Genomic DNA, 71,091 nt, shown 5'->3' with positions numbered 1-71,091 from the left:
CAAATTTTTGAAAATTTTAATAACTAAATAAAAACCAATAACCTCTTAATTTACGAAAAAACAAAAATAAAAACAAAAATAAAAACAAATAAACAAGCAAAAAGCAAATAAATAGGTAAAAGAAAATAAAAACAAATAAACAGGTAAAAAAATATTTACAATAACCAATAATAAGGCACACGTTTGCAATTTCCCAGCAACGGCGCCATTTTGACGAGACGGATTTCTATCGGCAGAGAATTTTTATTAAAATAATCACGTTGCAAGTATAGTTTCTAAACCAACAGAGAATCCTTTCGTACAAAAGTTTTGATTGTCACTTAAGCAAACCCAATAAAATTTATAACCGAAGTATTTAAACCTCGGGTCGTCTCTCAAGGAATTGCAGGGAGGTGTATTTATTATTGGTTATGAAAAAGGGTATGTTTTTGGGTTTTTGAAATAGGGAACAAGTAATTTAAATGGCAGGAAAAATAAATTAATAATTAAGAAAATCTCTTGGCAAGGTATGAGAACTGGAAATCCTATCCTAGTTATCCTTATCAGGTGTGATGAGAATTGTGGTTGCTCACACTTAGTTAACCCTTACTAAATAAAGGAAAGTCAAGTGGACCAATTAATTTGATCCTCAAGTTCTAGTCAACTCCTATGGAAAGACTAGCTTTAGAGCGATCCAAATTAATCAGCAATTCCCAAATCTCAATCAACTGCTGAGTTTGACAACTCAAGTGTTACCAATTACTTAACCAAAGCCAAAAGGGAAAATAAATCTAAATTAAATTGAAAGCATCATAAATAGAATAGAACAATCATTAATCTGAAATACTTCAAATTGTATTAAATAGAATATTCAAATCTTAACATGAAGAGTTCATAAGCCAATTGGGCAACATAAGTCAGATACAAGTAAAAGCATTAGAATAAATAAGAGTAGAAAATAAATTAAAGGAACATTGAACCTGTGATTGAAGTAATAACCATAAAGTAAAAGAAATCCTAATCCTAAAACTTAAGAGAGAGGAGAGAGCCTCTCTCTCTAGAAAACTACATCTAAAACCTAAAATTATGAATATGAATGTTGTATGTGTAACACCCTAACTACCAAAGCTCACGCTTCCGGCTGCGCGACTCTGATAGCTCGGATATTACGATGACACTTATAATATTTAATACTAAAATATGAGCCTGTTTAAAACTTTAAACCGCGAAACCGCTCCCAAAAATACTTTCATCCGATAACATACATCCATAGATACCATGCGACTTACAAAACTCATAAAGAGTACATCCATATATATATATATACACATATATATAAATAATATTACAAGCATTACCCAATACAATTCCTAACCCGCTTACAGAATATATCAGGATAAAGGCGAGGGTACAATAAATAATCTAGAGCAATACAGAGCATCAGAACAACAACTAAATAAACTCTTCGAGACTTCAGCGCCCATATCCTGAAAGGGAAAAAATGTAGGGGGTGAGAACATCATCCTCGAAAGGGTTCTCAGTAGAGGGTTTTTGGGAATTATTGTAATAGGATACGTGAAGATAAACCGTACCAGTGATTACTACCCGTCTTATACCTCTTTTCAAAAATAATGGTTTACAATAAAAGTAAAGTCGGAAATCTTTTCTGAAAGAGGAACCGTTCAATTCTCAAAAACTCAAAAGCCTTTCAAAAAGGTTTATCTATACTGAACCAAAATAGCCTTTCATATTTTTTTCAAACCAGAAACACACAAAACCGAAACCAACCATCGGTCCATCTCATTTCAACCACGGCCCTAGGCCCAAACAACCCAACCATCAACCAATCACCACAGTCCAACAGAGTTCCAGTTGCAAACACAAATAGGAAGTTCAAGCACAAACAAACAGTTACAGCAAGTAGAACAATTAGCAGTTAATCACATAGGCAAACCAAGTACAATATGCACACCCAAACAATGTCACATAGATGCATATGATGCATGCCTGTCCCTAGTGGCTGATGATATCATCTGTCGGTTATATAGCCAACCCGACACGTCCTAGTAGCTAACCATGGACAGAAACACCCATCGCGAAGCAAGTAGGTTTAAGCTACAACCCCATTGCTACTACCCGCTCGACTCAGAGCCAGTGGAATAACCACTACTACGGCTACTACCCAGGCGGGTGTTTAAAAGCTCAACCTAGAGCGAGTGGAATCACCACTACTACCACTACTACCCAGGCGTCACGGTCTCTAACCTGGAGCAAGTGGGACGAACCACAACCATTGCTACTACCCAGGTATCTCAAACACATATTCATTCAGTCCCAGCCATGGATCAACATCCATCTCAGCCATCCGGCTTAAATTCATAATTCATAGTCAGCCATACGGCCCATAACTCATTCGGCAATCAGCCATAAATCAATATCATACACAGCTATTCTGGCTCACGGTTCAATCCAGAACCAACCAATATTCATAATCATACACAGCCATTCCGGCCCATAACAAAACAGCACTTCCACCATCCAACATCATCAAATTCATAAAACCGGCATTTAAGCCATAAATCACTTTTTCTCAAATCGCTTCACTTTGAAATCAAGTTTCAACTCTTTTCAGCCTTGGCTTTAGAAATCTCGTTTCTCAAATCATCTCAGGCTCATAAGCCAAATTTACTCAAAGTGAGTTCCCTTTTTAAAACAAAGCCACTCTCGGCATTCTCTTTCCAAAACTTCCAAAACCATGGCAAGTTAAGGATTTATTTCAAAGTATTCAAAATCACCCGTCCAACAATGGGATTTTATAATAAAAGCTTCTCGGTAGAGTCCCAAGTCTTTAGGAAAGGTCAACCTATATCAATTCCTTAAAATTCATTGAAACTCTTAAAATCATGGATTCTCAGTTCAAGTAAATAAAACTGAATTTATTATGAAACCGACCATACAAAATCACAAGTTCCAACCCGGTCCAAAAATCAACTCATTTGAAAAGGAACCGGTTCATTTGAATCAAACCACTTTCAGGTTTCTTTTTGGAACCCATTTTTATAACTCTTCCAAAATGCCTCAAACTTAATTACTCAATCAAAAGTCTAGATTCCTTTGAAATCACTAAAAGATCCTTTTTATATTGAAATCAATATTAGAGCATCATTCTTTCTTTCAGTGATTCAAACGGTAAAAATAGTTCATTTCTAAATAAGTCAAACTCAAGGCATAAAGTTCACTAAATAAATTAAGCTTGAAAATATAAATATTCTCTTAATAAATCAAATAATACAACTTCTCAAATCCAATCCTTTTTAAATAACTTTTCAAACAAGACTAGGATTTTGTAGAAATTTCGGCAGCACCTCCCCTAAAACTTAGACTTTTGCCACCCGGTTCGGGTCCCAACTAAACCGTTTCTCATTCCTTTTCAACAGCTCAAAACCAGAAATCAATTCAAAGCAAGCTAAATCCAACAGTCGCCTCAGTGGCATATCTCAAGAAAACCATTTCAAAGTCAACTCAATATCAACCGATCTAACTCATTTCCAAAGCTTTAAAGAAACGGTTCAGTAACAAATCATTTGTCCAAGATCAAGTCAATTAAAGTAAACCAGGCTGAATTCAAAAGTGCATTCGACTTTTCACATCATCAAATAATTGACTCAAATCAAATCAATCCTCAACGGATTAAACTCAGATTTCAAATCTTTAAAGAATCACTTCAAAACATTACATTTCACAAAGCCGCACAACAATTCAGCCAAACAAACATCCATAATCATTCAAGTCAATCAAATAATACATAAGGCAGATACAATCACTAAATACACTATATCTCACATCAGTATCCATATGTAATAATTCCAATAATAAACTATAGTTTTCGGAAAGCGCCCCTACCTCAAAACGCAAATTCCAAAAATCCAAACGTCTCACAGAGTCCTTTCCGCCTCAACCCGAACTGACGGCAACCAAAACCTCAGCTCCCAGCCACTTTTGCAATAACCAAAGCAACACTAATCGCAACATATAATAATCAGGACTCGACCCCACGTTACCAAAACTCATTTATTAACCAAACACAACCAAAAACTAACGCGAGACTTTTTGAAACATAATTTCTTACCGGAATAACAACACGAAGCAGCTGCGATTTCGAACCGGCCCCGGCAACAGCTCCGGCGGCGGCCAGAAGCTCTGGTGGATCAACTATAGAAACCACGCAGCATCAAAACCTTATCAAGATCCAAAATGACCGAAACCACAAATTAAAACCCTTACTGATAGAGTTCTCCAGCGACTGAGCTACATTCTCTGGCGGCAGAGACGGCGGAGCAGCTCGAACAGCCAGCAGTAGTGACGGCACTAACCAGCACCAACATCCACCACCGTCACCGCCTACCTCTCCGGTCAAATCCAATGGCCGCAACTCAGCCGCAGCAACGATGAAACGGCAGCAAAAAGGGTTAGCCCCAACCCGTGATGATGGTTCTCCGACGCGACACCAGCCACAGCAAGAACGGCGACGGTGAGACCCCAACAACGACGAGTTTCCCGGCGACAGAACAAGCAGGACTGGCGACGGCGTGGCTCACTCACCCCTTCCTGTCGTGTTCATCTCTTCTCCCTTAGCTCAGGTCGCGAACAGAGAAGATCCATGGTGTGATGATGGCACGGCGACGCGGCAACGTGAGCTTGCAGCAACGGCGCCCAGATGAGGCGGCGACAGCGCCCTTCCTCCTCTTCTCTCGTGCCAGCTTCGATGGATCGACAGTGGCGGAGGCGACGCGAGTCCTCTCTCACCTTCGCGATTCTCCTCAGGCGACGGAATTGAGTGCCAGATGGAAGAACTGCGACTGGGCAGGGACAAACGACGTTCCTCGTGTGTGGCAGTCCGTCGGTCACGGCGGCAGTACCCAGCCGGCGGCGCCAAGCCCTTTCCTTCTCTGCTTCATTCTTTTCCTTCGTTCAAGAAGGGAAGCTATGTGTGTTTAGGTTAGAGGGGCAGCAGCTGCTGCTGGTGGTTCAGGGAAGGGAAATATTGTTACTACTGTGCACCGAATTGGAGAAAGGGGGAGAGTGTGTCGCTGATGGGGAAACTGGGTAACCGCGTTAGGGTTTTAGGGTTTCATTTTGAAAATTAGGGTTAGGGGCACTTTGGTAACTTTACTAAAATTAGGAAATAGAGTAATTGAAACCCAAATTAAATCCAACACTAGATGTATATAGAAAATACTATTTGCTCATCAATTTTTACAAATTACTTTCAATAAAATGCCCAAATCAAATAATTAGAAATAATATACTTAATTTCTTTATTTTTCCAAAATAGCAATAGTAACATTTAAAATATTACTTATCTAATCCAAATCGTATAAAATCCTTATTACTTCATAACTATCAACTTTATAATTCAAATATAGAAAATAATCTAATAATTATAAAATTGGATAATAATCATAACTTATCTCAAATTCAATAAATTGAAACTTGCCTTAATTACCTTTAATAAAATAATTTCTGAAATTAAAGTTATAAATAACCATATGATTTGAGACTTGATCATAAAAAGACTTTTCAAAGGTTCTGGGTCTTACATTCTACCCACCTTATAAAAATTTTCGTCCTCGAAAATTGATACAAAACGAAAGAAATCTCATAACAGTTCATCCTGGAACACGTTTAAGGAAGAAGCAAAAATATCTCATCATATAAACATATATACGATTTTCAAATACTTTGATTGTCATATGCATAAGGGTGCAAAAATATCTCATCATATAAACATATATACCACACAGCTGGAGAGCAGAGGCACTTAGACAGGATTGAGTATGATATAGAGATTCAAGCAAAGTTAAACTACATAGTCTGCGGCATGCCAGTGGTAAACCGAGAGATCAAACCATTTATCGAGTGCCAAGAATTTGTAAACAAGCAAAGAGCAAGAGCCCTAAGAAATATAGAAAAACGGAACAAAGGTTGAAGGAGGCTGGACTCTGGGATCAGGTAGACCAGTCTTGGCCTCAGAGATGCCCTGCTGAAGAGCAACAAGAAACAAAAAAGAAGAGGAAGCAGGAGCCAAAGAAGAAAGGAGAGTCCAGCAAAGGAAAAGAGCACAAGAATTAGAGGTGGTGGAGTTCCTTCATAATCTTAAGTAAATAAGGAAGATGCATATCTGCAAAATGATATGCCTTCCAAGTTTCCATCTTATGCAATTTTATGATTAAGCTTTTATGTTCTCACTTTTATGTTTTGAATGAGTTCTGCATTTTGTCTTCTATCTTTTTTTTTAATGTTCAAAATAAATGTTTTAGTATAAGTGCCTGCCTCATTTTCATCTACTTGAATTATGTGTTTGGTCCCTTGGCTTTTGCATAAATAAGAGAAAATATTGAAACAAAAAGTGATTGTCCAATGTGGTAGGAATAAAAATAAAGTTCAATGGTGGTAATTTGCTTGATTAGTTGGTAAGCTCAATAATAAAAGCTATAGGATATAATGTCTCTTGTAGTATGAACTTAAGTGCTGTTGTAGAACCTTTAGTAAAACAAAATATCCCTGGAAAAAGAAAGAGCAAGAAGAAAAGAAGAAAAGCCAAGAGTTGGCAACAAAAATGAAAGAAACAAATAATAAAGCTAGACACCAATAGCTTGGACCTTAAGACACATGCCTGTGATGCTATTGTATTAGGATCTGCTTGGATTATTAGGTTCTGAGGAGTATTTTAAAACTTGGTAACTTGGATTAACTAATCCGGAATTACCAACCAAAAATCCACCATCAAGAGCAACCTAATTACAAAGCATTTAGTGACCCAAAGAGGTGCTAGGCATCAATGTCTTAGGACGAATTGTGAGCCAAGTGTCTATAGTGAACAGGTGTTGAATTGAGCCAAAAAGCTGCTGCAACACTTAGCTACAATTGAAAAATAAGTTTTTGAATCAAAGGGAAGAAAGAAAATCCAACGAGGATCAATAGAGAATAAGGTCTTATAGTGGCAACTCTAGTTAATACTCAAAGAGACATTTCATATTTGAAAGTTGATAATAATTGAGCTGCATTTTTGTCTGCATAAAACCCCATGAACCAAATTCAATTACCTGCTAAATAAAGACATATATGCTTTTCTGTTTTCTTTCATTTCTTCTCATGTTCTAGTGTTTGCTTGGGGACAAGCAAGATTTAAGTTTGGTGTTGTTATGACAAGTCATCTTATGCTAGTTTCACAAGCATTTTTCATTTGTTTCATTAGATTTTATGCACTTTCTTGCACAATAAGTAAGTGATTGGAGTGGAATTTCATGATTATCTTGATTCAATCAAACATCATTAATTTTATACAAAATCATGAGATTTATGCAAAAATTAGGAGATTGTTATGAATGATGCAAAACCTTATGATTTTGGTGAGACTTTGATTGCCCTTTTGATTGAATTCAGGTGAGAAAATGAAGAGAAAGAGAGGCACTGCAGAATAACGTTGCGCTCAAATAAAGAATGCCATGCTCTCTTGCGACGCACACGCGTACAAGACGCTTATGCGTCAGGGACGATTTTCGAAGACCCACGCATACGCGTGCATGACGCATACGCGTGGAAGTGATTGGCGCTCATTTGCAAAGGGAGCACTACGTTCATTAAGTGAGCGTTTTCGGGCAAATTCAAAATTGGAATTGGAGTTTTGCAACCGACGCGCACGCTTACATGACGCGCACGGGTCGATGGAGAATTTGGAAGGAAGCACGCGAACGCGTGGGTGGCGCTGAAGCCTGGAATTGAGATTTTGCCACCCATGCGCACGCGCAGAGGACGCGCACGCGTAAGCAGCGTTCATGGCGCGAACGTAGCGCTCATTAAGAGAACGCTATCAAAGATGTGTACGCGTGAATGGGACGCGCAAAATTAATAATAACCATTGTGTTATGGCCACTAAAAATTTGTCGGTAAAACTAATTTTTCTTGTAATGCCAATTCCTCCTCTGTTGGGCTTGCGCTTCATGCCTCCTATGTGGCACCTCACGCACCAAATTGGGCCACTCCTAAGACTTGTGATTCCTTGATAAATCTCTCTCTAATCTCCAATCCTTTAAAGTACTTAAGTTTATGAGTAATGCTGGAGCACAAGACCCATGATTTGGAGCATTGATGGACAATCATGAAGAATTATTTATAGCTTGACTTGGATGAAAAACTATTAAAGGAATATTAATTAGTTTAGTTTTGATTCTGTTTTAATTTTGATTGGTTTTGAATCTTAAATTAAGGTTAGTATTTATGGAGAAGAAACACTTACATGACTCTGTCTTCTTCCCCGAGCTGTTTTGACAATTCATAGTTTTTGTTTCAGCACATCATGAGCAACTAATCTCCTTTGTTATGGTTAGGAGCTCTGTTAATCTTTTTATGGATTATTAATCTAAGTATTTTAATTTATTTGAGGTTTATGATTTGATCTATTTCATGATTGAGTTTTCGTTCTTCATCCCTAAAGATTTATAATTGTTGGAAAATATTCTAACTCCGTTTTGAATTCTAAATATTGTTTTGGAAAAAGTAATATTGGAATTATCTTGAAAACTCTTTCTCACTACTTTTTTATTTAACTAGGAATAGTTTCAAAGAGTGTACGCCACTTTGTAAGTTTCAATTGTTTAGGACTACCTTGGATAAGTCACATATAATTCAACCTAAGGACTATTCTTGAATCATATTTGAAATTAAATCAAAATTGTGCTTCACCTCTTTTCTTAAATAATTGACTAAAGAATTAACGATTAATTAGGTTAAAGAGAAATTGAATGGCTAAAGTTGGAATTTGATTATTTATGATTTCTCATGATTGATCCCTGAATGCCTCAAAGAAATGAACATAAGGATTATTTTCCTAGAGAGTGAACATCTCTTGAACCTTAAAATTCTCACCATTATTGTTTTCACTCACTGTTTGCTATTTTATTGCCTCTATTTACACATTTTTATATAATTTCTTATTCATTCCTCTGCTTTTTTATTTGTCTAATTATAATAGTCAACTCATCATTGTTGCTTAGTCCTCTAATCCTTATGGAAATAATAACTCACTCACCGTGATATTACATGATATGATTCTATGCACTTGCTGAGTTATGGTTTTGCAAATTTCCACATCAACTCTACGGCGTACAACGTCATCCTTGGGAGGAGAACCATCAATGACCTGCTAGCGGTTATTTGCACGAAGCTACTAACAATGAAGTTTGTGGCGGATGACGGGTTGGTAGGGGCAATCCGAGGAGATCTAGAGATGGCTGTTGCTTGTGATAATGCCAACTTATCCTTATGAAAGAGGTCCAAAGAAGCATCCGGTGTGTTCTTGGCAGATCTGGACGCTAGATTTCATGTCCCACCGGTTGGCCGTAAGGCCAGAGGTGCAGCCCGCTGCGTAGAGAAAGAGGAAGATGTCCTCGGAGAAGACAAACAAAGTAGCCAAGCAAACGGCTAGTTTGTTGGAAGCCAGTTTTATCAGGGAACTAGACCACTCCACGTGGCTTTCGAATGTAGTCCTCATGAAGAAGGCAAACGAGAAATAGAGAATGTGCTTGGATTACTAGAACCTTAAAAAGGTCTGTCCAAAGGGCTCATTTTTCCTTCCTAACATAGATGCCCTGGTGGACGCAGCAGTGGGATACAAGTTTTTGAGTTTTATGGACACTTACTTAGGGTACAATTAGATCCCTATGCACCAACCTGACGAGGAGAAGACAGCGTTCATAATGCTAGGGAGAACATATTATGACAAAGTCATGCCGTTTGGCCTAAAAAATACAAGGGCAACCTATCAAAAGTTGATGAATAGGGTCTTCAAGGACCACATAGATAGGTCGGTAGAAGTCTACGTCAATGACATGCTAGTTAAAATAGTTGAGCCGGACAATCTAGTAGCCGATCTGTAGGTCATCTTCGACTCTTTTTGAAAACACAATATGAGGCTAAATCCCTTGAAATGCACTTTCACCATGGAAGCAGGGAAGTTCTTGGGATTCATGATCACCCAGTGAGGGTTGAAGCTAACATGGCTAAATGTAAAGTCGGGCTTTGCATGACAAGCCAGCGTGTGAAAAGATGTGCAAAGGTTAGCAAGCAGGTTGACGGCTCTGTCCTATTTTCTTGATGTGTCGGCTGCTTGATGAGCGGATATTTTATACGCTTTTTGGGGTTAATTTCATATAGTTTTGAGTATGTTCTAGTTAGTTTTTAGTTTATTTCCATTAGTTTTTAGGAAAAATTCATATTTCTGGACTTTACTATGAGTTGTGTGTTTTTCTGTAATTTCAGGTATTTTTCTGGCTGAAATTGAAGGAGCTGAGCAAAAATCTGATTCAGGCTGAAAAAGGACTGCTGATGTTGTTGGATTCTGACCTCCCTGCACTCAAAGTGGATTTTCTGGAGCTACAGAACTCGAAATGGCATGCTTCCAATTGCGTTGGAACGTAGACATCCAGGGCTTTCCAGCAATATATAATAGTCCATACTTTGCACAAGGAAAGATGACGTAAACTGGCGTTCAACGCCAGTTCTCTGCCCAATTCTGGCGTCCAGCGCCAGAAAAGGATCAAAAGCTGGAGTTGAACGCCCAAACTGGCACAAAAACTGGCGTTCAACTCCACAAATGGCCTCTGCATGTGACTCACTTAAATCTCAGCCCCATCACACACCAAGTGGGCCCCAGAAGTGGATCTCTGCATCATCCATCATAATCCACTCATATTTTGTAACCCTAGGCTACTAGTTTAGTATTTAAACAACTTTTAGAGACTTATTTTGTATCTCATAACATTTCAGATCAAAACTTTGTATTCTCTGACGGCATGAGTCTCTAAACCCCATTGTTGGGGGTGAGGAGCTCTGCTGTGTCTCGATGAATTAATGCAAGTATTTCTGTTTTCCATTCAAACACTCTTGTTCCTATCTAAGATGTTCATTCGCGCTTAACTGTGATGAAGGTGATGATCTGTGACATTCATCACCTTCCTCAAACCACGAACGTGTGCCTGACAACCACCTCCATTCTATATCCGATTGAATGAGTATCTCTTAGATTCCTTAATCAGAATCTCCGTGGTATAAGCTAGAACTGATGGCGGCATTCATGAGAATCCGGAAAGTCTAAACCTTGTCTGTGGTATTCCGAGTAGGATTCAAGGATTGAATGACTGTGACGAGCTTCAAACTCCTGAAGGCTGGGCGTTAGTGACAGGCGCAAAAGGATAGTAAATCCTATTCCAACCGGATCGAGAACCAACCGGTGATTAGCCGTGCTGTGACAGAGCGCGTGAGCGTAGTTTTCACTGGAAGGAGGGAAGGTAGCCATTGACAACGGTGATCCACCAACACACAGCTTGCCATAGGAGGACGTGCATGCGTGAATCAGAAGACAGAGGAAAGCAGAGATTCAGAAGACAAAGCATCTCCAAAACTCCAACATATTCTCCATTACTGCACAACAAGTAATCTTTAATTTATGCTCTCTTGGCTATTCGCAATTTAGCTGATAAACATAATTGACTTCCTGACTAAGATTTACAAGATAACCATATATTGCTTCAAACCAACAATCTCCGTGGGATTCGACCCTTACTCACGTGAGGTATTACTTGGACGACCCAGTGCACTTGCTGGTTAGTGGTACGCGTTGTGAAAAGTGTGATTCACAATTCGTGCACCAAGTTTTTGGCGCCGTTGCCGGGGATTGTTCGTGTTTCGACAACTAACGGTTTATTTTGTTGCTTAGATTAGGAAAAATTTCTCTTTTTTTTTGGTTTAGAGTCTTTTATTATTTATCCCTTGTTAAAACACTTTAAATTTATAGCTCAGTTAGTTAGAACGTGGTGTTTATGTTCATGGTAATTGGCTATCATATTTTTTAAAACCTTTTTCAAAAATAATTTTTCTATTAAATCCTGTGCCAAACTTTAAGTTTGGTGTTTTCTTGTTGATTTCCCTTTGGTTTTCGAAAATTTTGGTGGTTTTCAAAAAATTTTAAGTTTGGTGTTCCTTGGTGCTTTCCCTCCAAAATTTTCAAAAACAAGGAGCATTAGATCTAAAAATTTTAAATCTTGTGCTATCTTATTGTTTTTCTCTTTCCTCACTAAATTCAAAATTATCTTTTCTCTCCTTTTTTTAAATAAATTTTCGAAAATTATATATAAAAAAAATATATTTCAGATTTTTTTTAAAAAAAAAAAATTTAAAATCTTTTCCAAATCATATCTTTTTCAAAACCTCCTAACCACTTTTTCTCTCCTCACTTTTTCGAAAATCATAATTTTTGTTATTTTTATTTTTGGTTAAGTTGTCCTCTTTCTATAAAATAAAATAAATAAAAAGGTAAATCAATCCAAGTTATATCCTTTTATCCATCATGGACATAAGCGGAAATGAACAGTCCAGGAGGACTCTTGGGTCATATTCTAACCCCTCTACTGCTTCATATGGGAGTAGCATCTGCATACCCTCCATTGGAGTTAGTAGCTTTGAGTTGAATCCTCAGCTCATTATCATGGTACAGCAAAGTTGCCAGTATTCCGGTCTTCCACAGGAAGAACCTACAGAGTTTCTGGCACAATTTTTACAAATTGCTGACACAATACATGATAAAGAAATAGATCAGGATGTCTACAGACTATTGCTGTTTCCATTTGCTGTAAAAGATCAAGCTAAGAGGTGGTTGAATAACCAACCTAAGGCCAGCATAAGGACATGGAAACAACTGACAGAAAAATTCCTGAATCAATATTTCCCTCCAAAAAGGATGACACAGCTAAGGCTGGACATCCAAGGCTTTAAACAGGGAGATAATGAATCCCTTTATGATGCCTGGGAGAGATACAGAGAGATGCTATGAAAATGCCCCTCTGAAATGTTTTCAGAGTGGGTCCAGTTAGACATCTTCTACTATGGGCATGCAGAAGGAGCTCAGATGTCTCTAGATTACTCAGCTGGTGGATCTATCCACATGAGAAAGACAATTGAAGAGGCTCAAGAGCTCATTGATACAGTTGCCAGGAATTAGCATCTGTATCTAAGCAGCAACCCTTCCATGAATGAAGAGGTTAAAACAGCAACTGCTGAACTCAGTCCTGTAGAACAAGCTGCTGAATTCAATCAGCAATTGGACTTCCTAACAAGGCAGTTAGCCGAATTCAAAGATAGATTACAAGAGACAAGGATGGCTAATATACATATGGAAGAACAGTTTAAGCAAACAAAGCAGCAGCTGTCAAGGCAAATAACAGAAGAATGCCAAGTAGTTCAATTAAGAAGTGGGAAAACATTAAATACCCCACCTCAAGGCATCAAAAAATCAAGAAATGAGCAACCCACCAAAGATTCACCTGAGGACAGTAAGAGCCCAGGGAAAAATAAGTCTGGCGCTAAAACGACAGAGAATTGGTGGAAGGCTGGCGCTGAACGCCCAGACCATGCCCAAAACTGGCGTTCAACGCCAGAAATGGGCAGGAATCTGGCGTTGAATGCCCAAATAGGGCAGAATCCAGCGTTGAACGCCCAAAATGGGCACAGTTCTGGCGTTTAGACGCCAGAAGCAGACAAGGAGCTGGCGTCCAGTTTCACTCCAGCTTCTGACTCTGGCACTCAATTGCCAGTGAGGGATCAGACACACACAAGTGCTGATAACAACCCCTCTAAAAAGGCTTCTTTAACCACTAAGGTTGAAGAATATAAAGCCAAGATACCTTATCCTCAAAAACTCCGGAAAGAGGAGCAGGATAAGCAATTTGCTCGCTTTGCAGATTACCTCAGGACTCTTGAAATAAAGATTCCATTTGCAGAGGCACTTGAGCAAATACCTTCTTATGCCAAGTTCATGAAAGAGATCTTGAGTCATAAAAAGGATTGGAGAGAAACAGAAAGAGTTCTCCTCACTAAAGAATGCAGTGCAGTCATTCTGAAAAGCTTTCCTGAAAAGCTTAAAGACCCTGGGAGTTTTCTGATACCATGCGTATTAGAAGGTGATTGCACCAAGACAGCTTTATGCGATCTTGGGGCAAGCATCAACCTAATACCTGCATCCACTATCAGGAAGCTTGGCTTAACTGAAGAAGTTAAACCAACCCGGATATGTCTCCAACTTGCTGATGGTTCCACTAAATACCCATCAGGAGTGATTGAAGACATGATTGTCAGAGTTGGGCCATTCGCCTTTCCCACTGACTTTGTTGTGCTGGAAATGGAGGAGCACAAGAGTGCTACTCTCATTCTAGGAAGACCCTTCCTAGCAACTGGACGATCCCTCATTGACGTCCAACAGGGGGAAATAACCCTGAGAGTCAATGATGATGAGTTTAAGTTGAACGCTGTCAAAGCCATGCAACATCCAGACACATCAACAGACTGCATGAAAGTTGATCTCATTGACTCTTTGGTAGAAGAGATCAACATGGCTGAGAGTCTCGAATCAGAGTTGGAAGACATCTTTAAAGATGTTCAGCCTGATTTGGAGGATTCAGAGGACATGAAAGAGCCTCTGAACTTTCTTCTGAAAGAGGAAAAACCTCCTAAACCCGAGCTCAAGCCACTACCACCATCCTTGAAATATGCATTTCTGGGAGAAGGTGACACTTTTCCAGTAATCATAAGCTCTGCTTTAAATTCACAAGAAGAGGAAACACTTATTCAAGTGCTAAGGACACACAAGACAGCTCTTGGGTGGTCCATAGGTGACCTTAAGGGCATAAGCCCAGCTAGATGCATGCACAAAATCCTATTGGAGGACAATGCCAAACCAGTGGTTCAACCACAGAGGCGGCTAAATCCAGCCATGAAGGAAGTGGTGCAGAAAGAGGTCACCAAATTACTGGAGGCTGGGATTATTTATCCCATTTCTGATAGCCCCTGGGTGAGCCCTGTTCAAGTCATCCCAAAAAAGGGAGGCATGACAGTGATTCATAATGAAAAAAATGAACTGGTTCCTACAAGAACAGTTACAGGGTGGCGCATGTGTATTGACTACAGAAGGCTCAATACAGCCACCAGAAAGGATCATTTTCCTTTACCATTCATAGACCAGATGCTAGAGAGACTAGCAGGTCATGATTATTACTGCTTTTTGGATGGCTATTCAGGCTACAACCAGATTGCAGTGGATCCCTAGGATCAAGAGAAAACAGCATTCACATGTCCATCTGGAGTGTTTGCTTATAGAAGGATGCCCTTTGGGCTATGTAATGCGCCTGCAACCTTCCAGAGATGCATGCTCTCTATTTTCTCTGACATGGTGGAAAAATTTCTGGAAGTCTTCATGGATGACTTCTCAGTATATGGAGACTCATTCAGTTCCTGTCTTGATCACCTGAAACTTGTTCTGAAAAGATGCCAAGAAACCAACCTAGTTTTAAATTGGGAAAAGTGTCACTTCATGGTGACTGAAGGAATTGTTCTTGGGCATAAAATCTCAAACAAGGGAATAGAGGTGGATCAAGCAAATATAGAGGTAATTGAGAAATTACCACCACCTGCCAATGTTAAGGCAATCAGAAGCTTTCTAGGACATGCAGGATTCTATAGGAGGTTTATAAAGGATTTTTCAAAAATCGCAAAACCTCTAAGCAATCTGCTAGCTGCTGACACGCCATTTGTGTTTGACACAGCATGCCTGCAGGCGTTTGAAACACTGAAAGCTAAGCTGGTCACAGCACCAGTTATTTCTGCACCAGACTGGACATTACCATTTGAGCTAATGTGTGATGCCAGTGATCATGCCATTGGTGCAGTATTGGGACAGAGGCATGACAAGCTTCTGCATGTCATTTATTATGCCAGTCGCGTTCTAAATGATGCCCAGAAAAATTATACAACCACAGAAAAAGAATTACTTGCAGTGGTTTACGCCATTGACAAATTCAGATCATACTTAGTAGGATCAAAAGTGATTGTGTATACTGACCATGCTGCTCTTAAATATCTACTCACAAAGTAGGATTCAAAACCCAGGCTCATCAGATGGGTATTGCTTCTGCAAGAGTTTGATATAGAAATAAGAGACAGAAAAGGGACAGAGAACCAAGTGGCTGATCATCTGTCCCGGATAGAGCCAGTGGAAGGGACGTCCCCCCCTTCTCTAGAGATCTCTGAGACGTTTCCTGATGAGCATTTATTCACCATTCAGGAAGCACCATGGTTTGCTGATATTGCAAACTATAAAGCTGCAAGGTTCATACCCAAGGAGTACAACAGGATACAAAAGAAGAAATTAATTATTGATGCAAAGTACTACTTGTGGGATGAACCTTATCTCTTTAAGAGATGTGCAGATGGAATTATCCGTAGGTGTGTCCCTAGAGAAGAAGCACAGAGGATCCTGTGGCATTGCCACGGATCTCAATATGGAGGCCATTTCGGAGGTGAGCGAATAGCCACCAAGGTCCTCCAATGTGGCTTCTATTGGCCCACACTCTATAACGATTCCCGAGAGTTTGTACGTAATTGTGACAGTTGCCAAAGAGCTGGTAATCTGCTCATGGTTACGCCATGCCTCAACAAGGAATCTTGGAAATTGAGTTGTTTGACGTATGGGGAATTGACTTCATGGGACCTTTCCCACCATCATACTCAAACACTTATATTCTGGTGGCAGTTGACTATGTATCAAAATGGGTTGAGGCTATTGCCACACCCACCAATGATACTAAAACAGTGCTGAAGTTCCTCCAGAAACATATTTTTAGCAGGTTTGGTGTCCCTAGAGTACTAATCAGTGATGGGGGCACTCACTTCTGCAATAAACAGCTTTACTCTGCCATGGTTTGGTATGGAATTCGCCACAAGGTGGCCACTCCATATCATCCACAAACCAATGGGCAGGCTGAAGTCTCTAATAGAGAATTAAAGAGAATCCTGGAACGGACAGTAAATACCCGTAGAAAGGATTGGGCAAGGAGCTTGGATGATGCTCTGTGGGCTTACAGAACAGCATTCAAGACCCCTATAGGGACCTCTCCATACCAACTGGTGTATGGTAAGGCATGTCACCTGCCCGTGGAACTGGAACATAAGGCCTACTGGGCAACCAGATTCCTAAACTTTGATGCCAAATTAGCAGGAGAAAAAAGATTGCTCCAGCTAAATGAGCTAGAGGAGTTCAGATTCACAGCTTTCGAAAATGCCAAGCTATATAAAGAAAAATAAAAAAAGTGGCATGACAGAAAGCTGTCATCTAGAATCTTTGAACCAGGACAGAAGGTTCTGTTGTTTAACTCTAGACTCAGGCTATTCCCCGGGAAACTGAAATCCCGGTGGAGGGGACCATACGTGATTACAAGTGTATCACCATATGGTTATGTGGAGCTTCAAGATATTGATTCTAATAAGAAGTTCATTGTCAATGGACAGAGAATCAAGCATTATCTAGAAGGCAACATTGAGCAAGAATGCTCAAGGCTGAAGCTAGATTAAAAGCTCAGCAAGGTCCAGCTAAGGACATTAAAGAAGCGCTTGTTGGGAGGCAACCCAATTTTTATTTACTTTCATGGTTTTTCATGTTTTATTAGGTTCATGATCATGTGGAGTCACAAAACAAATATTAAAAATTGAAAACGGAATCAAAAACAGCAGAAGAAAAATCACACCCTGGAGGAAGCACCTGTCTGGCTTTCAACGCCAGAACAGAGCATGGTTCTGGCGCTGAACGCCCAAAATGGGCAACATCCTGGCGCTGAACGCCCAGACCAAGCATGGTTCTGGCGTTCAACGCCAGAAATGGCTAGTAAATGGGCGTTGAACGCCCAAAATGGGCACCAACCTGGCGCTGAACGCCCAGAGTTGTGTGCAAGGGCATTTTGCATGCCCAAATTGGTGCAGGGATGTAAATGCCTTGACACCTCAAGATCTGTGGACCTCACAGGATCATTTCAAGATCTGTGGACCCCACAGGATCCCCACCTTCTCTCCTCATAATCCTAGTTTTTTTCTTTCCACATCTTCTTTTTCATCTATTCCCTCTTCTTTTGCTCGAGGGCGAGCAACATTCTAAGTTTGGTGTGGTAAAACAATTATGTGAAGGATCTATAGCTCAGTGGTAGAACATGTGGCTGCAAATCAAGAGATACTTCAGGGGATGCACTTCCCTCCACATAATTATTGGAAGCAACTGAGGATAGAAATACCAAAAATCACTAGGAATCAAGCCACAAAGGCAAGGAAGAGACATAAAAGAGCTCAAGAACATCATTGGTGCCTCAAGAAGGAAATGCCATCATCACTAAGGTGGACTCGTTCCTTGTTCTTACTTTCTCTGTTTTTCGTTTTCTCTATGTTAAGTGCTTATCTATGTTTGTGTCTTCATTACATGATCATTAGTAGTAATTAGTGTCTAATTTGATTTTATCCCCAATTAAGTTATAGTCTATTTTTCTCATCATCAGCAAACATGAATAAAATAGTAGATCTTTTGAATAAGAGGCAATAAAATTTCGAGTTTTGAATAAGAAAAATTCTAATTAGTAACATGTGGTGGCAACGCTTTCTGTCTTCTGAATGAATGCTTGAACAGTGCATATGTCTTTTGAATTTGTTGTTTAAGACTGTTAAATATGTTGGCTCTTGAAAGAATGATGAACATGAGACATGTTATTGATAATCTGAAAAATCATAAAAATGATTCTTGAAGCAAGAAAAAGCAGCAAAGAACAAAGCTTGCAGAAAAAAAATATATATATGTATATTAAAATAGGCGAAAAAAAAATAGAAAGAAAAAGAAAAAGCAAGCAGAAAAAGCCAAAAGCTCATAAAACCAAGAGGCAAGAGCAAAAAGCCAATAACCCTTAAAACCAAAAGGCAAGGGCAAATAAAAAGGATCCCAAGGCTTTGAGCATCAGTGGATAGGAGGGCCTAAAGGAATAAAATCCTGGTCTAAGCGGCTAAACCAAGCTGTCCCTACCCATGTGCTTGTGGCGTGAAGGTGTCAAGTGAAAACTTGAGACTGAGCGGTTAAAGTCAGGGTCCAAGGCAAAAAAAAGAGTGTGCTTAAGAACTCTGGACACCTCTAATTGGGGACTTTAGCAAAGCTGAGTCACAATCTAAAAGGTTCACCCAATTATGTGTCTGTGGCATTTATGTATCCGGTGGTAATACTGGAAAACAAAGTGCTTAGGGCCACGGCCAAGACTTATAAAATAACTGTGTTCAAGAATCATCACACTGAAATAGGGAAATCAATAACACTATCTGAATTCTAAGTTCCTATAGATGCCAATCTCTCTGAGCTTCAATGGATAAAGTGAGATGCCAAAATTGTTCAGAAGCAAAAAGCTACTAGTCCCGCTCATCTAATTAGAATCTGAGCTTCACTCAAAAACTCTGAGATATTATTGCTTCTCAACCTATTAGTCTTCTATTTTATTTGTCTCGTTGCTTGAGGACAAGCAACAGTTTAAGTTTGGTGTTGTGATGAGCGGATATTTTATACGCTTTTTGGGGTTAATTTCATATAGTTTTGAGTATGTTCTAGTTAGTTTTTAGTTTATTTCCATTAGTTTTTAGGAAAAATTCATATTTCTGGACTTTACTATGAGTTGTGTGTTTTTCTGTAATTTCAGGTATTTTTCTGGCTGAAATTGAAGGAGCTGAGCAAAAATCTGATTCAGGCTGAAAAAGGACTGCTGATGCTGTGACCTCCCTGCACTCAAAGTGGATTTTCTGGAGCTACAAAACTCGAAATGGCATGCTTCCAATTGCGTTGGAAAGTAGACATCCAGGGCTTTCCAGCAATATATAATAGTCCATACTTTGCACAAGGAAAGACGACGTAAACTGGCGTTCAACGCCAGTTCTCTGCCCAATTCTGGCGTCCAGCGCCAGAAAAGGATCAAAAGCTGGAGTTGAACGCCCAAACTGGCACAAAAACTGGCGTTCAACTCCACAAATGGCCTCTGCACGTGACTCACTTAAATCTCAGCCCCAGCACACACCAAGTGGGCCCCAGAAGTGGATCTCTGCATCATCCATCATAATCCACTCATATTTTGTAACCCTAGGCTACTAGTTTAGTATTTAAACAACTTTTAGAGACTTATTTTGTATCTCATAACATTTCAGATCAAAACTTTGTATTCTCTGACGGTATGAGTCTCTAAACCCCATTGTTGGGGGTGAGGAGCTCTGCTGTGTCTCGATGAATTAATGCAAGTATTTCTGTTTTCCATTCAAACACGCTTGTTCCTATCTAAGATGTTCATTCGCGCTTAACTGTGATGAAGGTGATGATCTGTGACATTCATCACCTTCCTCAAACCACGAACGTGTGCCTGACAACCACCTCCGTTCTATATCCGATTGAATGAGTATCTCTTAGATTCCTTAATCAGAATCTCCGTGGTATAAGCTAGAACTGATGGCGGCATTCATGAGAATCCGGAAAGTCTAAACCTTGTCTGTGGTATTCCGAGTAGGATTCAAGGATTGAATGACTGTGACGAGCTTCAAACTCCTGAAGGCTGGGCGTTAGTGATAGGCGCAAAAGGATAGTAAATCCTATTCCAACCGGATCGAGAACCAACCGGTGATTAGCCGTGCTGTGACAGAGCGCGTGAGCGTAGTTTTCACTGGAAGGAGGGAAGGTAGCCATTGACAACGGTGATCCACCAACACACAGCTTGCCATAGGAGGACGTGCGTGCGTGAATCAGAAGACAGAGGAAAGCAGAGATTCAGAAGACAAAGCATCTCCAAAACTCCAACATATTCTCCATTACTGCACAACAAGTAATCTTTAATTTATGCTCTCTTGGCTATTCGCAATTCAGATGATAAACATAATTGACTTCCTGACTAAGATTTACAAGATAACCATAGATTGCTTCAAACCAACAATCTCCGTGGGATTCGACCCTTACTCACGTGAGGTATTACTTGGACGACCCAGTGCACTTGCTGGTTAGTGGTACGCGTTGTGAAAAGTGTGATTCACAATTCGTGCACCACTGCTAAAGCATTACCTTTCTTTAACTTGATTAAACAAGGGATGGCCTTTAAATGGGGCCCATTTTGTGACGAGGCCTTTAATCATTTCAAGAGGATCTTGTCGGAACCACTAGTTCTCAGAAAGCCAAAAGTGGGGGAGCTCTTATACTTGTATCAAGCAGTAATAGAAGAAGCTTTGGCTGCCGCTCTAGTACGAGAGGAAGGAAAACAATAGCAACCCGTGTACTTCATAAGTAAGACGCTCCTTAGGGCGGAGTTGAGGTGCACGAGGCTAAAAATTGTGGCTTTTGCTTTGTTGGTTTTCTCCCGAATGCTAAGACAATATTTTCAGGGGCACCCGATTACCGTGAGAACTGACTAAGTGATCAAACAGATATTGCAGAAACCCGACCTAGTTGGTTGGATAATGGCTTGGGCGATAGAGTTGTCCCATTACAACATTCAATACGAGCCCCACCATGCCATCAATACCCAGGCAATAGTCGACTTCTCGGTAGAGGTGGTCGGCATCTCGCTCGAGACCCTAAACACACGGTGGAAGCTCCACGTTTATGGAGCATCTAACCAAGCATTTGACAGAGTAGGGATAATATTAGAAAGCTTGGATGAGGTGACTTACGAGCAGTTCATCAAGTTTGAGTTTTCGGTATCCAATAATCAAACAGAGTATGAAACCATGATTGGAGGCTTAATACTAGCGAGAGAGGTCGGAGTAGCAAGGCTCGAAGTCAATAGTGACTCCCAGGTGCTAACGACCCAGGTAAATAGGACATACCAAGCTTGGGACCCGTTACTACAAAAGTATTTAGAAAAAACCAAGCAGTTATGCAAGGGCTTTGAGTAGGTGATTGTCCAGCCCAGAGAGAGGAATGCTAAAGCAGACCTTTTGTCAAAGTTGGCTAGCACCAAGCTTGGAGCGGGAAATCGGTCTCTCATTCAAGGCTTGGTGAAGGATTCATCGGTGGCCTTATGCTCGATTCAGAGCCAAAAGGAACCACCTTCCTGGATCGACCCGATCCAGCAGTTCCTTGAGAAGGAAGATCTACCAAAGAACACAAAAAAAAGCCAAGATCGTGAGAAGAGAGGCCGGAAAATATATGGTGGTGTAAGGTCAGCTATACAAGATAGGGCTCAATCAACCTTTGCTAAAATGCTTGCGGCTCGAACAGACGGAGTATGTCTTGAAAGAGGTAGACGATAGGTTTTGTAGACACCACATTGGGGGAAATTCTTGGCCTGAAAGCTCGTTTTGAGCTTATTATTAGTGGCCCACTGTGTTGACCAACGCTAACGAATATGTGAAAAAGTGCCTCAGATGCCAAGACAAGGCAAACTTTCATAAGGCACTGGCAGAGGAGCTGAGCTCCATCATGGCTTCCCGACCTTTCTCCCAATGGGGAGTCGACTTGTTAGGCCCATTTCCGATGGCCTCGGGACAAATCAAATACCTAATCGTGGCCATTGACTACTATACCAAGTGGGTAGAAGTAGAGCCATTGGTAAGTATATCGTCCGCAAATTGCCAGAAATTATTGTGGAGGCAAGTGATCGCCAAGTTTGGAAATCCTCAGACCGTGATATCGGATAACGGAATATAGTTTTCCAATAAAAAGTTTGGAAAATTCTTATCATGCCTTGGTATCAAGCAAAGGTTCTCCTCTATGGAGCAACCCCAGAGGAACAGGCAAGTAGAGGCGGCAAACAAGGTCATCCTAAAAGGGTTGAAGAAGTACATGGAGCAAAGGAAAGGCTCGTGGACAGACGAGTTAGCCTCGGTCTTGTGGTCTTACAAGATAACGCTACAGTCTGCTATCGGAGACACGCCTTTCTGGCTCACCTACGGCGTAGATGTCATAATCCCCATCGAGATAGGAGAACCTAGCCTAAGGCTGCTATTAGAAAAAGGTGATGAGGCAAGTGAAAAGACCTAGTAGATGAGCCCAGGGCAATGGCTCATTTGTCGAAAGCAGTATTGAAGTAGAGGTTGGCACGACATTACAATCACAAGGTACACAGCAGAAGTTTGAAGAGGGAGACCTGGTACTGCAGTGCAACAACATCGATCCGCTAACCCCGTGGGAAGGGAAACTGTCCCCCAATTGGGAAGGACCCTACAGGGTGAAAGAGGTCCAAAGCAAAGGCGTATACAAGTTGGAAGGACTAGACAGAAAGGAGATACCGAGAACTTGGAACATGGCAAATCTCAGGAGATTTTACTTCTAACGCCCAGGCGATCTTCCGATCACATTTGTCTACTGATCACGCTTTGGTTACATTTCTTCCTTATACCATGTGCTCATTTTTATTTACTTTGTTTTAATCTTGCAAACCTACTTGTACTGTCGTGATATATAAGGGAAGGGGTACTCTTTCCCCTTTCCATCAGCACGAAACGGCGGCAACAGGTTTTGATGAGGCCTATTTTTGAAAAATTACTTGTACTTTATTTTGAAAATAATTACCAAGTTATGAATACGGCTTCCCAAGACTAATAAACCCGAAAGCCCCCTAGGCAACGGCACATGGATATCTATCGAAATACCCTGGTCAACCCCGCTGGTCGCATCGTGACCGGGTGGGACTCTCTGCTTGAGGAGTGGGGGAGTTAGAGTCGTTGTCCACGTCAGGAAAGAAATGAGTCATCAAGCGACTCAGGGAAGTGTTCCCAGTAGCCATTGCAACTACAAAGAAAAAAGGGAAGTTACAAAGTCATCAATAATAATGCAATCAATAATAACACGATGTGTAAATCAGGAAAACGGAAGAATAATAGTAAGAAGAATGCCCTACACTTACCGACACAATTCCAACCGGAGTCCCGATCACCCATCAGAAGATGAGGGTTAGGAGGAATAGAACCAAATATGGCCAGTAAGACGTCCGCAATTTGTTGGTTTTCCCGACCTAAACCATCATATGTCACCTTGATCAAGTAGTTGGAGCCAGCATCAAAGCTCCAATAGTTCAGAATGCGCCTCTCCCCCTCAAGGGTAAGCCAGAAAGGGTGTCTACCTTGGGCTGGTGATGAGCGGATATTTTATACGCTTTTTGGTATAGTTTTCATATAGTTTTTAATATGTTTTGTTTAGATTTTATTAAGTTTTTATAGGTTTTATTGTTAAATTCACATTTTTGAATTCTACTTTGAGTTTGTGTATTTTTGTACAATTTCAGGTAATTTCTGGCTGAAATTGAGGAGCTGGAGTAGAAGTCTGATTCAGAGACAGAGAAAGCACTGTAGATGCTATCCAGATTTAACATCCTTGCACTTGGAAGAGCTTTTCTGGAGCTACAGAGATTCAAATGAAGAGTTCTCAATGGCTATGGAAAGATGACTTCCAGAACTTTCCAACAATGTATAATAGTCCATACTTTGCTTCAGATTAGAAGGCCCAAAACTGGCATCCAACGCCAACTTCCTGCCCCCTTCTTGGTGTCCAACGCCCAAGGAGCAGAGCCCAGCGTCCAAACGCCCAGAGAGGACCCCTAGCTAGCGTTTCATGCCCAAAAGACCTTCTAGCACGTGGATCTCATCAAAGCTCATCCCAAACACTCACCAAGTGGGCCCCAGAAGTGGAATTTAGCACTAAAAAGACCGTTTTACCCTTACTAGCCATTAGTTTAGTATTCAAGAGTTATTTTACATAATTATTCGAACATTACACACTACATTCGAGTTTTACATTGTATTTTCCTATCAGTATGAGTTTCTAAACCTCCTAGGTTGAGGGGACGAGCCCTGCTGAGTCCTATGAATTAATAAAAGTATTACCGTTTCTTCTTCGATCCGTGTGTGATTACTTCTAAGATGTATATTTGTACTTCAATATGGTGAATAGGATGATCAGTGACAATCAGCTCTGTTCATCATATTAAGATGAATGTGCTTGACAAACACCCGTGTCTACTTGGGTTCATGTGAATACTTCAGTGGAAAGCATGCACCACCAGCTTGAATCATACATCTCTCAGACGGCTAATCTACGACTTCATTGGAGACTTCTCGAGACACCAGTTCAGCCAATTTATGGGGAGATTAAGGTCTCTGTGGTAGAGGCTAGAATCCAAAGATGCAGCATTCTCTGATCCGGAAGATCCGACCTTGTCTATGGCGTTTTGAGTAGAATCATTAAGGAGAATGGATTATACGCGCTTCACCCTCAAGCAGAGATGGATCTACACTAACCCTGGGGTTCAGATCCGGAGGAGTATTGATGACCTCTCAATAAAGGCGTTAATCACCTACAGCATGCCATTGAAGAGATCATTCACAAGCAAAGAAGACAGTAATACCAGAGTTAATTCAGAAAGGCTAAGCAACTCCAATCCTCAATTATAACCCTTTTACTGATTTCATTGACAAAATACCTTATTCCCTTCTCTCATATTTCTCTTAATGCAATTAAGCCTCAATCCAACAACTTCTTGATTTCACCTGACTAAGACCTGTAGGATAACCATAGCTTGCTTCAAACCACAATCCTCGTGGGATCGATCCTGACTCACTCAGGTATTACTTGGACGACCCAGTGCACTTGCTGGTACAACAGTACGAAGGTGTGGGGATTCGTGCTACCAAGTTTTTGGCACCGTTGCCGGGGATTGTTCGAGTTTGGATAAACTAACAGATTGTCTTACTCCCTAGATCAGGTAATTTTTTATTTTATTTGAGTCTTTAATTTTATTTTCTTCTTCTTCTTTTTCAAAAAAAATTAAAAAACTTTTCAAAAATATTTTTATTTTCTTTGTTTAATCTTTGTTCTTAGTTTGAGTCTTTCTGTTTGTGTCACAGGTAATTTTCTAACTTTTTGAGTCCTTTTTCTAAAAATCTTTTAAAATTAGTGTCTTTTTGTTTGAGTCTTGTTTCAATTTTTAAGTTTGGTGTTTGAGTCTTTTTATTTTGTTCTTGGTCAAAATATTCGTCCCCTATAAATCCTTCTTTCAAAAAAAATTTCAAAAATAGTTTCTTTGTTTAATTCTTGTGTCAATTCTTTAAGTTTGATGTCTTCTTATTTATTTTCTTTTAATTTTCAAAAATTGTGTTTTGTTTTTCTAAAAATTTTAAGTTTGGTGTCCTTTTTATATTTTTGTGTTCTTTGAGTTTCTTGAGTCCTGTCTTTGTGTTCTTGTTAGTCTTCAAAGTGTTCTTGAGTTTTATTTGTATTTTGATCTTAAAATTTTTAAGTTTGGTGTCCCTTTTGTATTTCCCTCCAAAATTTTCGAAAATAAGTTGCACTAAATCTAAAAATTTTAAGTTTTGTGTCTTTTACTTGTTTTTCTCTTTCATCATTAAATTCAAAAATAAAAAAAATCTTTTCTAACTTACTTTAGTTAATTTTTGAAAATCATAAATAAAAATTCAGATTTCAATTTTAAATTTTTATCTTATCTTATCTTAGTTTTCAATCTTCAAAATCAAATCTTTTCAAAATTAAAAATCACATCTTTTTCAAAAAAATCTCATCTTATCTTCTTCAAAATTCAAAATTTTATCTTATTTCAAATTTAAAATTTCAACGTTCAAAATCCAAAATTTAAATTTTAAATTTCAACTTTCAAAATTAAAACTTTTCAAAATTCAAACCTTTTTCAAAATTTAAAAATTTCAATTTTTAAAATTCAATTTTCAATTTCAAGTTTCAAAATTTAAATCTTTTCTTAATTAATTACATATCTTTTCTCTCTTCTTTTTCAAAACTTCCTAACTAACTCTTCTCTCTCCTAGTTATCGAAATCTCCTCTTCTTTCTTCTTCAAATTTCATTCATTTTAATTAATTAATTTTAATTTTGAATTAAATAAATAAATAAAATAAAAATAAAAAATATTTTAATTCTTGTTTATCTTCTTTACTTCTATCTCTTCTTCTACCTCTTCCACCTTTCTTCTTTTTCTACCCTTCTCAATCATGAACCTAAATGGGAATGAAGAGTTCAGAAGAACTCTGGGATCTTATACAAATTCCACTGCTAACTTCTATGGAAGAAGTACTAGCATACCTCACATCAGAGCAAGTAGCTTTGAACTAAACCCTCAACTTATCACTCTAGTACAGCAAAACTGCCAGTATTCTGGGTTTTCTCAGGAAGAACCTACATAGTTTGTGGCAGATTTCTTAAAGATTGCTAACACAGTACACAGTGAGTAGGGGTGAAAACAGGCCAGGCCAGGCCAGGCTTTGCTCTTAACAGGCCTGGCCTGTCATGTAGTTGGTTGGCCTGCAGCCTGACCTACAGCCTGCTATAGACTTTTTTCAAAATACTAAGCCTGGCCTGTTATTCAGCCTGGCCTGGCCTAAAGCCTGTTAAAAGGTTTGCTATTCTTTTTTTTACAAAAATAAAAATATTATTTAAAAAAATATTTTTTAATAAACATATTTATATATAAAATGTCATATTTAGTATTTATAAGAATTTTTAAACTTTAAAGTATTTAAAATATATAAAATTATTTATAATTAAATATAGTAAATTTAAAATATCTCATTATTTTGTTAGTAAAAAAATTATTTATATATATAATTATATATTAAAAGGCCCAGACAGGCCTGACAGGCCAGGCCAGGCTAATTAGTGAGCCTGGGCCTGGCCTATTAACATAATAAGGCTTTTATAATAGCCTGAGCCTGTGCCTATTTTATAACAGGCCAGGCCAGGTCAGGCCAAACACAGGCCAGGCTGTAGGCTCCTAACAGGTCGCCTGGCCTTTTTCCACCCCTAACAGTGAGGGAGTAGACCAAGATGTTTACAGATTAGTGCTCTTTCCTTTTGCTGTAAAGGATCAAGCAAAAAGGTGGTTGGATAACCAGCCTAGATCTAGCTTGAAAACTTGGAAACAGATAGTGGACAAGTTTTTAAACTAATATTTCCCTCCAAGAAAGATGACCCAGCTAAGGCTGGACATCCAAGGCTTCAAACAAGGAGATAGTGAATCTCTATATGATGCTTGGGAGAGGTATATGAGGATGCTAAGAAAATATCCCACTGAAATATTTTCAGAATGGGTACAATTAGACATCTTCTACTATGAACTTTCAGACATGGCTAGAATGTCTTTGGACTACTCTGCTGGTGGTTCCATACACATGAAAAAGATCATTCAAGAAGCCCAAGAGCTTATTGAGACAGTTGCCATCAATCAGCATCTGTACTCATCTGCTGAGACTCCCATTGACTCAGCAGCTACACGCCCTCGTTCAGCAGCTGCTGGAACTGCAAGAGGCTCTGCGAGAAACTCAGGCTTCTAACAGAAATGTAGAAGCACAACTGAGGCAAACAAGACATTAGTTATCTAAGCAGATAACAGATGAATGCCAAACCATTCAATTAAGGAGTGGCAAAACCTTGAATACCCAACCTCAGAACAACAGGAGGTTAGGAAAAGAACAACTAACAGAGGATAACCAGATTTCTGCACAAGATAATTTTGGCATTCAAACGCCCAGAGAGGTATCACTCTTGGCGTTGAACGCCAGGAAAGGGCAGAGAATGGGCGTTCAAACACCCAGGAAGGTATCCCTCTTGGCGTTGAACGTCAAGAAAGGGCAGAAATTGGGCGTTCAAACGCCTAAGGGAGCAGCAACATGGGCGTTGAACGCCCATACAAGGGAGGTCAGTCACTCACTGATAACAACCCTCCTAAGCAAGCTAGTTACCCCCCTTCCAACTCACATGGCATTCGGCCTTCATCAACCAAGGTTGATGAATACAAGGCTAAGATGCCATTTCCTCTGAAACTTTGTCAAGAGAAAAAGGATAAATAATTTGCCCACTTTACGGATTATCTCAGAACATTAGAGATAAAGATCCCTTTTGTAGAGGCTCTTGAACAGATACCTTCTAATGCTAAGTTCATGAAGGACATTCTGAGTCATAAAAAGGATTGGAGAGAGACACAAACAGTCCTCCTCACTAAAGAGTGTATTGCAATCATTCAGAATAGCTTACCAGAAAAACTTAAGGATCTTGGAAGCTTTATGATACCATGCACTCTAGGTGATGCTTGTACAAGGACAGCTCTATGTGACCTTGGAGCAAGCATCAACCTAATACCTGCTTCATTAATAAAGAAGCTTTGTTTGACTGATGAAATCAAACCAACTTGTATATGCCTGCAACTTGCTGATGGTTCTATTAAGATACCATTAGGAGTAATCAAAGACATGATTGTCAGGGTTGGACCCTTTGCTTTCCCCATTGATTTTGTGGTGTTGAACATGGAGGGGCACAAGATTGCATCCCTTATCCTAGGAAAACCCTTCCTAGTTACAAGACGAACCCTCATTGATGTTGAAAAAGGAGAATTAACCCTAAGAGTCAATGAAGAAAAGTTCGTACTGAATGCTGTCAAGACTATGCAGCATCTAGACACTCTTGAGGAATGCATGAGCATTGACCTCATTGATTCCCTGGTGGAAGAGGTCAACATGGCCAAAAGTCTCAAGGATGGGCTACATGATATCCTTGATGATATCCAACCTGATTCAGAGGAACCTCTGGAAACATCTAACGAAAAGGAGAAGCCTCCAAAGCTTGAACTTAAGCCACTACCATCCTCCCTGAAATTTTCTAGGAGATGGAGATTGTTATCCTATGATCATAAGCTCTGCCCTAGAGCCACAAGAAGAAGAAGCACTAATTAAAGTGCTCAAAACACATAGGACTGCCCTTGGGTGGACTATAAGTGACCTTAAGGGCATTAGCCCAGCCCGATGCATGCATAAAATCCTGCTGGAGGATAATGCCAAACCAGTGGTGCAACCACAAAGGCGATTGAATCCAGTTATGAAGGAAGTAGTGCAGAAGAAAGTCACTAAGCTCTATGAGGCTGGGATCATTTATCCCGTTTCTGATAGCCCTTGGGTGAGCCCTGTCCAAGTTGTTCCTAAGAAGGGAGACATGACAGTGGTTCATAATGAAAAGAATGAGCTGATCCCTAAAAGGACAGTTACAGGGTGGCGTATGTGCATTGACTATAGAAGACTCAATGACGCTACCAGGAAAGATCACTTTCCTTTACCCTTCATTGACCAAATGCTAGAAAGACTAGCAGGTCATGCTTTTTATTGTTTCCTGGATGGATATTCCGGGTACAATCAAATAGCAGTAGATCCACAGGATCAAGAGAAGACAACATTCACATGTCCATCTGGTGTGTTCGCCTATAGACGAATGCCATTTGACCTGTGCAATGCACCTGCCACCTTTCAGAGATGTATGTTATCCATCTTCTTTGCACTACAAGAAAACATGCCTTTTGCTACGCTTTTAAAGCGTGGCGAAAAGTCAAAAAAAGCGTAGCGATAGCTTTTCGCCACACTTTTTGAGCTATCGGCACGCTTTTGAAAGGGTCACAACTGCAAGGGTGCCGGTTGCTCTATCGCCACGCTTTTGGTGACCTATCGCCACGCTTTATTTTTTGCCACGCTTTTAAAGATCGCCATGCTTTAAAAGCGTGGCCATATGTGCCAGATATGGCTACGCTTTTAAAGCGTGCCAATAGCAAGATATGGCTACGCTTTTCAAGCGTGCCAATAGAGAGACATATGGCTATGCTTTTAAAGCGTGCCAATAGCAAGACATACAGCTACGCTTTTAAAGCGTAGCAATTGATGACTGCTGTACAATATGGCTACGCTTTTAAAACGTGGCAAAAACTTTATACAGTAACCTATAGTTTTTTTTAATCTTTTTTAATCTTTGTAATAAAACCTTACAAAATTAATAGATAATTTTAAAATTTAGACAATGACCAATAATTTTAAATCCACTAATCCAACATGCATAAACTTTCACCAAAAAAAATGTTTAGTTACATGACAGTATAACAAAATATTAAAAATAAAAATGATAACAGTATAACAAAATATTAAAAATAAAAATGATGACAGTATAACTACGCAATGTATTCCTAATACATGAATTACAATTCCAATAACTTTGCCATCCTATCTAACAATAATTTTGATCAACCTCCTCACATATGTGCACCCAATTCACCAAACTAATCATCAGCCTCCACTATGTGCTCAGAGACGTACATCATGCATCCAGCTTCTTCTTTATGATTTCAATGGCATTTAGCAACAACTGAGAAGCTTTTGTGGCTCTGGTAGTTTCCACAGTAGCTTCTTCTTCAGGATTTTCGGGCTTCCCCATTGCTTCAGCTTTCTTGATGATGTTTTATGGCTCTAGTAGTTTCCACAGTAGCTTCTTTAGGATTTTCGGGCTTCCCCATTGCTTCAGCTTTCTTGATGACCTCATCATCATAGGTGTATGCCTCAGCATCAACATGGTATTTGAATGCACTGCTCTTCATCATCATCAATAGAAAGTAGATAGAGCATGTCCTCATTCTCAAGCTATAAATAATAAAAATTAATAATAAATAAATGGATAAAGAAATCAAACTTTTAGTTAATTATCGTATCAAAGCCAACGCCACACTCTGTCAAATTAATAATAAACACTATCAAAATTAATAATAAACACTGTCTTCAACTGAGAGGTAATAACCACCAGCAAGTTCAGTTTCATTTGAGTTCTAGAGCTCTCTTCATGCTAGAAGAATCCTTGAAGTCGATGTAAGCAAAACTGTAAATTACACCTAGTGTCAATTTGCTAAACTCAAAGCAACATGTAATACAATCATTTTGAGAATCCAACTTGAGAAACAAAAGGATACACAAAAAATGAAATAGCAAATCTTTCACACTAAAAATAAACGAAAAAGAAAAAGGATTTGAAGAAGAAACAAACCATTTAGGACCTCCAGACTCGAAATCTTTTGGGACTGACACCCTCGAAATCTCCCTGCAGGAACCAAAATGCTCATTTAGGCTAGCTCTTATCTGCAACCACAATTTTGGCAGTATTCAAATATGAATTGCAAAAAGAAACACATGCAAGGGAAGCAGCAGCAGACATGATAGAAATAAAATTACCTCTTCTCCGAGAGATTTATCAAAATTATTTGAGTGTCATATGAATATAATTTCCACAACATGCAAATAATGTGTGTGTGCACGATTGAGAGACAATTTATCCTTACTTCAAGCCAAGTAGCTCTGCTGTAGCCCGTGACACCAAGAACACCAGATTTTTTTTCAATGCCTAATAGAACTTACAACTATCATAAGCCTGTAATCAAATACCTATATCAAATCATTCAAACTATTAAAATTTATCATTGAAGCAACTTTTCCAAAAACTTAAGTTGTTCAGTAGAGGCATGTAAATACTTTTATATCTAATATGCATGCCCCTCACAACCACTTATTTTGGGCTTATTGCATGGACAATGCAGAGGTCTATCCATATATTGTGCTAAAATACAATTTTAAGATTGGGGCAATAAGGATCAAACTCTAAAAATCTTTATCACAAAGGTCCTGAATACCACCATATCATGAACCATCATAGCTCTCAAAAGCTATTGAATAGAGAGGCACAAGAATGTTTCTCTATCTAATGAAATTAAGCAACTCAACTACACACTTCATATTTGATAAAAAATTATAATTAAAAACAACAAATTCATACCATTAACAGTAGGTTTAGCAGTCTTCATAGAAGAAACCCTGCATTATTTGATCAAAATTATTTATCAAAAAGAAACACATTATTTGCATGCCGTTCATACAAAAATAGGAGGAAATATGGTATATATTAGAAGGAGAAAACTGAAAGTAAAGCAATGGAATTAAAGTCAAGGTAATTAACATGCACAACAAGGAATTTATAAGCATACCACGCTGGCAGCTAGGGTGGCTGAGTTACCTTTGCCCAAGGAATTTCTTGGCAGAACTTTCTATTGTTTGAAACAATACAATTTCAATATTAGGAGCTTTTTTTAATTATTTTTTAAGATATAAAAAGTACAAGAATTTAATTACAGAAATGGAAAGGCACACACCAATTTGATAATTTGATGAGATCTTGAACTCTTTTCATTTAGGTATGTCTCTCCTACCTGTCTCTGAGCTTCTAGGATAAATTAATGTAATGCTTGATTGTATCTATAGAATGCAAGGATTAAACAAACGACAGTTCCTAAAGGCAAAGATGGAAAGCTCTCTAGCTAATTTAAATATGCTTCTTTTTAATGAGCATTGAGTAATTGGAGCAGGACAAAATAATCTCAATGCAGCTGCTATTGCATTTAGTCATGTACATAAGAATTGGATTGTATCCTTGTTAATAGTCCTCAATTTAGTATCTATGCAATTGTAGCGTGTTTTGTCTCCAAGAAAAACGTCATTTCATTTCAAGTTTAGATATCTTATTATTGAGAAAATAAGATCATGGAGAGAAACACCTAACTGAGGATATAACATTCGTTGCATCCCGAGCACCCCCTAAACCAGCCTGTAGAATTAAATGAAGATACAACATTATGACTTTGGCCATCTCACAGTTTTAGGTTTAAATTTTTTAAAATAAAGACAATATTAACAATTAAACACTATCAAGAACTATCCATTATGTTGGCTTAGACAAAGCCAATATTATCTTAAGACTTTGGGGGGGGGGGGTGGGGGGGGTGGGGGGGCAACATAGAAACAACAAAATCAGAACAATAACTTAATAGCAGGTTTGCCTGAAGCAATTGCCAGTGAAGAAAATAGATAATTTACCTCAACAACAGCAATGTCAACATTCTCTTCAGTGAACAAGATGAATGCCATAGTAGTGAACACCTGAAACAACAGAGTAAACAAGTTAGCAAATACAAAATATCCAGCTCAATTGTATTAGAATGCTATATAACATACACAGAAACATCAGCTTAAAGAATCATTAATTTGAGGCAATATTTCAATGCAAAACAAAATAATAGAATATTAACTATTGCAATAAAAGTGATAATTTAGAAGATGCAATCCATCTTGAAAAGTACAGACAGAGGAGCAAATAATGACCAAGAGAATTTAATATACTGTTCCAAACTGATTTTTGTCATGGTGCAGCCCTTATCTTCATTTTATTTATTTGAAATGAAACGTTATACCAGGAACAAGGGTAGATAAAGCAATGAAGCTCTGGCTGGGCTTCTCTCTACACTTCCTCTCAGCAATTGCCACCAGGGATACGAGCCGTGGTAACTCAATTCAATCACTTCTCCATCTAACTCAATTTCATCCTCCCAGTTCCTAATTACCAACCTTAACAAGAAGACAGCAACTTAGTTCATTTTTTAACAATAAAAATCAATTTAACTAACACATTCAACACAACACAGACACAACCAACTGATGCACTTTTAAAACATTCATATATTAAAAACTGTAATTTTTAAAATAAATCCCACTGGTTTCATTACAGAGTTTAAATCTACTTGCTACTTAAAAGAACAGTGACGTTATCCAACAACAACAAAATTGCTCAGCGATATGTTCAGCAACAATTCAACTTAGCAGCAACAAATTCAGCCCATTGATCATTTTTAACAACAAATTTAAGTATAATAACTTTCAGCAACAAAAACTTATACTTCAATTCTCGAAATATGATTTACAGCAAAAGAAAATTAGCAGAATCATTATTTCAGCAACAATCTCAATTTTCAGCAACAAATTCAAGATATACTGATGACTTAACAGGGCCAAAGGAAGCTGAAACTCACCTACCCAAGACCAACTCATGACGAAGGAAGCGTTGACGGCCGACGCAAGAAGACGAGCTTGCAATGGTGACAGAGCGCGACAGAGCTTGCGACAGTGGTGACAGAGCGCGACGAGCTTGAGTCCGAAACAGGCGCGAGAGAAGCGTGAAACCGGAGAGAGAGGGGTCGACGGCGAGACCAGCCGTGAGAGAGGTGAGCCACAGTGAGCTTGAGGGAGAGAGTGTCGAGAGAAGAGAGAAGAAATTTAAAGGAGGGCTATGGGCCGGAAGAGGGATTGCCGACAGAGGTATCGCGCGCGCCGGCGACGTTCTTCGGGGAGTGCACAATGAAGAGAGGTTAGGGGTTCTTCGATCTGATGTTCCTCATCGCGGTTAGGGGATTCTTCGTGAGGCACAATGAAGACAAGGTTAGGGTTGTCTGATCTGGAGGGCTTAGAGAGCAATTGTCGCTTCGTGTGTGGGCTTAGGGTTATCTGATCTGAATGTGTTAGGGCAATTGTGAGAAAGAGAAAGTTAAAGTTTGGAAGAGTAGATGGTATATTGCAATGGTAACTTAGTAATTTTGAAGGGAGTTCTCTGAAATTCTTTTTTTTTTTATGGAAACCTTTTGGCCACGCTTTTGAAGTGTGCCAAAAGAGCTAGAGGAAACGGCCACGCTTTTAAAATGACCCTATAACAAAATTCTGTCGCCACGCTTTAAAAGCGTGCCTATTTCTCTCTATGGCTACGCTTTTTAAGCGTATAAAAATAAAGCGTGGCCAAATCTCGAATCAATTGCTACCCTTATAAAAGTGTAGCCATTGACCCTTTTCGCTACGCTTTTGAAGCGTAGCAAGAAAAAACGTGGCTAAATCTCTATTCAGTCGCCACCCTCACAAAAGCGTGGCCATTGACCACTTTTAGCCACGCTTTTAAAGCGTAGCAAAAAAAAAGCGTGGCCATAGGCCTTTTTTCTTGTAGTGTTGATATGGTAGAGAAGTTTCTTGAAGTATTCATGGATGACTTCTCTATTTTTGAAGACTCATTTGACTCCTGTCTTGATCATCTGACCCTGATCTTAAAAAGATGCCAAGAAACAAACTTAGTTCTAAACCGGGAGAAATGCCACTTCATGGTAACTGAAGACATTGTTCTTAGGCATCGGATCTCAAATAAGGGGATAGAAGTGGATTAAGTTAAGGTGGAAGTGATAGAACACTTGTCTCTACCTAGTGTTAGAATTGCTAGGAACTATTTTGTCTTTCGTTAGAGTTGATAGAACAAAAGATCTAAATAACTAACGGAGTTAATTATTAAAGACTAATCGAATAATTAATTTTATTGAGGACTAAAATATCCTATTCAAAATTATTTAGGGATCAAAACGGAAAAATACTCCAACTAAAAATGAGAGAACAATGTGCACGGAATAATTTCACTTATGCAAGTACAAAAGGGCGCGAAAATTTGCCGATAGACTTTGCGGCGGTAGACCCATACTTCGTCATCTACAGCTTCAGGGTTTAATGGTTTATCGACCCCAAAATTAGGTTTTAGTCTTATTACTTCTCATCTTCCACCTCTGCAACCACCATTCCAGAACATCTGCAAAAGTCGCACGCAAGCAACATTCTCTGAAATTTGAATCCGCAGAAGGAAGAAGAGGGAGAGCGAGTGCAAGTTGATCACTGAATCACTGATCGGTGCAACCAATGTCCAAACCAGAAGCAGAAGCTGCTCCCATGGCTGCTCTCGTTGTTGCTTCGCTTTCTAGAAGCTTCCACCAAGTGCCTCCCTCCGCGGTTCCCGCTACGCTCGATTGTATTCTCGCCACGACTGGCTTGCCACCGCTGTCACTCTTCGCTTCTTTCCTGGACGATTTTCCTCATCTTCTGAAGGTTCTAGTATTGTAATTCCATCCCTGTCAATTTGTTTTTAACCGAAGAATCTGCATATTTGTTTCATGTTTTATTGTAATATGAAGGGAACCAAAATAAAACGAAGTAAACTTTTAAAGAAAATGTTGTAGATGTGAATAATAGGGACCTTTTTATTGCTTATTGTGTTGAGGAAAATGGCCAGAACTAAGACGATTAGGTAAAATGAAGGAAGGAAGGGGAGGGGAAGAGAGGGGGGGGGGGGGAGGGGGATGAATGTGCGCTATATAGACTACTGATGATGAGTTAACTTGTAACTAACTTCTAACCAACTCAAAAAAATATTTTATATCAATATTATTGTATGTAACACCCGATTTATTTCTTACTTTTTTCGTCTTCATGGTTGGTTCGTTATTCTTGAATATAACAGGGTATTATGTTGGAGGATGAAAATTTGGATTCTGATAAACATCTCCATCTTTTGTCATTGTCAAGTGCTTTTTGTCATCTACTGAAGAAAATGGGTGAGTTGTCATCCCATCTACGGATTTGTTTAATTCTTTTTGTTTTGAACTTTCCCAGACATGCTATTTGTAAACTACATACACGGTTTTTTTATGTTCTTCATGTGAAAGTACATTTCTAGGAAACTGAAATACTATGCTGAAATGGAGCATTTAAAACCGTCACGTTTCATCTTTTTTTAGGAACAGTGCTCTCTAATTCTTTTATTTCCAGGGGCTGATTATGGTGCGATGAAATCTTTTATGTATAGATGTTTCCTTCCTTTAGTTGTGGTGCTACAAACATCTCAGCATGACTTGCTTAATCAGGTATAGTTGCAATATTATTATCCAATAACCAGGATATTGTCTCATATAGTTTTAGGTAATTATTGGACTTCGGGAGCTTCTCATAACCTAATTTCTGTATTTTTCCCTCTCCACTTGTTGGATATGCTTGATGTTTATGTCAGATCACAGAATGGTTCATGGATGTTGTGGTGGAAACGGGTGCCTGGGGTGTTTTCGAAGTAGCATTGGTGCCAAATTTTTTGAGATCAGTTGGTCTTTCCATGGGCATGCTTCATAGCGGTGATTTAGATTTCTATGAATGGAGTAGCAAACCATCTTTCCAGGGTTCATATGATGTCATAATAGATCCACTAAAGGACAAGGAATTATTGCTGTCTTCTTCAAGTACTTTTACATTGAGAACATCATGCAATGTTTTGTCTCTAGTTATGGAAGGTGCCCTTCAATGTGCGCAAACACATACATTCTTTAAATCAGCAGGAGAGGAACGGTGTATTGCCGTTAAATTTGTTGAAACTTTGATTTGGGACTTGTGTAATATGACTGAGCGGATGCTTTTGCATAGTCTGGATCACAGGTCTTGTGCTGTTGGTTTCTTTCTTCCCATTGTTCACAAAGCATTTCCTACGAATCACAAATTTGAAATCTCAATTCGTGGGCAGAGACATGACTTTTCTCGGTAGAATAAGTTAAATTCGTTAATGTCTGTTTGTTTTGTATGGTGTATACATGCTATTTTGTTTTCTAAGTGCATCGTGTTTAACATTGGTTTTCAGGGGGCATTTCTTCATCAAACTTTGGAACTGCTGCATTACACTGTTTTCAGGTGGAAAGTTAGAGAGAAGAGATGCATATAATGTACTCTCTTTGTGTTTTTCCTTTTTATTGCCTGCAGAAAAATGTGAAGATGCTGATTCAATCTTTAGAATTGAAGAGTTTGACATAAGAGCAGAAAAGCAGTTCTGGGATGAAATAAAGACGGGGCTGGTATTTCAGCTTTATTTAGTAATTTTCCGTTAAAGATTGTTTAATTTGTTAGTTCTTTTCTTTGTTATGAATCAAACTGAACCTGGTCAGGTTGACAAGGAAAATTTAGTGCGAAAGCAGAGCTTACATATACTGAAGATGGCTCTGAATGTGCAAAGGGGAGCCAATTCCATCTCTAAAATTTCAAAAAATAATACCAATGTAACGCATTCTGCACCTCATGCTGTGACAAAAAGAGATCGTTGGGCTTACAAGGAAGCCAAGTCACTTGGTGTTGGGAAACTTTTGACTTCAGATGACTTAATCTTCGACAGCAAACAGTTCTGGGATGCATTTGTCCTTCTATATGAGATGCTTGAAGAATATGGGACTCACTTAGTTGAAGCTGCTTGGAATAATCAGGTTTGTTGTACTAGGTTTGCATTATCTTCTTTCCCATATCTAGGCCTCTAGGGTTATGTCCCTATCTAGGTCGGAAATACTTTTTCATGTTCCAATTAAATATGGTTGGAGTAGTTGGGAATCCTTCTAAGTTGCAGAAAGATAGAGTCCTTTTTGGAATATGACATGTTGAAATGTTGCTTTTTGTGGGCAATATTTGGATGTTTCTGGATCTGATGTTTCCTAGAACGTTTATTCTTGTTTTTGGGGTCTGTTTCGATGTATGCTTTGTGTGCTTATAGGTTTCCTGCTGCTTAATGCTTGTTTTGCTGAATAGATGAGCAATTAGTCAGGACTTGGGTCTTTTTTTTTTTTTGGCTTCTCAAGGACTAGCTATATTTTGCTTATTAAGAAATTCTGCATAGTGCATCTAACGTGCTAAAATAATTGTTATACAGGTCTCTTTGTTGCTTCAATTCTCTGGGTCATATCACAATGCTAGTAGTTGTATTGGTGACGTTCATCGAGATCAACTTGAAATCTGTGGTGAGACTTTCAATTGGTTGCCCATTCTATGGGAACGAGGCCTTCATCATGGCAATCCACAAGGTTAATTTTACCTTTCAATTCATCATGAACAAGTACAACCCAATGAATATTTTTGTTAGTAAAACTTCATAAGACATGGCATCAATACCATTATCCAAGTTTTGTGTCTTGTACCAAATTATTCCTTTCACCTGCACTCATCATTTTTCATTCTTTGGGGTTTACCAAATAATGCAGTAAGGTGCCTGATCATGCAGTCTTTTCTGGACATAAATTGGGAGGATTATGGAAACTACATTAACTCGATGCCTGAAGATTTTGTTCTTGGTCCATTTATGCAAGGATTGAATGACCCAATACACCACAAAGAATTTGGTTAGTGCTTCACACTTTTAACCTTAGGATCATAGTTCTCAAAACCGAAACTGGTAATCGACTAGTTCAAAGTACTGGGACACTAGGTTAATGATTCAATGAGTTTGACCTTTCTTGATCGGATTGATTGTAAGTTCGGTCCGTAGGTCAAATCGAACTGGACAACTGATTTACCAGTTTTCTCAGTCGAACCGTCCAATTCAGTCCGGCTCTGATAACTAAGCTTTTCAAATGAATTTTCTTTTATTCAGATTTGTGTTTTGTGTTAAGCTTTCGATCTCCTGTGGCAATAATTTGATATTAGTAATTAATTTCTTGAATCTGGTTTTCTGTTAAAATGATTAGATTGAATACTTCCAAAAAAAGGGGGGTAAACAGAAAATGATTGCTTACAACTGCTTTTGATTGAATTGCATTTCAGGCATAAAAGGAGTTTACATGTCAAGGGTAATTGAAGGTGCTGCCCGGTTTATACACCATTATGTTACTTTCCTGATTCCAAGGTATGCATAGATACCAATATTGGTAAGTAGAACAGTACTTTTTCCCGTGAAATTGGGTTATATTGGTTGGGGAGTATAAAGGATGTCTTGAATAAATGCCTTATTTTTAGCAAAAACTCTTGAATAAATGCCTTCTTATTACCAAAAAGAAACATGTCCTGGATAAATTGCACAGTCATCATGAATTTGTGAACATGTGATAAAATGCTTTGGCTTTGCATTTCTTATTGTCTTAAAGTTGGCTACAGGAAACGCATTGCATTTTTGTGCAATTTAGCATCCACAGCTAAACACCATTCCTTCGGACGAGCTGGACTTATGGCGCTTGCTGAATGCATTGCATTAGCTGCTGCAGGCATTGGAACAACTGTTGAGGCCAGTACAAAATCATCTAAACACATTGTTCCGATGGATTTTGTTTCTGGAGTAGCAAATCAAACTGATAAAAAAGAATTACTGGATATTTTTAGATATGTTGTTGAGAGCAGCAAACAGCATTTCAATCCCAGTTACCGTCTTAAAGGTTCTTAATTCAATCTGCTTGGTCTAGATCTTTTGTAAAATTGATTAGATTGTTTGTAGTATTAGTCAACTTAAAGCTTGATTATGGTTACAGTTTGTAGCAAAATTTTGGAGGCAGCTGTTTTGGTGGTGTGTACATTTGATATTCCTCTTGAGATTCTTCTGCTTTTCCTTTCAGCTTTTCCAAGGGAATTTACAGATTATGGTGGTACGTGGAATCTAAGTTCTAGCTCTTTCTTATGGTCTAATTGTACTGAACTTGCATCTCTACACTATTTTTGGAAATAGGAAAGATATTGCCAAACAATATTTTCTCTTTGCACGTGCATGAAAGCCCGATGAACCAATTCATCCTGTTCATGTCTATTCATCCAAAGAAACTGGATTACATAAATATAATTGAAATCCTTTTCTTATGAAACAAGATTTCCCTGCTCTGATGTGTAGTGGGCAGCATATCACAAACAAGATCAAGCATAAATTCAATGATGAACTGGTTGTATATGCATAAAAGATGTTTTATGATTTTCCAATCACAATTTTACTAATCACCCATCACATACGAGCTGTGTCCTTGTTTCTTGGGCCTGATTAGATGAATATTTTGTGATGATCTCATCCTTCAGCTTTCTGGTGTGCATAATGATTTCATATATATTTTGGTTGACTGTTTGTTAAGGGTATTTTTATGAGTTGTGATGGAAAGAAAGGGGAATGTGTTAGAAAGGAAGGAAAGGAATGCCAATAGAATTAATTGGAAAATTATGGTAGAATATCTGCCTGTATATTAGCAGATATTTCAGCAGAATATTTGATCATTCAAATCTATAAATTCTGCGGGATTTGAATCTGTAATTATGTAATCAAATTATGTGGGATGTGCAGTTGCAATTATATATTTATGTGGGTTTTGCATCTGTAATTATGTAATTAGTATAGTAATGGTTGAGTTGTCTTCATGTGACCTCATGGTCACGGGTTCAAAGCCGTGGAAACAACCACTGATTTAATTATCAAGTTAGACTGCATACATTACACCCTCTGGGTGCAGCCCTTCCCGGACCCTGTGAGATGCTTGTGCATCGGGTTGCCCTTATTCCATGAATATATCAGGATTCTCCAATAGGAAAAGATACACCTTTATCTACAGATGTTCAAAGTTTTAATAAAGAAAGTGAAGGAAGGGCTTAGAATCTTTAAGTCTTTGTTCACGAGTTTAAAATAGACAAGTAGAGGTAAATGAAGGAATGCTTCTACAATATATCCTTTATATTGAAAAACTTGTCATAAAATTATATTTCATAACAGTTTTAGTTTTTTTTTTTATTTGATGAACTTTTTAGTTCTTAATATTATTCCATTGGAAAAATCAGTTTTTGATATATTAAAATATATGAAAAAAAAAATCAGTTTTTAATACATTGATCCTTTAGAGTGCAATTGTTTCAGCGTTTCTCTTACAAATAATCAGTTGCCATATTTGTATTTTATAAAATAATCAGAATTTAAAAAAATAGTTCTCAACTTTTTTCAAAAGCTAAACAAAGTAGCCTTTTCACACAAATTATAGACTCACTTTTCTTAAAATCAGAAACAATGGCACCCAATGTAGTGTATAATTTTAGAATAAGTTTTGGAACAAACCCAAACAGATGATGTTGGTCTCAAGTTGGGTGCTGGGCTGCACTTCCAATATCTAAGTTGGTTAAATAGATTGAAAAAAAATGTTAAAGTCATGTGTCTAATGTATCCATATTGCTTTTTTCATGTCTGAGTTGTATCCAGTGTGTCTAAATTTGAAAAAAAGAAGAAAAAACCTTTTAGTTGGACACCTATGAATGTGTTTGACTAGTATGTGAATGCCCACTTAGTGTTGGTATACCAATCTTGTTAGACATGTTGGTAGTGCGCTTCATTGGTTATGGATTATTTATTATAGTTGACTTCTCATCAACATAAACTTCCAATACTTGTATCTCTAGCAATTCCCCCAATAAAGTTGGAGCATAAAATCTGATGATACATGATTTCAGCTGGTACATTTTGATTATTCTCTTCTTTCTCCCCAGGTCAGCTAAGGGCGACTATGAAAAGATGGCTTTCAGGTTGCGGTGAAAAGGCTTGTTGTGGCAATTGCTGTAGTAATGAGATAAAGCTCTGGGAAAGTCTTTGTGACTTCCCACTGAGCTTTGTCAGTAATCATCTTTCCAGTGCCTCCCTTAATTATGATGATGAGGACTTGAATGCTTGGGAGTTTGAAGCAAATAGATGGGCAAGGGTACTTCTCCTTGCAATCAAGAAGGAACATCCATTTGAACCTATTTTAACGGTTTGTTTTCTCCTTCTTCTGTTGTAGTTTCTATAATTGCTTCCTAGTTCTAGTGAAAAAGAAAAAGTAAAAATGAAAATAGAGTCATCATCTTATCTTGATTTAAGTTTGGGAAAATTTAGAATCAGTATCAGATCTGTTTTTGCATTATCAGGGAATACTTTATTTTGTATCTTTGGTGAGTGTTGTGTATTAGAAAGAGAAAATATTGTAGAGTCAAAATGATGTTCTGTTATTCTGATTGTATTTTTAGGTGGGGTACAATAGTCAAACTACTCTTAGGCAGTTAGTATCAGTTACATCAGAGATAGAGTGCTCTGCTATATTCCAACTAAACTTGGGAATCCTCTATTTTGCGCCCTCAATTTGAGCTAGGATTACTCATTGATCCCTTTATTGGGTCTGCTATGCAAGCTTCAATTAGTTTTTCTTAACCATGTTTGCTGGTTTTGGGAGTAGGAGAGAGGCAAAACCTTTGTAGCAATGAGAAATGTGTGTTACTGCTTGAAGTATTTGGTTGGAGCACAACTCATGCACTTTCAACAATAGATTTTCAGAGAAACTAGTTTTATGGGATAGGACTAGAAGCTTGGCCTGTATTTAGTGAACGGTGAAAACATATGCTTATTGATAGCTTTCCTCTTTCTTTTGTATGTTTTTGTTTGTGTAAGAAGGAGCTTTTTTCCTCCATTCTTGTACTATTCTTCTCTTCATTTAATGTATTCTTCTTTCATAAAAAGTAAATAAATAAATAAGACAAATAAAAAAGAACTCTTAATACTGGATGCAGCATATTTTAGTTTGAGTTATATATTAGTTTTGTTAAGCCCATAATAGTTATTTTAAACTCTTGCAATTTATATTGCTGCACTGACTGGTATCCCTGCATCAATTCTCTGGTATGACTCTAATAGTGGATCCATTGCACATATTTTGCAGTTTCTTGAAAGCAGTGGTGCTGATATTTTGAATCAAGGACAGGATACCAAATATGTAAAATTCTTGATTCTTGCATTGAGTTTAGTTCTGGAGCTTCATAAAGCAAAGGAAAGAGCTGTTGAATATGGTAATAAAGCCAGAACTGATGTAGCAAATGCCTTTTCTGGAATAGTTGATGGTCTTAGTCTAATAGAAGGCGTCTCTAAGAAACTTGTTGATAAATTTCTTTATTTGTTGGTAACTTCTCATAAACCTCTTCCTTCTATGATATGCTAATTAGTTTATTGCTATGACTTATACAGTCCTTAAATGTATTGGCTTTCAGGATGATCTCGTTCAGGTTGCAAACCAGGCCAGCTCCATTTTCTGGTCTGGTGTTGTAACAGAGGACTCTACTCTGCCAGGTGCAGTGAAAGGAAAACTTGGAGGCCCTAGTCAACGAAGATTGTCAATTTCTGCCACCACTGCTGTATTGCAGGCGGTAGGTACTCTTTAAGATTTCTGTTATGACTAGCTGATTGCTTTATTCCAAAGAAGTTATTACAAGAAAATTATTTTGTGGAGGTGGTATCCTAGCTCATAAAATTTTAGATATAACCTAATGAAATACATATATATAGCTTGTTTTGATTTGCTTAACTTTTAGGTAAAAATTATACTTTATATATGAAATCTGTTCAATTTGCTTTGATTAAGGGATATCTTATTTTTGCAACTTTATCTGATTGTTGTGTTTAATCAAGCAGGTTATATCTGTGAAGGCATTATCATTAATCTTGTTGTGGTGCAAACAAATAAGAAGTGATGCTCCACTAAACTCTGCTTTTATATTTATATGGCAATTCTTCTGGAGGAGTACCAGATCTCCCTGTTCCTGCTCAGAGGTGCTTGGCATTTACATGAATTCTGTTATTAAAGCATTGCTCCTTTTTCATGATTGAAGTGCGTGATGATGTCCTTTGGTTGCTATGCATTTTAATGCAGACACAAGCTGAAATTCATCTTGCAGCATATGAAGCACTTGTTTTTGGGCTCAAAGTTCTAGCATCCCCATGCTTTCTTGGATCTATGTATCTAATTAAGGAAAATGAGAACATTCTTTCAGACACAGAAGGAAGGCCCTGGTTAGATTCTATGTGTGGAGCATTTTTTCAAAATATCAATGATCTACTTAGAACAGGAGTTTTGGCTAGAACTCGAAGAGCAGTTTTGTTGGATATAAAGGTTCTAGTGAGCTTTCACATTAGGCATTTATCTTCATTGCAATAATTGAATCTGAACTTTACAAGCTTATTTTCCTTTTTTTCTTTTTACCCTTGTCCTATCATATCACAATTATTAAGTTCGCACTAATTGTAGGATTGGATCTGAAGTGATAAACAAGTAAATGTTAACTGATCTGTTACTTATTCAGTGGGTGTGCCTAGAATCTTTGTTGTCAATCCCTTCTCAAGCTTTCCGGAATGGGTTTCATTTGGAGGAAAACCGTGCTTCCTTTTCTGAAGGGACTCTTGAATGCATTTTTAGTGATCTTGTTGAAAGGTAAGCATCAGAATGATTTCTATGCACCTGTGTGTGTGTGTAAGATTTTTGTAGGATTTGTATGGTTGCAGTTAGGGTTATCTTATTAACATTTAAACTTGGTGAAGACCCACAATTCTTTTCAACAGTATTTTTTATATTTCCAATTTTTTAGTTACAAATTACTGTTACACATTACAAAAATGGACATCTTTTAGCTTTCTCTTCTGTTATCTTATTGTGCCTTGTATCTTCTTTACAATTCTTAAGCTTACTTAATGGTGTGTTTTGCAGCCTTGAAAATGCTGGGGAAAGTTCTGTTTTACCCATGCTGAGATCACTCAGAATGTTAATAGAGTTAGTCAGCAATGTGAGGTCAAATGCTGTTGTTTCTATTTCTAATATAATTGACACAGAGGTATGTTTTTTCATATGTTCAATTTCCATGGTACTTTTGATTGAATTAATTTACTACATATGCATGGTTAATTTTCTTGTGTGAGGATGTCAAGGATATCAAGAACTGACTTTTCTTAAAGCCTAAGCAGATGCATATCTCGCATAGACTCCTCATGCAAAAGTCTTTTGGCTTGAAATTGAAGGCATGAATGATGCATGAGCATGTCACTGAAGGCATGAAGGATGCATGAGCATGACACTCATGTTGTTTATATTATATTGATGGCATATCTCCTGTTTTTATCTTAGATGGCCAATGTGTGTAGCCATGTAATCTGATGCCGTCTTAGTAAAATATTGAACATTGCTATTGAATGATAAGAACATCAGCTTGCATTGAAATATAAGTTAATTAACAATCACCATGCCAAATGTGGGATTCCTTACAATCCTTGCATATATGCTTGATTGCCCATAGGGCCTTGGGCATGATCCTACACTAACCCCCTACTAGCCTTGCATATATGTGGCTGATAAATGTGACATGTTGTGTTTCATTGCATTACTTTGAACTTGGTTTTGTTTTGATTTTTAACCAGCATGAAAGCACACAATTTCTGATTCATAAATCATAATGGCTTATTGGAGTGACACGTATTTTTATTGCGAGCTTATTTTCTCTGCATCTCACCGGCAGTGTTCACTAATCTAATGACTCTCTATCTTTTATCAGTCGATATGGAATTTGGTCCGTTCCTCTTGGATACTGCATATAAGCTGCAACAAGAGAAGAATCTCTTCCATTGCTGCTCTTTTGTCATCTGTTTTGCATCCTGTGTTTTTTAATGATGAAATAATGCACCAAATAGGCAATGCACCTGGACCCCTGAAATGGGTTTGTATTCTCTTCAAGAAGCTTTCTGATCTTCTGCTATGTTATTTCATGAAACTAGTGACTATTAGTTTTAATGCTTGGCAAACAGTTTGTTCAAAATCTTCTTGAGGAAGGAAAAAAGAGTCCTCGTACAATTCGTCTGGCTGCACTGCACTTAACAGGGTTGTGGCTCTTAAATCCTAGGATTATAAAGTTTTACCTAAAGGAGCTAAAGCTGCTGTCTCTCTATGGTTCAGGTACAAAACTTAATTATTTTGCTGTATAATTGATTTACCTGGCTATCTATCTTTTGCTTTACAATATCAATTTCAATATATCATTCTGAATTTGAAATCACCTGTCAGTTGCATTTGATGAAGATTTTGAAGCTGAACTAGCTGACAACAATGATGCAAGACTGGAAGTGTCTCTATTGGCGAGGAGCCCTGACCAAGAGCTGACTGAAGTTAGTAACTCAACAGTTGAACAAGTTGGCTTATAGTCCCCCCCACAAATATCCTTAACATGATGATATTTCTATGATAATACAAGAACATACTGATTTGCAATTTATTATAAGTGTATTATTTCTTTGAATTTCTTGAAGCTCGTAACTTTGTAGTAATTCGCCACTTCTCTTACCAGGCATTTATTAATACAGAGTTGTATGCACGAGTATCGGTTGCTGTTTTGTTTTACAAGTTGGCAGACCAGGCTAGGATGGTAGGATCACCAAGTGAAGATGCAGACTGCATTGCGGCTCTAGAATCTGGCAAATCATTTCTTCTAGAGCTTCTTGACTTTGCGGTAGTTACTTACTGTTAATTGATACTAAAGGGTTGACTGTTGTTTGTTATGTCAAGTTTGGTTCTGTCTCTCTTCCTATTCAAGGTGTTTTTACTTTTGATAATGTTCAGATGCTTTATGCTTATCCTGGAACGCTTATGTTCACTATCTATTGATGTAGGTGAATGATAAAGATCTCGCTAAGGAGTTATACAAAAAATATAGTGCTGTAAGTATCCCTTTGTTCCATTCACTTCTTTAGTTTGATTAAATGCAATTGACTAGAGTGTCCTGTCTTCTATAATTTGAGATGACCTTGAAGAAGTATTGGTGTCTTTAATCATTTTGGTGAAACCTTTAGACAGTAGAGGAACTGTAACTCTTCCTTAAATTAGTGTAATCTTTAGAGAGTTGTTGGCATATTGACATTAATCCTACAAGGATACAATTTCTTCCAGAGTTCCAGCTCTTGGTTGGTGTGTTATCCCCGCTTTAAATATTTTGATTATGGCATGATGACTGTAGTTTGTGATGCTATTGCAATTTTTCGCTAATATCAGTCTTCCCTTACTTATTTTGTCTTCAATTCTTTACATTTATGTTCAGATCCATAGACGCAAGATACGTGTTTGGCAAATAATATGTGTCTTGTCCCCATTTGTTGATGAAGATATAGTGGGGAAGGTTGTAGATTACTTGTACATATCACTCCATGTAAGTAAATTTTACATCATATCTCTCAATAGTATTTATTTCTGATATTAGTATTTAATATGCTGTTGACCTTTTTTTCCATGGAAGCATATGTTAGTGGTCTCCATATAAGCAACTAAGCAAGTGCACCCTCAATTTATTCATAGCATGCTTTTCTCGATGAACTTCTAGTTATGATTTCCTTGCATTTGATTTTAAAGACAGTCACCATATCTATCTCTGCATTTGAATTCTGTTTATTACTATATTTGCTTTTGTGTATTTAACTATTCATATCAAAGGAAAATGACTTACCAACAAAAGATATGTACTACAGCAATTGTTGAGCCTAAAATGTTTCAATTGTTATCTGTGACTACAACAGTGCCTTTCAAGCTCCAAAATCAACTTATCGCAATGGCATAAGACCAACAATTATGTCACTGAATGTTGGGCACTAAACTGCCAAAGAGAGTATAAGTTAATTTTTCAGAGATGAGAATAATGTGATTTAAGAGTGGAGATAAAAGAAAACTAGAAAAGATAAATTGTGTTATTGAAACATATGAGTATAAAAATCTATTGAGGAAAAGATGACAAAAAGTCGTTTTAAACAGTTTAGCCATGTGAGAAGACTAATAGGAGCCTAATATATGCCAATGTTTGATCCATCTGGCTAAAGTAACCTGGTGGGAGAAGGCTTTGGTGATGGTTGATTGTTAGAGTTGCCAATTGCTATAAATCTAACTATCTTTTATAATACGGCACAAACCCTGGTCGGTTATACTATTATCAACCTGTATTAATTCAACACTAGACCGAAATAACTATGTTAATTTTTTAATCGCAGAGAAATAACCTACCAGCAGTTCGTCAGTACCTAGAGACATTTGCAATCAACATTTACTTGAAGTTTCCATTTCTTGTAAGACTTTTCTTTTCCCTTTTTTTGCTTCGCCCATTGTCTCTGTTTAGACTTCACTTACAGTTCATCAAGCGGGTTTCTTATAAAATGAAACGGGATGTTATTGCACACTTTCAATTATTTTTTTTAATGTATCTTATCTTTGGGTGCGGCCCTTCCCCCAACCCTACGTTAACCCGGGATGCTTGGGCACCGGGTGGCCTTTTTTTAATGTATCTTGTCTTTACACCATATACATCCTGAATTTCCTCCTTTTGTCCGAAAGTTTGATGTTAGATTGATTTAGTTGCTTTCTTGTTCATGTTTCATATTCTTCTCAATTACGCTTTTCCTAATGTTCAACTTGTAGGTTCAAGAAAAATTGGTCCTGATATTGCGAGATTATGATATGAGACCACAGGTAAATGTAGTTTTCTATTGGATATTTTCTTAGATGACACGAATCCTTTGGTAGCAGGTTTTAATTGTCCTGAATTTGCAGTCAGTACACTACACATGTAAATTTAGTTTGCTTAAACCGACAGTAATAACTCAATTGTAGAATGCACTCCATGACTTCTCTTATGTGTTTCTATTGAATTTCAGTGGCATAATTGTGATTATGTTAAGCAAAGACAAAAAATGATTGCAATACTGTAGCTTGTTGAAGATTTATAGGGTTTAGATGGATAAGAGAGGGCAAAACATGAAAAGTCAAAAGCTAAACATTAAATACTATCCCATTGCTGTGATAAGTAATGATGTAGACATATTCTTGCAAGTACAAGCATTCCATTCCAGCTGGATACTCCAACAACATCATGTTATTATTTCTGAAAGATATAATTATCATTGATTGACAATCACATATTCTTTATCAGTTAGTCATGAAACATCTTGCTATCTATACTTGCATGTCTGTATATAGTTCAATATCTTTTTATGACTGACAGTTAATCTACTATCGTGTATATATATAATTAGTTAGGATTGTACAAATCACTTATACTGTATTCTTGTCTTTTGGGTTTAAATACAGGCACTTTCTTCATATGTATTCATAGCAGCTAATGTTATTCTCAATTCATCTAAAGATGTTCAATCTAGACATTTGGATACATTGTTTCCTCTGCTAGTTCCACTATTAACTTCTCACCACCACAGTTTACGTGGTTTTACTCAGGTTAGCATTTCGATTTCTCTCTTATGCGCGTGGGACAATGTGCCCTGTGCTCAAATTCAAACAAATGAATTGTAATATGATTGTTTTGCAGTTACTGGCATACCAAATTCTTCATAAACTTTTTCCACTGTTGGATTCTGGATCTTCTGAGATATTAGCTTTAGAGAAGAGGTGTTTGGTTGATTTGAAAACATACCTAGCAAAGAATTCTGATTGTGCCCGGTATGACTCTTATTTTTGTATCTCTTGTTATCCCATGATGTGTCATCATGAATCTTTATCTCCTATAGTGGATATGCCATGTATGCACGTATCAAACATTCTGAAACAGTGTTATTGCTTTCCATGATCTTTACGTATATATCCTGCAGTGGGCATGAGAAGTTGACTTATCTAAATTTTAATATGCCACAAAATGGAAGGAGTTTTAGGAAACACTTCAATTGATTTAGGTGCTTTATTTTTAAAGAAATTAATATAAGAAATTTTACTATGTATGATAAATAAATGACTGCATACGAGGAAAAAAGACTTCATTTGGCATTTTTGTGCTGCTTTCTTTCAGAAAATCACTGAGTAATACTCATTGGTACTTTGATGTTCTTTTATTTTTTCTTTTGCTCCTGGCGTCTCTATCTATGTGATATGATCTCAATATTTTGTAATCTATTTCTCATTGTTTTGGATGAAATTCAGCTGTGGATAGCTGTTGTACGACTTTCTAGTGAAATGGGATGCACTCATGAATTTCTAATATTTATCTTTCAGCTTACGAACATCAATGGCAGGATATCTTGATGCTTATAACCCAAATAGCTCTGCCACCCCTGCTGGGATTTTCGTCAATCGAGTTGAGGTGAGGTTATTATTTGTGTAAAAAATCATATTGATGCTATCCTTTCAGGAATTCAAATTTAAATTCCGAACCAAATATTTCTGTTTTTTCAATTTTTGATCTGATGGACACATACTAAACGTTGATCCAATGGCTACAATCCATTATGGCGTTACCACGTACTTATCTTTTGTTTCTTTAGATATGGACACAATCTTTATATCCTTATTTAGTCATATTGCTTATGTATTTTATAACATGTGATTCCTTAGCTACATTGAGACGGCATCACTTGTACTTGATTTAGGCTTCATCACTTTGTGGATGTATTGTTTATTCTCTTAGGTGTATATTGTCAGTACATGTTGATACCTGCATGCCTGAAACTCTAATTCAACATCTCTCACTTATAGGCTTGTACTTCTGCTTTTATAGATGATAGTTGTGTTGATTTTTTGTTTGTTATTTAAAGGAAGGTGATTTTGAATGTGTTCCAACCTCTCTCATGGAGCAAGTACTCAATTTTTTAAATGTAAGTAATTTACCAAAGTTCTTACTAAAAGAAGAGTCAAAATTTGTTTCATTTATGAATCCCACCCTTTTATCTCTCTTCCAACAACTTTTGCAGGATGCTAGAGAAGATTTACGGTGTTCAATGGCAAAGGATGTGGTGACCATCAGGAATGAGACTCTAAACTTCAATGGGGATAAGAATCAGTTGGAACATCTCTCTGATGCCATCAAAGGAAACCAACTTAAATATATTGCTTCAGATTTCCAGAAAAAGGTTACTGTTACCAAACATGACAAGGGGCAGATAGAAGCAGGTTTCCTTTATGGCAACGACGAAACCTATAGAAAAATGACTGGTATGTCTTTGGTTTGAGTTTGAATCATTGTCAATGCAGTGATTCACCATACCATAAATTGGAATTTAACTTCTATAAAGACAAATGGGGGTTTCAATGATCAACTCTAGACTGCATAGTTGTAGACGTCCTGAGTACTAGATACATAGCTTTTGATTGCAGACCGCTCATGGTGGAGGCCGAGAAATCCGCCATATGGGGTATGGCATTATGGGAAATGGCAGAAATGGTGGATGGACTGAAAATATATCTATATGCAAAAGTAAAATAAAATAAAATGCAGAACATGTAAGTCATAAAACACCAAAAAATATAAGACTCGTCCAAATGTCAACTATGGCATATTCAAATACTAAAACCCCAAAAGAAACACCAAAAACATTGTCTCATCATGTTTTCAAACTAACAAATGATGAGTAGTGTAAGTACCCGGTTTCTAGTAAACTGGATTTTCGGCTACTTTGCGACTTGTTTCGCAAAACCCGAGAATCACGACTCATCATGATTTAGTGAGGCGGGCCCAGATGAAAAAACGGAAATAAATCATAAATAAGGTAATGAATGAGTCAAATTTACTTTCACGAGGGTAATAAATCCCTCTGGTCAAATTTGACCATCCAAGGACCTGTTCACACTTATTCTTCACCTTGCCTCACTAAATTATCTTAGAAACATTTTAGAGCCTACAATTAGTGACAGTTTTGCGCATGCCGGGATAAAAGTCAGCGCACCAAAGACCGTAAAATCAATAATAATATAATTACCACCTTGGTAATTATCTTCTAGGAATAATCACAGCCACTTATTATTGAGTTATTCTTTTAAGAACAAATCTCAGCCGTTTATTGTCTTACCATGCGGTGAAACTTAATCCTAGACAAACCTCAGCCTAATACTCAACGTACACCTCCTAGATACCATGAATTCTCTTTCTTCTCTCTCAAGTAAACCGGTCATCTCTCCCTCTCATATGGCCGAATTCCTTCTCTCTTTTACCATATGCGAGGGAGAGAATGACCGGTTTACTTGAGAGAGAACAAAGAGAATTCCTGGTCTCTAAGAGGTGTACATTGAGTATTAGGCTGAAGTTTGTCTGGGATTAAGTTTACCGCGTGGTAAAACAATGAACGGCCGAGGTTTATTCTTAAAAGAATAACTCAATAATGAGTGGCTTAGATTATTCCTAGAAGATAATTACCAAGGTGGTAATTGTATTATTACTGATTTTACAGTCTTCGGTCGTTGACTTTTATCTTGGCGTGCGCGAAACCGTCACTAATTGCAGTCCCAGCTCTAAAATGTCTCTAGGATAATATAGTGAGGTAAGCAGACCAAAAATGAGTGTAAACAGGTCTCTGCATAGTCAAATTTGACCAAAGGGATTTATTACCCTAGTAAAAGTAAATTTGACTCATTTATTACCTTATTTATGATTTATTTTCGGTTTTTCTTTCATCTAGGCCTGCCTCACTAAATCATGATGAGTTCTGATTCTCGGGATTTGCAAAATAAGTTGAAAAGTAACTGAAAATCTAGTTTACCGGAAACCGGGCCCTTACAAGTAGTGATTAGGAGGAGTTTGTTGTTTTGAAACAAAGGATAGAAGAAGTGAGGTTCAGAACTTCTGATTAGAGAGAGAATCGAAGAGAGGAACGAACCAGAAAAAAAATAAAAACTAATGTTTTGTAAGGCTGCGTTTGGTTATAAAGATAGGACAAGACATGAAAAGGACATAGATACAAAAATTAGTATTTTTATATTTTGTTTGGTGATAAACTAAATATAAAAAAGAACAAATTTTGAAAGTCCAATTTACTATCTTTTTCCATACAAAAACTTTAGAAGGAAAAATATAATGATAAACAATATAATTATGAAAAATTGATAGGAATAATGAAAAAAATAGAAAAATAAGTTGTGTTTGTCAATGTCTCTGTGTCTTTCCTGTCAAAAAGAACATTCAAGTGTCTTTGGACATAATATCTATGTCCATGTCTCATCTGCCAAATATGATTTTGTTCCTCTGTGTCTCCGTCTCAGTATTCTGTGCTGGTAAACAAATACAGCCTAACAGAATGGGGTCTCGAAGAGAGGGGAAGGAAGAGTTGGAAAAGGAAAACCACCTGGAGTGTTGGAGGAGGGCCAACCGGCGGTGGCAGCAATGCTGTGGCAGAGATGCTGCACGGCTTCTTCCTCGAGCAGCAGATGGCTTCTTCCTCCAGCAGCAGAGAGAATGACAGAGAGGGAAGACGGGAGGAGGAACTGGAAAGCAGTGTAGAGGCAATGCTGTTGGCGCTTAGAGGGAGGGAGCTCAACAGAGAGGAAAGAGATTGTTGGGTTGGTGAGGGAAAGAGGCTGTAACTAGGGTAATGTGACCTCACTAACATTAGCTAATAGCTATTAGGAGTTTCTAGTTGTCTGAAACAACCTTCAAATGCAATAAAAAAAAAAAAAATTACACCCAGCCCCACCATTCACATTGTGGACCACGATGGCTGTCACTATGGTGACCACCACTATTTCTGCAACGCAGCCTCACCCAAATGGTGGTGGGCCCAATGTGTGCCACACCATTTTGCCATGACACTGCCATGGCCTCAATTTCTAAACACTGACCAGATAATGCGCTGAGTTCATGTTTTAGATCTAACGTAATTTAATTTGAATATCAATGTAACAGAATTGGAAAGGGATGATCTCCTTCTGGACAATTTACTGCAGTCAAGAAGATCTTCTCTCAATCGACTAACTGAAAGTCGACAACATTTTATCTTTGTAGCATCCTTGCTTGACCGCATACCCAATCTTGCTGGTCTGGCGCGGACATGCGAGGTAAGTAACTAATTTTTCTCCCGTTCTTCATAGTATCTATCCTACAATTTCATTTTCTCATTCTTTCCTTTTGTGCATTTCGGAAAAAATGGTTTGTTCTTTAAACAAGCTTTTGTTTTAAGCAGGTATTTAGAGCATCAGGGCTGGCTGTTGCTGATGCAAACATCATAAGCGACAAGCAGTTCCAGTTGATCAGGTTTCATGATAGTATAATGTTTTATTTTATTTTGTTTTTTTTTTTCTGTTTTTTGTTTTGTTTTTTTTTTCTGTTTTTTGTTTTGTTTTTACTTCTGTTTTATGCGTGTCACATACTTCACATACAAACTTGATTCGCTACTTGGGTTATTGGAGCTCAAAAATGGGATTACTGTTAAGACACCAATAATTCAAAATGATCAAATCTTTAGAGAGCATGATTTTTGATGATGTATTAGACTGCTTATATGCACCTGTGTAACAGAGCAGAAGGAGGGGTAAGAATAGTTGAAGATATAACATTTCTTATAAGCATCTTTTGTGCATATAGTGAAACAATGTAAAGTTTCCGAGGGAACAACAACCACAATTAATTTTAGCTCACGCAAACTTCTTGCACTTTAATATGCCTGTAACTATTCACTTGCATGAAATCATCATTCCAAAGATTTCCAAATGAAAGTGAGTTTTGTTGTTCCTGATATGTATTCACTAATTTGCATATACAAAAAATGGGACTTATGTACATGTAATTTGAAAAATGTGGAGTTCACTGATTTGCATAGCTAATTTGAAATGATAAAGTTGGAGGCAGGCTACTTCTCAATCTTATTTTTCAAAAAATGGGATTTATGTACATGTAATTCAAATGCATGTTGGAATTCCAAGTTATGCAGAATCCCATTAAGGTTTTCTACTTAATGTTTCATAATTGCACAAGATGCGACATCCTTAATTTGCGTATGCTTAAAATTGGCTATTCTCTTCTGGTGCTTATATATTATGTTCTTTAGTGTATTGATAATGCAAGGTATATTGCTTCGATATTTTCTTTGTTTATTAATTAGTAGTAGATTTATTTTTAAGTTGAATTTACTGTCTTTAATGGATAATGCAAAGTGGGGGAAAATTACAGCATTATCCTTAAATATATAGTATCATATAATATATTTAATTTATTTTGCAATATGATTTTGTCAATCATTCCCAAAAGTTGCTTTTTTACAGTGTGACAGCTGAAAAATGGGTTCCAATCATAGAAGTCCCAGTTGATAGCATCAAGGCTTACTTGCAGAAAAAGAAGAGGGAGGGATTTTCCATCTTGGGTTTGGAACAAACTGCAAATAGCATACCCTTGGACAAGTATTCCTTTCCAAAAAATACTGTAAGTTGTCCATTTAGTTCTGACCCTCCGCTTTAAATTTGCTGTATGATCGAGGGGATTTCAACAGGAACCACTGCAAATTCAAGTGTCCTCCTAAACCTGATTTACTTTTGATTTCTATTGTGGTTCCTTATTCCCAACTATTTTCTTATATTTCTTAGGGTGATAAACTACCATTTCTACTCATAAATGTTTAGGACACTGACAAATCTATCTTCGAAAAAACAAAACTACACATAAAAGATGGATTTCTCTTGACAAAATACCCAAACACTAAAAAACTATCAAAAAATCCCCAAATTAGCCTCTAACCTAATCCTAATTCTAATCCTACTCCACCCCCAATCTCCAATCCACCACCACCACCACCAGTTCTAACATGTTCATGTCAAAGTGAGTCAACTAAGACGATTAACTGTATTTAGGCTCTAGATTGCTGGTCAATAAGGTTAGATGCTACCATAGCAGACGAGAAGACCCTAAGCCAGATAAACCCTTTCTCTTTTTCTTTAAAGGATGGTTTAACCAGTTCATATTAACAAAGGTTTATTAGAATTGTATGATCCATTCTTAAAATGAAAATTCTTTTATATAATGTAGGGATTTGGTTTTTTCCTTTGGAGTTCTTGTTCATTAACTTTCAGAAATCCTAAAACTCACTCCTTCTCTTTGACATCATATCAACATAAGATTTGTTTACCAAACAACTTAACATTACAGAGGAGGTAGCGAATAAATCAATAATTATGAGGAAACTCCGATTCTAGTTCATCATCATAAGCCAATCAAAATGGTTGAACCCATTTATTCATCTAATGACTAAAGAAGGAGGGGGGGGGGGGGGGTTCGTGGATAGAAATAATAATTTCTCCTTTTTTAGGATAAAGTATGTTTTTTGTCGCTTGAGTTTTCGAAAAGTTTAAAATATATCCTTTAGAGTTTAGCGTTGTTAATGATTACACTAACATGACAACCTGGCAAATGGTAATCTTAGACTAACGTATCAATGACATGTTAACAGATGATTGCCACGTTATGAGGGTCAATGTCTACCAGCGGTATATTTGAAACATTAAAATGTTAGGAGTAAACAACAACAGCAGCCTTATTCTAGTAGGTGGGGTGATCAAACGACCCATTGCACCCTATTATGTATCATGTCTACAGTGAGACTGTTGACACGTAGATCTCCTTTGACCACTTCATGTATAGTCTTTTTAGGTCTTTCTCTATCATTCGCTACCTGTCCATCTTCCATCTCATCTATCTTCCTAACCGGATGTTTTGTTGATCTTCTTCTCACGTGTCTAAACCACCTGAGACGAAATATTAAAATGATAAGAGCAAATTAAAACCAAATGTTTGAAATAAATGGAAACCAAATAAAAATGTTGAGGAAAAAAAACGTTTATTATTCAATAAAAGTTTTTTGTAAATAAAAATATATTAAAACTACTCTTATAATGTATCATTTTATTGGGATTCACTTTAACATAGTAACATTTTTATTAAAAATAAATATAAATTATGACAAACATCACATATTTTTCACATTATATAAATATATCTGCATTCCTTAAAAGTATTTTTTTTATAATTTACTAATAAGAGTCTATAATTATTAATTATTTACCTTAATTTCATATTTGTTTTTAATAGATATGTATGTTGCTGTATTATGAGTTTTTGTTAAAAAGGATGTTTTTGAAAAGTGATCTTAATATGATTTTTTATAAAAATATTTACTGTATTTTATATATGTTTTCTCGTTTTCTACTGTTATTTATGGTTTTAATTTTATTCGTAAATTTTCAATATGTTTCAATATACTCTTAGACATTGACATTTATGACGTGACAATTGTATACTGCAGTGTCACTTGCGCGACAGCTTAGAATTGCAATGTCAGCTTTGAATTGCTATATTATCATATTCTATAATGGTGTAACTCTCAAGGGTATAATTGACACATATTTGAAACATTATAGACAAAACTAAGACAAATAAAATGTCAGAGATATTTTTAAAACTTTAAAAACTTTAGAGATAAAAAATATATTTTATCCGATTTCTCTACTATTGATAAGGCACTTCTATACAATGTCAAGATTTGTGAGTAGACGTCTCAAAGAAAATGATAATAATGAACAAAAATGCTATGTTCATACAAAAAATTAGTTATCATGGATTTGTGTATAGATTTGTATATAAATAATGTGTTGTTTAACTCATTTTCAATGTATATTTTGTATTCCAACATGTATTTTATAAGGGCGGATGATTTGGGTGACTAATTTTGATATACACATAACATGGTTGATTAATGAACGGCCTCCTAGAATGATACCTTGTGGGAATACATTCTTCAATCCGTCTGTTACATGTATAGACAGGTTTCACTACTTTTGAAATGTACGTATACAACTTAGAAATGATGGAAAGAAACAAATAGGAATAAAATGTTGTACTCTAGCTTTTTCGTATTTTTATAAGTCCGTGTTTATAGATTCAGGTTATTAGCAGGAAGAAACTTTCTTTTTATCTTTTTATCTTTTTCTTTTTTTGTTGTTTTCCATTGAATAAGGTGTGGATCCATTCTCTTAAGTGGTGTCCACATCCAATCTAATATATTCGTATTTGAGATGTGAGTCAGTGTGATATCCCACACTTAACATATACACATCATAGTTCATTTAGTTTCCTATTTGGTGCCACGATTTTCTTACCTTGCTGCTTTGCTATGTGGTTGTATACTTAGGTCCTGGTTCTTGGCAGAGAGAAAGAAGGTATACCTGTGGATATAATTCATATATTGGATGCTTGCGTTGAAATTCCCCAATTTGGAGTTATTAGATCTCTCAATGTTCATGTCAGTGGCGCTATTGCACTCTGGGAGTATACTCGACAACAGAGGTCTCAATAGCCCATGCTTTGTGAGCATAATTTTGTAAGAATTATATTTTATAATGTAACTGTAATATAATTGTTGTGTTATTAGATAAGCGTTATGGGATTGGTCCCATTGAATTCGTTTGACAATGTCATGCTTATCATAATTTTGTGGCTTACATTGACCTATGAATATATAAAAAAAGGTGAATATGACAGATATTGTGAAACAGAGCGGGTTATAGTGAACAGTGCCATTAACCATGATAGTTCTTACGTGATTAGTCGTGTTTTATTTATTTATTTATATATATAGAGATGCAAGTTATAAATCAATGAAATACTGAATAAGATTTCTAGATATATAAATTGAAGTCTTGGTCCATCACACCTATAAATGACAATGTAGAGCCAATTCAAGCAGTTTGAATGTGCTTATCAATAATTGGCAGTTAGGTAAGACAAGAACTTAGCTGTATCGAGACATTGCACCATTGAGAAAAGTGAAAAGCCACAACAAAATTGATCCTAAACACAAGCACGCGTCCGTCTTACTGAGTACACATTCGAAAAGAAATTCCTTCCTCTCCTTTTCTGATAATAAAACAGGTATCAAAACGGGCCATATATTAGTACCATGTATGTAACCGTTATATATTATATTTTAATCTACATACCTGGAAAATTTTCATGCGGTTTTCTAAAAATCTGCTATGCACCTTTTTCTTCTTTTTTGGGGCATTGCACCATGATCTTAAGAAGCTTGGAATCAATAGTTTCCAATTGCCAAAGCAAGTTGGTGTTCCAGTATAATTGGGCTTTTTCTTGGGAGAGGTCATCTGCAAAACGGTAACACGGAGGAAACTCCTTCACTACATATTATATTCTTAACATACATTTCAGCATACCCTACAAGAATGATCAAAAGCCAGAAGCTACAAAACATCAGAAGGAATATTTTAATAGCCCATTAAAATTTTTTTATTTGATCATGTGAATCTATTGTTTTTATAATGTCAATGGTACCTTGGTTGGAGCTGTGTGAACATGGATGTTAGTAGACATGGAGAGTAAGGGTGTGGAAGATGCAGATGTTCCTTTTGCGGACGCGCGCAATTGATGCGAGTAGTTAAGCAACCCTGCTCTTCTATCATATCCCTTACTTGCAGAACTATGCGCCTCTTGTCTAAATGTTTGATGGACATGGTGGTGGTGGCGATGCTGTTGAATTGATGATCTCCTCTTCCCATGCTTCTCAGCATATACCCTTACTAGCACTGCCTTACCTCTGCTGCAACTCACCTACAACATGATCTAATGGGATTAAGACCTTATGCCATCCTTGAAAAGTGTGCAAAACACAAAACGCATTGATGATCAACATAACATATAAATGATTTACCATTTTGGTTGGCATATTGGAATAAGGAAGGAAGCCAAAGTTTTTGAGAATTTAGTTACTATATGTTTTGCTTTAGCATGATGCAGTCCAAAGACATGTTGGAGTTGAGCAAAGAGAAGGTTACAAATTTATGCATCTTAGTGTGGATCGGAATCAAACTATACTTCGTTTTAAATAATTAGTATAATGTATAATCAAACTATTGTCATCAGCAATGTTGGGGGCAACGACCCTTCAGCTACAACCCGGGATCTCTTATGCCCTTGGCCAGCTGGTTTGTCTTTTTTATTTACATTATAACGTTTTCCATCATAACAAAAAAAAAAAAAAAAGAGACTTTTGAGGACCATAATATCAGCTTTATAAAAATTAGTTACTACATGAACAGAGTAGAAGTAGTCAATCATCAATAACAACAACAGAAAGGGTAAATACCTTAATCATTGTTAAACCTCATCTAAGTCCCCACCCATTAAAAAAATGAACAAATTGACTCTTACTACCAGAAGACAAATGGTTGTCCGCTGACGTGTTAGGTAATAGTGCCAAATGTCACTTCAAATGGTTGCAGGAACTAAAAATTCCCTTATCTACCTTTTCTTCTTCTTCTTTTTTCTCCCACACCTCCTTTCCCTCCTCTTTTTCATTGTATCTTCTACTAAACAAGTCATGAGCAACAACAATTGCAACAAAGAGAAGGTGGAGAAGCTCCCAAAACTTTGTGAGTATGGTTTGGCTCACAAAGTCGGGGGCTTGTGAAGGGAAGGGTGGAAGAGCAACGAGAAACAATGACAAGAGGATACATTTGAGGATGAAACCATTGATTTTTGGATTGAGGATTTTGGAAAACTAGAGATTTGATAAACTTGGTAAAAGTTGATTTTTGACCAAATTTGGCAGGCCATAACTTGGCTTCTGGACCTTCAAACTTTAAAAAAATTGTTTTAAATGAAAATTGGATTTGTGAAGTTTACAATGTTCAAAGAACGGATTAAAAACAATTTCTAACGAAAAAGTTATGTGCATTCGAAATTGGGTGTGTAAAATTGATTTCTACAGACTTAGCAGCTTTTCTGAAAAATTTGAGGCATGCATACGCGGACCCATGCATACGTATGCGAGAATCTTCTCTGTTTCATATACTCGTGTATGCATGAGGTGGATGCATACGCGAGTTTGTCAAATTTTACAATCATGCGTAGGCATGAGGTAGGCGTATGCATGAAAGGCCAAGTTTTGAAAGTGCACGTACGCGGCAGTGTTCATGCATACGCGTGCCACCACCTCTGTTTGGAGAACCCGTGTACGCGGGAAGTGCTCGCGTACACGAGATTGGCAAGATTTAAGTCTTTGCGTACGCATGGGGTGGCATGCGTATGCATGACCACCTTATTTTAGAAAAGTGGCATTTTTAAGTTTTAGACATACTCTCTAGCTTTCCAAACCTCTTTAATACCTGTTTAGGGTCTGTTAGCAAGTTTTTAAACTTTAGAACAAAGGTAAAAAGATTAGATGAGTTAAAGGAATATTAAGACGGATTTGCGAAGTGATAACTAGGTAATGATATGTCGGTAATGTTGAATAAAAAGTAATTGATGAAGATAATGATAATAGCAATGAAACGTGACCAAGTTGAGGTGTGATTGATGATGAGGTTGGTTATGAGAAAGAAGAATAATGAGAACTGAGTTTAATTAAAATTTTTGAATGAATATGAATGAATTGCAATAATAATGAGAATGAATTTTTGAATGAGATACCTGGACAGTTTCAGTAGTAGTGGTTTGTTCCACTTGTTTCAGCTTAGTGATTGAGATGCCTAGGCAGTAACAGCAATAGTGGTTTATGCCACTTGCTCTAGGATGAGTTCATAAACACTCACCTGGATAGTACGCAGTAGTAGTGGTTCAATCCACTTGCTCTGAGTCAAGCGAGTAGAATGTGAGCGGTTGTGGCTTTGATCCACTTGCTCTGCGATGGGGTGTTTCTGTCCAAGGTTAGCTACTAGGACATGTCGAATTGGCTATATAACCGACAGATGATATCATCAGCCATAGGACAGACATGTATCATATGCATTTGTGTGATTTGTTTGAGTATGCATATTTTGGTTTGCCTAATTGATTATCCGTATTTGTCTGCTACTTGACTTACCTGCTGTATCTGCTTTTAAATCATGTTTTGTTGTATGCTTTGTATGTGTATACAACTGAGAGATCCCTCATGCTGGTGGAGGTGACGCTGAGGATAGTTCCACCAGTGATTCGGAGGGTTGGGGGAGATAGAAAGTGAAGAAGTTAGATTTAGAACTTGAATACCTTTGATAATCTACCTAATTTCTGTTTAGTATACTTCTTTAAGTTTAAGTTTGAGTGCTGGAGTTCTAGGAATGCCTCTGACTTTCTCGGGACCTTTTATATTAACTATGCGGACACATTTACTATGCTGAGAACCCTTGATTCACATTCCATACATATATTGTTATTTTTTTATGCAGGTAGGGAGGCATTTCACTGAGCATTCTGAAGACTCTTTGGAAGCGAAGAACTCTTGGGACTTTGTGTTGTATTCCGTTTATGTATATATATGTAAATAGATTCTTTACCTTGTATATATTATGTTTTGTCCCTCTTAGAGGTTAACTTGGAGAAATAGGATTTATTTTGGAGTTTGAGTTAATCATTTGGGTATATATATATTGTATGTATGTATGTATGTATGTATGTATGTATGTATGTATGTATACTCTGGCCGGCCTTTGCTTCGCAGGTCCTGTTTAGAGATTGATATTTATATCTTTTGAAATTCTATTCTATATATGCATAGTTTATCCTTTCTTTCAATCTCGTATATCCGTTTAGCGCTAATTCGGATGAGTGTGATGCGTGTTCTGATACGCTTTTGTTTAAGCTTCTTTTTCAAGGCTCCTAGTTATAATTCTTTCAATAATATTTATGTGTGTTTTTTTTCTCTTAGAGGTCATAGTGCCTCACCACCTCTGATTTACGTCCTAGGCGTAAAGCTCTGTGTGGTAAGACGTTACATTGTGATATCAGAGTAGTTTGTTTCTGTAAAGCCTGAGAGACAGAATGACTATGCCTCTGGGCATACCCTGAGCGTGTGTATATGCTAATTAGGATATCTAACTGATATATGTGGCATATTTGTTCATGAGCATGCATTTGAGACTTTGAAGCACTAGATTTGAGATATTGAGACTAATCAATTGGATATCACTTGTTTGGTATGAACAAGAACCATATTACGATTCGTGGACGCAAACGTGATCGAGGGAGAGGACAGAGAGACAGTGAAGGACCCGAAACGACTGAAAATAATCCCGTGAACTTCATGGCTGAACTAGAGAGTATGGCTGTTGCTATGCAAGCCACCGGTCAGGTACTTGGTCAATAAGCTGGGTATGGTAATGGTAGAAACAGTGGCAATGGACAAATGACTTTAGTGACCTTCCTAAAAATAAATCCACCGATCTTTAAAGGGTTTACAAATCTGACGGAAGCTGACAAGTGGTTTCGGGCGATGGAACGAGCCTTAAAGCGCAACAAGTGAATAGGAAAGCAGAGGTTCAGAAGCACAAAGCATCTCCATACGCTTATCTGAAATTGCCACCAGTGAATTACATAAGTAACTTTATTTTATTTTCTGTTTTATTTATATTTTAATTATCAAAACCTCATAACCATTTGAATCCGCCTGACTGAGATTTACAAGGATGACCATAGCTTGCTTCAAGCCGACAATCTCCGTGGGATCAACCCTTACTCACGTAAGGTATTACTTGGACGACCCAGTGCACTTGCTGGTTAGTTGTGTGGAGTTGTGAAAAAGAGTTGAGATTACAATCGTGCGTACCAAGTTTTTGGCGCCGTTGTCAGAGATCACAATTTCGTGCACCAAGTTTTTGGCGCAGTTGCCGGGGATTGTTCCAGTTTGGACAACTGACGGTTCATCTTGTTGCTCAGATTAGTTAATTTTATTTTATTTTATTTTCGAAAAAAAAAATTTTCAAAAAAAATAAATATATTTTATTTTGTTCTTCAGAATTTTTAAGAATGATTTCTAGAGTTTCATCATGATCTGTTGAAACCTGGCTGGCTGTCAAGCCATGTCTAATTTTTTGGACCGAGGTTTCCACTTATCATTGCAGGAGCCTTTTGATTCCCATCAATTTGGCTGTTGTATGTAATGCTCTGCTGAAGCTTGGCTGGCCATTGTCCATGTCTAGTCTTTTGGACCGAAGCTTTCACATAAAACTTGGCTGGCTATTAAGTCATGTCTAAATTTCTGGATCGAAGCTTTAGACTAACATTGCATGATTCCTGGAATTCTTATTAAAAATTTTGAATTTCTTTATTTTCTTTTCCAAAATAATTTTCAAAAAATCCAAAATTTTTTTTATAAAACCATAAAAACCAAAAATTTTATGTTTCTTGTTTAAGTCTAGTGTCAAATTTTAAGTTTGGTGTCAATTGCATATTTTTAACTTTTCTAAAAATTTTCGAAAATTCATGCATGTGTTCTTCATAATCTTCAAGTTGTTCTTGATGATTTTCTTTGTTTGATCTTTGTATTTTCATGTTTTGTGTCTTTTCTTGTTTTTCATATGTATTTTTTAATTATTAGTATCTAAAGTGTGAAAATTTCTAAGTTTGGTGTCTTGCATGTCTTTCTTTTCTTAAAAATTTTCAAAAATAAGTTCTTGATGTTCATCTTGATCTTCAAAGTGTTCTTGGTGTTCATCTTGACATCCAAAGTGTTCTTGCATGCATTATTAGTTTTGATTCATAATTTTTATGTTTTGTGTTAATTTTGTGTTTTTCACCTTCTTCATTAAATTCAAAAATCAAAAATAAAATCTTTCCCCTGTTTTACTAATAAATTTCGAAATTTGGTTTGATTTAGTCAAAAATTTTTAAAATTTGGTTGTTTCTCATGAGTCAAGTCAAATTTTCAATTTAAAAATACTATCTTTTCAAAACTTTTTCAAAAATCAAATCTTTTTCAATTTTCTTCTTAATATTTTCGAAAATTTTAGAGTTGATTTTCAAAATCTTTTTCTTATTTTTATTTCATATTTTTGAATTCATTGCTAACATTTAATATTTTGATTCAAAAATCTCAAGTTATTATTTGCCTATTAAGAAAGGTTCAATCTTTAAATTCTAAAATCATATCTTTTAGTTTCTTGTTAGTCAAGTAATCAACTTTAATTTTCAAAATCAAATCTTTTTAAATTTCTTTTTCAAATCTTTTTCAAAATAAATTTCAATCATATCTTTTTCAAAACTTAATTTCAAAATCTTTTCTAACTTCCTATCTTTTCAAAATTAATTTTTAAATCTTTTTCAATTAACTACTTAACTTTTTGTTTGATTTTTAAAAGTTTACTTGACTTTTTGTTTGTTTTAATATTTCTTATCTTTTTCAAAACCACCTAACTACTTTTCTCTTTCTAATTTTCGAAAACTCCTCACCACTTCTTCAAAATTCTTTTTAACTAACTAAATGTTTTAAATTTTAATTTTATTATATTTCCTCTCTTAATTTTCGAATTCTAACTACATTTTAAAATAAAAACAAAAAATATTTTTCTTTTCTTTTTTAATTAGTATTCGAATTTTCTCCCCCTCTCATATCTTTCTATTTATTTATTTAATCACTAACACTTATCTTCTTCTTAAAATTCGAACCCTCTCTCCCTCTCTGTGTTCGAATTTTTTCTCTTCTCATTCTTCTACTCTTCTCTTCTTCTTATAATTCGAACCTTCTCTCCCTCTCTGTGTTCGAGTTCTTCATCCTTTCTCTCTACATCATTCTTCTCTTCTTCTATTCTTCTACTCACATAAAAGAATCTCTATACTGTGACATAGAGGATTCCTCTTCTTTTTTGTTCTCTTCTTTCTCATATGAGCAGAAGCAAGGATAAGAACATTCTTGTTGAAGCTGATCCGGAACCTGAAAGGACTCTAAAGAGGAAGCTAAGAGAAGCTAAAGCACAACACTCTGAAGAGGACCTGACAGAATTTTTCAAAAAAGAAGAAGAGATAGCCGAACCCAATAACAATGGTGGAGATGCAAGGAAGATGCTTGGTGACTTTATTGCACCCTCTTCTGACTTCTGTGGAAGGAGCATCTCAATTCCTGCAATTGGAGCAAACAAATTTGAGCTTAAGCCTCAATTAGTTTCTCTTATGCAGCATAATTGCAAGTTTCATGGACTTCCCTTGGAAGATCCTCATCAGTTTTTAGCTGAATTCTTGCAAATCTGTGACACTGTTAAGACCACTGGGGTTAATCCTGAGGTCTACAGACTTATGCTTTTCCCCTTTGCTGTAAGAGATAGAGCTAAGACATGGTTGGACTCACAACCTAAAGATAGCCTGAACTCTTGGGAAAAGTTGGTCAATGCCTTCTTGGCCAAATTCTTTCCACCTCAAAAGTTGAGCAAGCTTAGAGTAGAAGTCCAAACCTTCAGACAGAAGGAAGGTGAATCCCTCTATAAAGCTTGGGAAAGATACAAGCAATTGATCAGAAGGTGTCCTTCTGGCATGCTTTCAGAATGGAGCATCATATGCATATTCTATGATGGTCTGTCTGAATTGTCCAAGATGTCATTGGACAACTCTGCTGGTGGATCTCTTCATCTGAAGAAGACGCCTGAAGAAGCCTAGGAACTCATTGAAATGGTTGCAAATAACCAGTTCATGTACACTTTTGAAAGAAATCCTGTGAATAATGGGACAACTCAGAAGAAAAGAGTTCTTGAGATTGATACTCTGAATGCCATATTGGCTCAGAACAAAATATTGACTCAGCAAGTCAATATAATTTCTCAGAGTCTGACTAGAATGCAAGCTGCTTCCTGCAGTACTAAAGAAGCTTCCTCTGAAGAAGAAGCTTATGATTCTGAGAATCCTGGAATGGAAGAAGTGAATTACATGGGAGATTCCTAGGGAAACACTTACAATACTTCATGTAGGAATCATCCTAACCTCTCATGGAAGGATCAACAGAAGCCTAATCAAGGCTTCACTAATAATAATGGTGGAAGAAACAGGTTTGGCAATAACAAACCTTTTCCATCATCTTCTCAGCAACAGACAGAGAATTTTAAGCAGAGCCACACTGACTTAGCAACTGTAGTCTCTGATCTATCTAAGACCACTCTCAGTTTCATGACTGAAGCAAGGTCCTCCATTAGAAATTTGGAGGCACAAGTGGGTCAGCTGAGTAAGAAAGTTACTGAACTCCCTCCTAGTACTCTCCCAAGCAATACAGAAGAGAATCCAAAAAGAGAATGCAAGGCCATAAACACGTCCCACGTGGCCAAACCTGGAGAGAGTTAAAAGGCAGTGAATTCCATTGAGGAAGACCTCAATGGACGTCCACTGGCCACTAAGGAGTTCCCTAATGAGGAACCAAAGGAATTTGAGGCTCATATAGAGACCATAGAGATTCCACTGAACTTACTGTTGCCATTCATGAGCTCTGATGAGCATTCTTCCTCAGAAGAGGATGAAGATATTATTGAAGAGCAAGTTGCTCAGTATCTAGGAGCAATCATGAAGCTGAATGCCAAGCTATTTGGTAATGAGACTTGGGAGGATGAACCCCCATTGCTCATCAATGAACTAAAGGATCTGCTTCAACTGAAATTATCTCAGAAGAAACAGGATCCTGGAAAGTTCTTAATACCTTGTACCATAGGCACCATGACCTTTGAGAAGGCTCTTTGTGACCTGGGGTCAGTGATAAACCTCATGCCCCTCTCTGTAATGGAGAAACTAGGGATCTTTGAGGTACAAGCTGCAAGAATCTCACTAGAGATGGCAGACAATTCAAGGAAACAGGCTTATGGACTTGTAGAGGATGTCTTAGTAAAGGTTGAAGGCCTGCACATCCCTGCTGATTTCATAATCCTAGACACTGGGAAGGATGAGGATGAATCCATCATCCTAGGAAGACCCTTCCTAGCCACAGCAAGAGCTGTGATTGATGTGGACAGAGGAGAGCTAGTCCTTTAATTGAATGAGGACTACCTTGTGTTTAAGGCTCAAGGATCTTCTTCTGTAACCATGGAGAGGAAGCGTGAAAAGCTTCTCTCAATACAGAGTCAAACAGAGCCCCCACACTCAACTTCTAAGTTTGGTGTTGGGAGGCCAACATCAAGCTCTGAGTCTCTGTGAAGCTCTCTAAGAGCACACTGTCAAGCTATTGACATTAAAGAAGCGCTTGTTGGGAGGTAACCCAATGTTATTTAATTATATTTATTTATTGTCCATTGCTATTTTATGTTTTCTTTAGGTTGATGATCATGTGAAGTCACAAAAACAACTAAAAAATCAAAAACAGAATGAAAAACAGCATTAAAAACAGCACACCCTGGAGGACAGACTTACTTAAACGCCAGTAAGGATAGAAGAATGGGCGTTTAATGCCCAACCTGGCAGCATTCTGGGCGTTAAACGCCGGAATGGGTAGCACTCTGGGCATTTAACGCCAGAAAGGGCTGTTTGGCATCTGGCTGGCGTTAAACGCCAGAAATGGGCAGCAAAGTGGCGTTTAATGCCAGGAAAGGTAGCAGTGCTGGCATTAAACGCCAGAATTGGCACACAATGGGCGTTTAAATGCCAGAATAGTGTAGGGACTCAATTTTCTTGACACCTCAGGATCTGTTGACCCCACAGGATCCCCACCTACCCTACCACTTCTTCTCTCCTCTTCACACCTTTCCATAACACTCTTCTCCAAACACCATTGACCAATCCCATCAATACCTCTTCCCCAAACACCCCTCACCTATCAAATCCTACCCTCTTCCCCACAACCTCTTCGCCACTCACATCCATCCTTCATTAATCCCTACCTACCTCACCATTCAAATTCAAACCATTTTCCTCCCAAACCTAACCCCTCATACATGGATACCCTCTCTCCCATACCCTATAAATACCCCTCCTTACCACCTTCATTTTCACACAACATACACACTATTACCCGCTTGGCCGAAACCTTCACTACCCTCCATCTCCTCAATTTCTTCTTCTTCTACTCACTTCTTTCTTCTTTTGCTCGAGGACGAGCAAACCTTTTAAGTTTGGTGTGGAAAAAGCATTGCTTTTTTTTTTGTTTTTCATAACCACTAATGGCACCAAAGGCCGTAGAAACCTCTAGAAAGAGGAAAGGGAAGGCAATTGCTTCCACCTCCGAGTCATGGGAGATAGAGAGATTCATCTCAAAAGTGCACCAAGACCACTTCTATGAAGTTGTGGCCAAGAAAAAGGTGATCCCCGAGGTCCCCTTCAAGCTCAAAAAGAGTGAATATCCGGAGATCCGACATGAAGTTCGAAGAAGAGGTTGGGAAATTCTCACCAACCCCATTCAACAAGTCGGGATCTTAATGGTTCAAGAGTTCTATGCTAATGCATGGATCACTAAAAACCATGACCAAAGTGTGAACCCGAACCCAAAGAATTGGCTCACTATGGTTCGGGAGAAATACTTGGATTTTAGTCCGGAAAATATGAGGTTAGCATTTAACTTGCCAATGATGCAAAGAGATACTCACCATTTCACTAGAAGGGTCAACTTTAATCAAAGGTTGGACCAAGTCCTTAGGGACATTTGTGTGGAAGGCGCTCAATGGAAGAGAGACTCAAGAGGCAAGTCGGTTCAACTAAGAAGGCTTGACCTCAAGCCCATGGCTAGGGGATGGTTGGAGTTCATCCAACGCTCAATCATTCCTACTAGCAACCGGTCTGAAGTTACAATAGATCGGGCCATCATGATCCATAGTATCATGATTGGAGAGGAAGTAGAAATTCATGAGATCATATCTCTAGAACTCTACAAGGTGGCGGACAAGTCCTCTACTTTGGCAAGGTTAGCCTTCCCTCATCTCATTTGTCACCTCTACAATTCAGCTGGAATTGTCATAGAGGAAGACACCTTCATTGAAGAAGACAAGCCCATCACTAAAAAAAGGATGGAGCAAACAAGAGAGCCCACTCATGGACCTCAACAAGAGCATGAGGAAATTCCTCATCATGAAATCCCTGAGATGCCTCAAGGGATGCACTTTCCTCCACAAAACTATTGGGAGCAAATCAATACCTCCTTAGGAGAATTGAGTTCCAACATGGGACAACTAAGGATGGAGTACCAAGAGCACTCCATCCTCCTCCATGAAATTAGAGAAGATCAAAGAGCCATGAGGGAGGAGCAACAAAGGCAAGGAAGAGACATTGAAGAGCTAAAGCACTCCATAAGATCTTCAAGAGGAAGAACTAGCCGCCATCACTAAGGTGGACCTATTCTTTGATTTCCTTGTTCTTATTTTTCTGTTTTTCGTTTCCTATGCTTTATGTTTTATTTATGTTTGTGTTTTTATTACATAATCATTAGTGTCTAAAGTCTATGTCTTAAAGCTATGGATTATTCCATAAATCCATCACCTTTCTTAAATGAAAAATGTTTTTAAATTGCAAAAGAACAAGAAGTGCATAGTTTCGAATTTTATCTTGAAGTTAGCTTAGTTATTTTGATGTGGTGGCAATACTTTTTGTTTTCTGAATGAATGCTTGAATAGTGCATATTTTTGAATTTGTTGTTTATGAATGTTAAAATTGTTGGCTCTTGAAAGAATAATGAAAAAGGAGAAATGTTATTGATAATCTAAAAAAT

General features: G+C 37.5%; 4 protein-coding genes and 1 non-coding gene across 7 annotated transcripts; 2 read left to right on the top strand and 3 right to left on the bottom strand.

The window, feature by feature from the left end:
• The first annotated feature begins 21,366 nt into the window (after window positions 1-21,366).
• On the top strand, window positions 21,367-22,891 carry LOC107605811 (uncharacterized). The gene is made up of 4 exons (XM_016307738.1): window positions 21,367-21,720; window positions 21,805-22,134; window positions 22,226-22,459; window positions 22,574-22,891. Exons 1-4 carry the CDS (start codon window positions 21,367-21,369, stop codon window positions 22,889-22,891), a joined length of 1,236 nt encoding a protein of 411 aa, XP_016163224.1.
• A 7,825-nt stretch (window positions 22,892-30,716) lies between these two features.
• Window positions 30,717-36,068, bottom strand: LOC107605795 (uncharacterized). Its single transcript, XM_088502703.1, has 9 exons — window positions 36,032-36,068; window positions 34,583-34,943; window positions 33,968-34,121; window positions 33,594-33,656; window positions 33,280-33,324; window positions 32,500-32,537; window positions 31,902-32,111; window positions 31,717-31,808; window positions 30,717-31,319 (listed from the first exon to the last, which is right to left on the bottom strand). Exons 1-6 carry the CDS (start codon window positions 36,066-36,068, stop codon window positions 32,514-32,516), a joined length of 684 nt encoding a protein of 227 aa, XP_088358829.1. The 3' UTR covers window positions 30,717-31,319; window positions 31,717-31,808; window positions 31,902-32,111; window positions 32,500-32,513.
• Window positions 35,964-59,215, top strand: LOC107629151 (tRNA/rRNA methyltransferase (SpoU) family protein). 2 transcript variants are annotated; one of them, XM_016331861.3, is made up of 35 exons: window positions 35,964-36,458; window positions 36,871-36,964; window positions 37,179-37,273; window positions 37,417-37,934; window positions 38,032-38,242; window positions 38,333-38,644; window positions 39,082-39,232; window positions 39,410-39,547; window positions 39,969-40,050; window positions 40,299-40,573; window positions 40,667-40,780; window positions 42,642-42,901; window positions 43,841-44,077; window positions 44,166-44,321; window positions 44,587-44,724; window positions 44,825-45,064; window positions 45,255-45,382; window positions 45,656-45,779; window positions 46,494-46,655; window positions 46,744-46,891; window positions 47,000-47,100; window positions 47,280-47,441; window positions 47,602-47,649; window positions 48,027-48,134; window positions 48,964-49,038; window positions 49,388-49,438; window positions 50,057-50,200; window positions 50,292-50,422; window positions 50,969-51,056; window positions 51,508-51,567; window positions 51,664-51,904; window positions 54,585-54,736; window positions 54,862-54,932; window positions 55,940-56,096; window positions 58,855-59,215. In XM_016331861.3, exons 1-35 carry the CDS (start codon window positions 36,273-36,275, stop codon window positions 59,017-59,019), a joined length of 5,523 nt encoding a protein of 1,840 aa, XP_016187347.1. In that variant the 5' UTR covers window positions 35,964-36,272; the 3' UTR covers window positions 59,020-59,215. The 2 variants fall into 2 exon arrangements, with proteins under 2 accessions (XP_016187347.1, XP_088357492.1); XM_088501366.1 differs by having other exon boundaries at window positions 47,000-47,124.
• A 207-nt stretch (window positions 59,216-59,422) lies between these two features.
• LOC110270827 (uncharacterized) lies at window positions 59,423-60,529 on the bottom strand. 2 transcript variants are annotated; one of them, XM_021120298.2, is made up of 4 exons: window positions 60,388-60,529; window positions 60,012-60,287; window positions 59,663-59,824; window positions 59,423-59,579 (listed from the first exon to the last, which is right to left on the bottom strand). In XM_021120298.2, the coding sequence occupies exons 1-4, from the start codon at window positions 60,400-60,402 to the stop codon at window positions 59,514-59,516; spliced, it is 519 nt and encodes a 172-aa protein (XP_020975957.1). In that variant the 5' UTR covers window positions 60,403-60,529; the 3' UTR covers window positions 59,423-59,513. The 2 variants fall into 2 exon arrangements, with proteins under 2 accessions (XP_020975957.1, XP_088357493.1); XM_088501367.1 differs by having other exon boundaries at window positions 59,705-59,824.
• Window positions 60,530-66,854: 6,325 nt separating this feature from the next.
• LOC148576334 (small nucleolar RNA R71) lies at window positions 66,855-66,958 on the bottom strand. The gene has a single exon (XR_015903868.1). It is a non-coding gene; the product is annotated as a small nucleolar RNA R71 (small nucleolar RNA).
• Between the last annotated feature and the right edge of the window lie 4,133 nt (window positions 66,959-71,091).

Source organism: Arachis ipaensis, chromosome B1 (assembly GCF_059453495.1).
Source record: "Arachis ipaensis isolate K30076 ecotype BB chromosome B1, ASM5945349v1, whole genome shotgun sequence".
Lineage (NCBI taxonomy): Eukaryota > Viridiplantae > Streptophyta > Magnoliopsida > Fabales > Fabaceae > Arachis > Arachis ipaensis.
The sequence above is the reverse complement of the archived record's forward strand: the minus strand, read 5'-3'. Positions and strand labels throughout refer to the sequence as shown.

What these genes read in the sequence shown, in the direction of transcription:
- LOC107605811 (XM_016307738.1), top strand. Translation starts at nt 21,367, where the DNA reads ATGGCTTGGGCGATAGAGTTGTCCCATTACAACATTCAATACGAGCCC. An exon ending in TTGCGGCTCGAACAGACGGA is followed by an intron (nt 22,135 to 22,225) that starts GTATGTCTTGAA and finishes GCTTATTATTAG; the next exon opens with TGGCCCACTGTGTTGACCAA. An exon ending in GGGTAGAAGTAGAGCCATTG is followed by an intron (nt 22,460 to 22,573) that starts GTAAGTATATCG and finishes TCCAATAAAAAG; the next exon opens with TTTGGAAAATTCTTATCATG.
- LOC107605795 (XM_088502703.1), bottom strand. Translation starts at nt 36,068, where the DNA reads ATGACGAAGTATGGGTCTACCGCCGCAAAGTCTATCG. An exon ending in TTTATCTACCCTTGTTCCTG is followed by an intron (nt 33,657 to 33,967) that starts GTATAACGTTTC and finishes CTGTTGTTTCAG; the next exon opens with GTGTTCACTACTATGGCATT. An exon ending in TTGACATTGCTGTTGTTGAG is followed by an intron (nt 33,325 to 33,593) that starts GTAAATTATCTA and finishes TTAATTCTACAG; the next exon opens with GCTGGTTTAGGGGGTGCTCG.
- LOC110270827 (XM_021120298.2), bottom strand. An exon ending in TTCACACAGCTCCAACCAAG is followed by an intron (nt 59,825 to 60,011) that starts GTACCATTGACA and finishes ACCGTTTTGCAG; the next exon opens with ATGACCTCTCCCAAGAAAAA. An exon ending in ACCGCATGAAAATTTTCCAG is followed by an intron (nt 59,580 to 59,662) that starts GTATGTAGATTA and finishes TTTTATTATCAG; the next exon opens with AAAAGGAGAGGAAGGAATTT.
- LOC107629151 (XM_088501366.1), top strand. Translation starts at nt 36,273, where the DNA reads ATGTCCAAACCAGAAGCAGAAGCTGCTCCCATGGCTGCTCTCGTTGTT. An exon ending in TCCCAGTTACCGTCTTAAAG is followed by an intron (nt 40,574 to 40,666) that starts GTTCTTAATTCA and finishes TTATGGTTACAG; the next exon opens with TTTGTAGCAAAATTTTGGAG. An exon ending in CAGTTTTGTTGGATATAAAG is followed by an intron (nt 45,065 to 45,254) that starts GTTCTAGTGAGC and finishes TTACTTATTCAG; the next exon opens with TGGGTGTGCCTAGAATCTTT.